Source organism: Artemia sp. Qi Xiang Cuo, chromosome 8 (genome assembly GCF_049724085.1).
Source record: "Artemia sp. Qi Xiang Cuo chromosome 8, ASM4972408v1, whole genome shotgun sequence".
Taxonomy (NCBI): domain Eukaryota; kingdom Metazoa; phylum Arthropoda; class Branchiopoda; order Anostraca; family Artemiidae; genus Artemia; species Artemia sp. Qi Xiang Cuo.
In genome coordinates this window covers 64,854,865-64,926,953 of record NC_142801.1, presented here as the reverse complement: position 1 = coordinate 64,926,953, position 72,089 = coordinate 64,854,865, and the positions used below count along the sequence as shown (strand labels likewise).

General features: G+C 37.0%; 1 protein-coding gene across 1 annotated transcript; it reads right to left on the bottom strand.

The window, feature by feature from the left end:
- Positions 1-22,658: 22,658 nt before the first annotated feature.
- Positions 22,659-35,794, bottom strand: LOC148949700 (chondroitin proteoglycan 2-like). The gene is made up of 2 exons (XM_089093070.1): positions 35,704-35,794; positions 22,659-23,033 (listed from the first exon to the last, which is right to left on the bottom strand). Exons 1-2 carry the CDS (start codon positions 35,768-35,770, stop codon positions 22,825-22,827), a joined length of 276 nt encoding a protein of 91 aa, XP_088949196.1. The 5' UTR covers positions 35,771-35,794; the 3' UTR covers positions 22,659-22,824.
- Positions 35,795-72,089: the final 36,295 nt, after the last annotated feature.

The following is a 72,089-nucleotide window of genomic DNA, read 5'->3' as shown; positions in this document are numbered from 1 at the left end:
ATAATTCAGAATTAAACATTAACATTTTTTTCTTATATGGAAAAATTCAGAAGAGAATTTGAGCTTTTTTCCTTCTTTGAAAAATTCAGAAATTAAGCAGAAATGTTTATCTTCTTTGGTGAATCTCAGAACCGGAGTATATCTTTGAAAAACTTCTGAGTCGAAGTGTAACTTTTTTCTCTTCTGTAGAAATCTCAAATAGAACTTAGACCTCTCTTCACTTCTTCGAGAAAACTCACTTCTTGCAACCAAACGAATCCGTTAAATTTATAATTCTTAAATTGGTTGATGAACTTATGAGATTTAATTAGAGGTTATGGGCCGGGGGTTAGCTAACCTTTATTGTTTTGATTTAAGTGTAAATATAATCTTCACTTTTTGATAGATTTCCATTTATATACTGAGAGGAGACGAGTGTATCATTATAGACATTCGATTTTGTTTACACGCAAGTGCATAAAAGCTGTTATTTAATATGTGAGTTTTGATTCCTACTTATTTATATTTCTTTTCTTTTGTTTTTTCTTTCTCTTTGTCTATTTAGTATGTTTTATTTTGATTTCAGTTAATTTTTTAAAAAGAACATATTTGTTTCATTTTCTCCCTTTTTTCCGTTGAGAAAGGTTCCCAGGCGTGGGGCCGAAATATTCGGAGTGTGTTTGTTTAATTAAGTGTTTATTTTGTTGTACTTATTCACTGCTTTATAAAAATTAAAACCCATTTTTTTACTTAATTTTTTTTCAGAAATAAAGTGGATCTTTCTCTGTTCTTTGGAAAATTTTCTTCTTTGAGAAAATTTAAAAGTAAAGTGAGAGTTCTTTTCCCTCTTTGAGAAAATTCAGAATTGAACTGGAACTTTTTCTATTTTTTTGAAAAAATTCGGAATCGAAGTGTAACTTTTTCCTTGAGAAAATTTAGAAGAGAACTTGAACTTTTTTCTCCTCTTTGAAAAATTCAGTATATTTTCTGTATATTCTCAACGATGAGAATGAGTTACACTTCAATTCTGAGTTTTCTCAAAGAAGAGAAAAAGTTCAAGTTCTGTTCTGGATTTTCCATAGAAGAAAAAAAATTATACTTCGATTTTTGATCGTTTCCTGTGACGAGAAAAAGTTATACCTCGATTCTGGATTTTTTCCAGAGAAGAGAAAAAAATTCACTTTTATTCTGAATTTTCTCAATGAAGAGAAAAAAAGGTTACGCTTCGATTCCGAATTTTTTTACAGAATAGGAAAAAGTTCCAGATCAATTCTGACTTTTCTCAATGAAGAGAAAGAAGTCCCACTTTAGTTCTGGATTTTTTTTTCCAGAAAAGAGAAAAAAGTTAACCTTGATTCTGAATTTTCACATACAAGATAAAGAAAGTTACACTTCAGTTCTGAGCTTCCCGAAGAAGAAACAGTTCTGTTTAAGTCCCGAATTTTTTCAAAGATGAGAAAGAGTAAAACTTAGATTCTGAATTTTTTCAAAGGTAATCATTTATAAGAAATTTGTTACAATAATGAACAACTTGTTACATTTAAAAGAAAACTTGTTACTATCAAGACAAGTTTGTCAGTATTTAGAATTTTTTTTTACCGTAAACTGAAAACCTGTTGTTATTAGAAAAAATTTTCTACTACTAAGAAAAATTTGTTACTCCTAAGAAAATTTTAATTAGTATTAAGAACAACTTGTTACTTCTAAGAAAAACTTATCAGTATTAAGAAAAACTTGTTACAGTTTTGAAAAAACTTGTTACCATTAACAGAAAACATACTACTATTAGAAAGAACTTGTTGCTATTCTGAAAAACCTGTTACTTTTAACAATTTTTTTTACTATTAAGAAGAACTTGTTACTTCTAAAAAAATTGTTAGTAATAAGAAACATTTGTTACAAATGTTACAATTATGAACAAAAAACAACTTGTTACCACTAACTAAAACTTGTTATCATTAGATAAATTTTGATGGTATTAAGAAAAACCTTGTTACATCTATGAAAAATTTGTTAGTCTTATGAAAAACTTGATGCCATTAACAGAAAACTTGTGATTATTAGACTAATTTTATTACTATTAAGAAAAACTTGTTACTTCTAAGAAAAAATTGTTAGTATTAAGAAAAACATTTGTTAGTATTAATAAAAACATGGCATCACTTAGGGTCGGCTTGTGAAAACACGAAACTGTGTATTTAAAGCATGGTTTTTAACATGAAAATATTTGTAAAATGTGTTAGGAAGGATAATATGCATAAGGAGGTGCCGTCGAGTGGTTATATTTTGCCAGTCTGCTCTTGAGGTTGAATTTTTTTATGCCTTGTTTCTATTAAACCCCTCGGAAAATAATGAAAACTATGAAAAAATTAAAGTACGGAAAACAATCTCTTAAACTTCTCAATCCTCGGCCAATAAGTCCTAGAAAATATCAAAATATGGAAAATTTTTAAAATATAGCACATGATTGCTTAAAATACTCAAGTGCTAGCATACCCTTGGTCAAAATAACCCCCTAGGTGGTTGGAAAACGGTGTTTTTTTCATTGAGTTTAAACGATCGATTTTAGTGTAAATGAACATTTTGCTGGTGAAATGCTTTCGAAAAATGTCATATGTGCGATGATTCCTGCTAGAGGGTACCGTGCGCCAACCAATCAGCACCATAGGCTCGGAATTACAATGGAATATAACAATTTAGTAATGAAATAACAAGTTTCCGCTGCCCAATTAAAAATCTGGTCAATTTTTAGTTTACAAAATTTGTTTTTGAGAGAAAAAGGTTGAAAAATCCACGTGTGTGATAATCCCCCCCCCCCTAGAGGGTAATATCGGGGGTGATATATTGCGCCACGCTGGCCTCAATTCTTAGGATTCATAAAAAGAAACGCTAATGGTGAATTTTTTTCATTAAGTTTAAACGATCAATTGTAGTGTAAGTGAATATTTTTTTGGGGAAAATTTGTCCCTGAAAAATGTCATATGTGCTTTATTGCCTGCTCGAGGGTGCCGTTTGTCAAGCATTCAGCGTCTTTGGATCGGAATTAGCATGGAACATCGCAATCTAGCAATGAAATGGCAAGTTTTCGCTACCCAATTAAAAACAATGGTATTTTTTTAGTTTTCAAAATTTATTTTTGACAGAAAAATATAAAAAAATCTATATTTATGATAATTTACCCCCTCCCCCCCGAGGGTTTGTCGAGGGTGCTATATTGTGCCACGCTTACCTCAATTCTAATGATTCATCAGAAGAAACGCTAATGTTGGTTTTTCATTAAGTTTGAACGATCAATTCTAGTTTATGTGAATATTTTTGAAGGAAAAATGCCCACAAAAAATGCCATATGTGCAATAGTGCCTCTTAGAGGGTGTCGTATATCAACTATTCAGTGTCATGGGCTCGGAATTAGCATGGAACATCGCAATCTACCAATGAAACGGAAAATTTCCGCTGTCCAAAAAAACAATGGTCATTTTCTTAGTTTCCAAAACTTGTTTTTGAGAGAAAAAGATTGAAAAATGCATAAGTGTGATAATTCCCCCCCCCCCCATAGGGTGGTGTAGGGTTGATATATTGTTCTACGCTGGCCTCAATTCTTAGGATTTATCAAACGGAACGCTAATGACGGTTTTTTCATTCGGTTTAAACGGTTAATTCTAATGTAAGTGAATATTTTTGCTGGAAAAATACCCCCAAAGAACGGCAAAAAAAGCCCGCTAGACAGTGTTTTATGTCAATCATTCAGTGCCTTGAGCTCAAAATTAGCATGGAACACCGCATTATATCAATGAAATGGCAAGTTTCCGCTGTCTAATTAAAAAATTTTTTAGTTTACAAAATATATTTTTGAGAGAAAAAGGTTGAAAAATCCATATGTGTAATAATTTGTCCCCAGAGGTTGCTGTGGGGGCTGGTATATTGTGCCATGCTGGCCTCTATGCTTTGGATTCATCAGAAGAAACGCTAATGACGGCTTTTCGATCAGTTTAAACGATCAGTTCTAGTGCAAGTGAATATTTCTGCTGAAAACTTCTTGCCGAAAAATGCAATATGTGTGATAATGCCTGTTAGAGGGTACCTTTTATCAACCATTCAATGTCATGGGCTCAAAATTGGCATGGATGACCGCAATCTAGCAATGAAATGGCAAGTTTCGGCTAGCCTATTGAAAACAATGGTCATTTTTTAGTTTAAGAAATATATTTTTGGAGAAAAAGTTTAAATAACGTGTGGGTTATAAAGGGTCTGCCATGTGGATGGCAGGGGGGCAGGCGCTTAATGTCATGGTGGTATGGGGATGTTTTGTGGAGCATCATAAAAGGCTTGACTTGGTGGGTGAAACGTCATTTTGGGTGATAAGCTTAGCTCAAAGAAAACATGGCGTTTTCGTCAACAGCTCCCAGAAATAGCTCTATATGGCTAGTAGAACAGGCGTTTCAGGAACCATGAGGCCGATAGCAGATTAACATGGGATTTCCATGACGCCCTGTGAAGTCAAGAACGCTCTGGCAAGATTCCAACAACATGCCCTATCAAGATTCTCGGGACTCCATGTGTCTTTGTATTGGAAAGATTCCGAGCGCATGCTCTGTCTCCAGATAACGCAATTGTGTCTCACTATATTTTTTATACGAGTAACCAGATTGTGATTGGTATAAAACACTAGTAGCAATAATAGGGAGTACTATCCCATATGCAATATGGTTACGGGTGTTTTATTAAAGGGAACACAGTTGGCAGGATTCCCGTGGCGCACCCCTCTGGAATGCAATGACGTCACACGACTTACACCGTTTTAAATGGCCATGTGTGTAATGTATGACCCAATTTTATTTAATCTCGCGTCAGGACCCGTGGGGAATCCCTGCATGTAACTTAACGACAGTGAACTGCTTACCTAAGGACGGCACACATCTTGCATAATGATAGTGCACACATCAATGTAACATAATATTTTTTTTGACATTCCAGGTTTCGCCAAAACAATCAAAGCATTTTTTTCTTTTAAGTTAAGTGCGGCAAACACTTTATGTAAGGTCAGCGCGCTCATAACTGTCACATAATACTTTTTCGATATTTTATTTTTTTGCCAAAATGTACAAAGCGTTTTTTTCATTTCTTTGTTTGAAAGCTTTTTATTTTTGTCTTTTAGTTATTCGTCCTCGCTGGGACTTAAAAGGTCAAATCCTTCAAATGGAATAGCGCCCTAAGCATCAGAACTAACAAACCATTCCCAGTATTCTTCCCTAGTCATATTCTAGAAATAATCTATTGCACGACACTTGAGATGTTCCGTTTATCGCAAACGTTAGAATGGCGTGTTTAGTGCTCCTGCCAGAGATTGGCACGCACTAGGAGATTATACATCTCCAGAGGCAATAGCTCTCAAGGTATTTTTAGCGATAAAAGACGAAAGGGATGCTTAAATTATGTAAACACCTACATATTAGAGACGATCCTAAACAACACTGTAAATAAAATTTATATTAATTAAAACAAATTTACAATAATATTAAACAATGAAAAAGCAGTTAAAAAACGCAACAAACAAAAACTAAAACGTGAAAAACATGTCAAATGAATAAAAACATGTATGGATAGAAGAAAGGTATGACTCCTAGCAGACAATTCCAGGGGAAACGGGCTTGTTGTTATGTATCTTTTTTTAGGAAAATGGTCCATTATCGCCCAACTTAATGTTAACTAACAAAAACAGTGCATAAATTCTTGATTTTACTCATATTGCAAGGGTAATAGAGTTGACTACATTTAGGTTAGGTTTATTTAACTTAGGTTATCATGAGCGGTCATTCTAACCTAAGTTAAATGTACCCAACTTCAATATAGTTAACTTAATTTAGTTAACTGAAGTTACACTTTAGTTCTGAATTGTTTAAAAAAAAACAGTTCAAGTTCTCTTGTAAACTTATCAAAGAAGATACAAATTAAAAGTTCGACTCAGAAATTCTCCTAAGAAGATAGAAAAAATAACAGTTCAGTTTTGAAATTTGCTAAAGAAGAAGAAGTTCCACTTAAAATTAGAATATTCTCAACGAAGAGAAAAAAAGGTGAACTTCTCTTCTGAGTTTTCTCAAGGAATAGAAAAATAGTTAAATTTCGATTCCAAATTTGTCCAAAATAGATATAGTTCCAGGTCAATTCTGAATTTTCTCAATGAAGAGGAAGATGTCTTACTTAACTTCTGAATTTTCGGTAGAAGATAGAAAAAGTTATATTTCGATTCTGAATTTCCACAGAAGAGAAAATTGCAAATATTCAATTGTTAATTTTTTTTTCAATGAAGAGAAAAATATTAAATTTCAACTCAAAATTTTTGGTAGAAGATAGAAAATAGTTACTCATCAGTTCTAAGTTTTCCTAAGAAGAGAGAAGGTTCCACTTTATTCGGAATTTTCTGAAAGAAAAGGAATTTATCTTCTCAATTTTTTCAAGGAAGAGAAAAGGTTACGTTTTGATTCCGAGTTATTCCAGAGAACAGAAATAGTTCCAGTTCAGTTCTGAGTTTTCTCAAAGAAGTGGGGAAAAGTGCTAGTTCTCTTCTGAACTTCCATAGAAGAGAAAAACGTTAATGCTCAATTGTGAAAATTTTTCCAAAGAAGAGAAAAATGTTAAACTTTGACTCTGAATTTTTGGTTGTAGATAAGAAAAGTTACACTTCAGGAATAACTTTCTAAGAAGAGAGAAAGTTCCAATTTAGTTTGGAACTTTCTCAAAGAAGTGAAGAACCAAGATAAAAACAGTTCCACTTCTGTTCTGAATTTTTCAAAGAAAAAAATTTACATTTGTTTCCGAATTTTTCCAGAGAATATAAATTGCTCCAGTTCAATTCTGAATTTTCTCAAAGAAGAAAAAAAGTCTCACTTCACTTCTGAAATTTTTCAGTAAATAGAGAGAAGTCCCTCTTCACTTCTGACTTTTCGGTGGAAGATGGAAAAAGTTATTCTTCGACTCTGAATTTTTTCCGAAGAACGGGAAAAAAGTTGTCTTTCAGTTCTGAGTGTTCTTAAAGAAAAAAGATTTCCACTTCAGGTCGGAGTTTTCTCAAAGAAGAGAAAAATGATGATAAAAATGTTCCACTTCTGTTCTGTTAAAATCTTGATGATGGGTGTTGCAAGGGTGCCGCAAAGTAGTTATAGCGTGGCACTGTATCGTGAATTGCCTGGAGTATCACGCTCTAGGGAAAGAATGCCGATTTCTCGCTGTTCAAAAAATATACTGTTTAATTTAGATTCAGCAGCTTATTTTCGGAGTGAAAAGGTTGAAGATGTCCTAGGGGTGATAGGGGGTTCCACATGGATGGCTTGGCGTGTGAAGCCGTGATGGTTTGGGATTGTTTTGAAGGTTATCCTGAATGGCTTGGGTTGCGATAAGCTTGAATCAACGGGTTGAATGTATAATTTGTAGCAAGAAATGTCCGAAAAACACTTTAGGGATAATGAGGTGATTTCAGAGGGGTGTCGTAGAGTAGTAATAGTGTGGCATAGTGCCGGGAATCGTTGGAAACAATAGCAATAGATTATATATCCATTGAGGGTGTTCAAACATTAGAAGACGCTTAAAATATTGATGACGGATGTCACAGGGATGCCACAAAGTAGTTATAGTGTGGTTGAATTCGTTGGTGTGATTTTCAACTTGATAAAACTTATATATTTGAAATCAGCATAAAAATCTGGTTCTTCTGATGTATCTATTGGTATCAAAATTCCGTTTTTTAGAGTTTTGGTTACTCTTGAGCCGGGTCACTCCTTACTTAAATTTCGTTACAATGAACTGTTTGAAAATAGTTGAAGTTATGGTTCTGAGAATGCGATACATAGGAAAAGGTTCTGCATGATTTTGACCCCTGCTTTCTGCGTTTCACAGGCGTGGGTGGCATCAGAAGGTAGTTTTCAACATGGTCTATTCAGTGAGTAAGAAAAAAATGTCTGTAAAAAGTTTAATAGATGAAAACATTGTCAAAAGTCTAATTTTTTCGCATTTAAATTTAAACGGGAAAACCGTGACAAAAGGAGATAAGTGACAAAAGTGCCGAAAGTAAATGGAAAGTAGTAATAGTGTGGCATAGTGCCGGGAATCGTTGGAAACAATAGCAATAGAATATATATCCATTGAGGGTGTTCAAACATTAGAAGACGCTTAAAATATTGATGATGGATGTCACAGGGATGCCACAAAGTCGTTATAGTGTGGTTTAATTCGTTGGTGTGATTTTCAACTTGATCAAACTTATATATTTGAAATTAGAATAAAAACCTGGTTTTTCTGTTGAATCTATTGGTATCAAAATTCCGTTTTTTAGAGTTTCGGTTACTATTGATCCGGGTCGCTCCTTACTTAAAGTTGGTTACAATGAACTGTTTGAAAATAGTTGAAGTTATGGTTCTGAGAATGCGATACATAGGAAAAGGTTCTGCATGATTTTGACCCCTGCTTTCTGCGTTTCACAGGCGTGTGTGGCATCAGAGGGTAGTTTTCAACATGGTCTATTCAGTGAGTAAGAAAAAATGTCTGTACAAAGTTTAATAGATGAAAACATTGTCAAAAGTCTAATTCTTTTCGCATTTAAATTTAAACGGGAAAACCGTGACAAAAGGAGATAAGTGACAAAAGTGCCGAAAGTAAATGGAAAGTTGGATTTTTGAAAGCACCACGTGATTCAGCACGAAAAATCACTTCTGCTCATGTTCAGAAATGATTCCCAGCAACTTATTTTCCTAGTTTTCAATTGGGTTATTTGTTTAAAACGTTTTCCGTGTCTCCTGTAAAATTTATAAAGATGTCACTTACCGCCTTTTGGTTTGCCGCAGCCATGTTGGAGTTGGGTTATCCAGATGTGGAAGAATAAAGCACATTTTTTCTGGTATCGCATGTTCCATAAAATGCTTAATAGATTCAAGGAAGTTGCTACCGTTGACCCATCTGCTTTGGTTAGATAGACTTAGATAGATGGTTAGATTTGGTTAGATAGATGTTTCTAGTAACCCACCACCTAGCATACAAGCCTGGTAGTTGACCCGTCTGAAGACATACGCCACAAGCATATTGGCACCAAACGCACTGCAAAAGCAGACGATTGTCACGATCTAACCACGTTTGGTAGAAGAAATGCCTGAAGCTTCCTTTAACATTATTGAAGTCAAAATTAGAGACGGAGATAGGACAGTTAGAGCCCCATATCATCAGTTTTCCATATCCTGTCTGAGGTTTGCTTTCCTTTAAAACAAGGGTCAACGCTAAAAAGTTTGTTAAAAAAAAGTTTCTGCACTAACGCGGTTAAAGTCACTTGCTCTTCCTTGGATGGTCACTTCGGAGGACATAAATGTACTACTATACTACTACTACTGCTATTGCTACTACTACTACTGTTACTACTACTATACTGTTACTACTAGTACTGCTACTACTACTGTCACTGCTACTACTACTACTCCTATTACTATAACTACTACACTAACTACTACTGCTACTACTACTATTACGACTACTACTACTACTACTACAATTACTATTGCTACCACTCCTACAACTGTTACTACTACTACCACTACTACTATTGCAACTGTTACTACAATTACTGCTACTAATATTACTATTACCACTACTACCACTAGTGGTACTATTACTTCTACTACTTCTACTACTACTACTACTACTACTACCATTACTACTGCTAATACTACTATTAATGCTATTGTTACTGTTATTATTACTTCTATCACTAATGTTGCTACCGAAGCTAAGGGTATAGAATTGGATATTTGATGGAATGTTGAGACAGTGTTGAACTAAATCAAAACATCTAAAATTGACTAAAATGACTCTAAAGTCTAAAATTGACTCACCAAGGAAAAAACCCTCTAAGTAAATAAAAGCAAAAGAAGAACAAAATGGATTTAAAAAAGAAAGTTAAAAAATTTGGGATTTGTAAAATGGAAAAATTATGATTATGACCTTTGGACTGCTATTAAATAATTAAAACGTTAAGCATATTCAAGAAAAGTCTTCAAATGACATTATGTCTGCCAAATACAAAATATCAAAGATTCTCATTAGATTTTTTTAGATACCGGTAGATAAATCGGATTAGATTTTCTACGTAATTTAGCAAGGTATTAACACTAAAGAAGTAAGAGAAAAGGGCATGGAAAAAGAGATAAAATTGTTGAAAAAATAAGAAAAAAGTGAAAATAATTTTTCTTCATTTCAAGATCTATCAGAGTTAACTTTTATTTTATCTGAATTACACTCAAGTTATATTCAGTTATCTCCTTTTTTTCATAAGTTAATCTCTGTGAGGATGGATTCCACTTCTCAGGCTGAATACTACCAACATGGAAGAACAAAAAGAATTTTAAAACAAGATAGTTAATGGATTTGCGAATTGTAAGGTTGGAAAAGTATGGCTATAGGATTTGACTGCCTCTACTTAAGACCTACCTGGGTTAATTTTTACTTTTTGGTGAGCTGAGTTCTGTCTGGGTTAAATTATGTGTGGATTTACTTATACATAGATTCAATTCTTCAGCTGAATTCTATGTCAGCCAGACTTTGTGTGCACAAAAAAACAACAATAAAGAAATTATTGCTCCAAACACTAAATCAACTAATTTTTGAACACGCTGGAGCAGTACTTCTGTACTTTAAGATAGAATAGCAATCCCCTTAATTAGTGTAAATATTACAACTTCAACAACTGTCAATTCAACTCACAGTTTATATAATTAGGCAGTAAGTTTACCGCAGATGAATTGTGGCTCTTCATTCTCGGTGCGAACAAAAAGCCCCTCCCACTTATTTATTTATTAGCGGGTTAGTGTGTATGCGTCAATCAATGAGAAATGGTTAGAAATTGCGTTATTCATAATTGCGAAAGCAGAAAAAACTTGGTGAGCCGGCCAAGTGGTTTGCAACTGTCCCATCTCACATTTATGACTTAATTTATATACAAATTATTAATTTTTCTATTATTTATATACAGTGTACTCAACTTTTTGGCATTTGTAGTATTTTATAAAAAAGGGGGCGGGGGGCTCATGAAATTTGTGAAAATAAGGAATTTTTTTTCTTCTAATAACTGGTGGAATAGGTGTGATGGTTTCAGGGGCGGATCCAGGATTTTTAGGGGCGGGGCGCAAAATAGGTTGATGCGATAACTTACGTTAGGAGCAAGTTTAATTAATGCAAACTTGCGTTAATTAGGTAAATTACACTACTTTAGACTACTTTAGGGGGTACCCCTCGCCACCCCCTGGATCCGCCACTGGATGGTTTATCATTTTTTTTTTCACGTCGTGATACTTATTTTCTCAGATTGTAGTTCCTGTGAAACTTGAAAAGGCGAATTACTTGTTTTGGCGGAAAGCCGATATAAGACTAGTTTCGTTTTCAATCAATGTTTTCGTGTGAAATGGGCAGACCTTTCCTGAACTTTAAACAATAAACACCTCTGTTTGAAAATATTTGCACTTTGTGAATTCAGATAGCGACAAGGGTTCCTGATTGAGACCAATTTTAAGACTTGGGTTCGAAATATTGGTTGCTGTGGTAAAAGTTGCCACAATAGCCCTATTCAAGAAAATACCAAACATCTGTTAAGAAGTTTTTCGTAAAATTCTTAGGGAGTTTTCAGACAATCGATAAAACTTTTAAAACTGAAATATCAATACGAAGCACCAAATATCATAATCAATTGTCATCGCTATATGGCATTGTTCAAATAAAACTTATTTTTAACTTGATTATCGTTGAAAATTCATTCTTTGTCTTTTTTTCCATTCTTAAACCAATGTTATATTTACCTTTTGCATTATTACAGCCCACTATATTTATATAAATTTATATGCTGTGTTACAGCCATACCAATTATTCTCCTTTCCTTTTATATTCTTTAGTAATAATTTCTGGTCGTTTTGAGTTTGAGTTATTGTAGGCTTCTATTTCTACTGATCTTAAGTTTAATATGGCCTTTACTTTTCTTTAAAAAAAACTTTCTTTTTCGTAAAGTTTTCGTAGTATGTATATATATATATATATATATATATATATATATATATATATATATATATATATATATATATATATATATATATATATATATATATATATATATATATATATATATATATATATATATATATATATATATATATATATATATATATATATATATGTATATATATATAGGTCCAATTACTCTGGAACACGTATTTTGGCAGAAACTTTCTCAAAATGCCTTTGAAACCAACTTGAGACTTCAAAACCTATTTTTAGTTATACATCAAAACCTACATCTAATAATAACATTGCACTACTAATTACCGATTTTCATGTATGTATTGGAATAAATTAATTTAAAATTAGTTTCTTCAAAATTAGTATTCCAACATTGAAGCCAAATTTCAAACAGTTCATGGTAACGAACTGTAAGTAAGGAGCTACCCGGTTCAATACCCGGTTCAATGGTAACCGAAACTCTAAAAAACGAAATTTTGATACCTATAGATGCATCAAAAGAATCAGATTTTAATTCTGATTTCAAATATATAAGTTTCATCAAGTTTAATTTTACCTATCAAAAGTTACACGCCTGAGAAAATTTGGCTGATTTTCGAAAAAAGGGGGAAAGACCCCCTAAAAGTTATAGAACCTTAATGAAAATCACATCATCATAGTCAGCGTATCAGAGAACCCTACTGTAGAGGTTTCAAGCTCCTATCTACAAAAATGTGAAATTTTCCATTTTTTGCCAGAAGAGTAGAGATGGGGGTCCGACTCCCACGAGTCACCCCTGCTGCCACCTACAACTTTTTTTGCACACCATATATGGGCATAGAGTCATTAGGGAGAACACGTGGTTAATGGGGTCAATGACCTCTTTTTCCAAGGTCGATTTATTTGATGTTTCTATGTGTAATAGCTCCGGGGCGAAGGTTGCACATGCGCATTGAATTCTAACGGGAAACAATGTTATTGATCTAGGACTCGAGGGGGAAGTGAATTTCCGAGAACTTGATTGCGTAATCAAAGTGTGTCAACAACAACAACATCGACCTTGACATTCGCTGAGAGCGTGCACTTACAACAACAAAAACCCGGAATTTGGAACACCTGTGCTGTCGACCTCAATTCAACTATCGTGAATCAATAATTCCCTTTAGAAACAACAAATTAATTTCCCTTTCTTGACAGATCAATCAATCAATGACATCATCTATCAGACTTTAAAAATTTTCGCCTAGAAACATTTCTCCAGGAATAGATTCAAGTCATTAATGTCTTTGCCTCGGGAACAGTTCTACTGGTCGAACTCCAAAAGATATTAATAACCAAAGGCCATGGAAACAATTAGGCAAGAAACATCTTAGCGATGAATTGTTTTAGCGCGCGAAAAGGTTTCATATTAATTTGAAATGCGTTAGCACAGAGATGCCAATAACAAAGGAACACGCTGAATTTGCGTTTAGGGATTATTTGGGCGAAACCGTTTTAGACAGGTTATGGAACTATTTCGGCGAAACAGATAGAGACATTTTAAAAGAAGATTTTTGAAGAGATTTTAGAAGAGAATTTAAAGGTGAAACAGTGTTGTGAGGTCCTCTAACCCAACCCCAAAGGGTTCCAATCCTCCTACCCCAACCCCGAAGGAAGCCCCCGGTCCTCAAAGCCCCCCCAGCGCCCAAAGGCCCAACGGGGTCCCCAAGGCCCCCCCCGACCCCCCAAGGCCCTCCACTGGTCCTCAAAGCCCCCCAAGCTCTCCAAAGGGCCACCAGTGCCCCCAAAGGCCCACCCAGACCCCCAACGGCCATCCCCAGGCCCCAAATGTCCCCCAGGCCCCCCCCTGTCCCCCCGGACCCTCACAGGCCCCCCCTGTGCCCCAACGGCCATCCCCCGGCCCCCAAAGGACCACCGGGCTCCCCAAGGACCAAACGGGTCCCAAAGACCCTCCCCCGGTCCCAAAAGGTCCCCAGGCCCCCAAACGCCCTCCATGTGCCCCAAAGGCCCGCCCAGTGCCCCAAACGTCCTCCTCCGGTCCCCAAAGGCCCATCGAGCTCCCAAAGGACCAACGGGGTCCCAAAGGCCCTCCACCGGTCCCCAAAAGTCCCCCAGGCACCCAAAGGCCCTCCCTGTGCCCCAAAGGTCCTCCTCCGATCCCCAAAGGCCCATCGAGCTCCCAAAGGACCAACGGGGTCCCAAAGGCCCTCCACCGGTCCCCAAAGGCCCATCGAGCTCCCAAAGGACCAACGGGGTCCCCACGGCCCTCCACCGGTCCCCCCAAGTCCCCCCGCCCCCCCACGGCCCGCCCCCGGCCCCCCACTGCCCCCCAAGCTCCCAAAGGATCACCGGCACCCCCAAAGGCCCACCCAGACCCCCAAAGGCCATCCCCGGGCCCCACACAGGAATTATTTACTGACCTTCAGTTGTTGTGATTTTAAAAGTTCTGCTTTTGTTTTCTAAAATCATCGCCTAAAATTCCTCAAACTGTTTAACCCAAAGAGACAAACACACAGAGACACACACACAGAGACACAAACACAGAGACACACACACAGAGACACAAACAGAGACAAACACACAGAGACACACACACAGAGACACACACACAGAGACACACGCACAGAGACACACACACAGAGACACACGCACAGAGACACACACACAGAGACACACGCACAGAGAAACACACAGGTTGTGGTTTACCTTGTCACAGTTACATTTTCATGATTTTTACAATGTTCATTTTGAATTTCTTTCATTGAAATGCAAGAGTTGGAATATTTCAGCAGTGTTTGGTTGTGGTTTACCTTGTCACAGTTACATTTTCTTGATTTTTCAAAGTTCATTTTGAATTTCTTTCGTTGAAATGCAAGAGTTGAAATATTTCAGTAGCGTTCGGTTGTGGATTAACTTGTCAAAGTTAAATTTTCTTGATTTTTCAAAGTTCATTTTGAATTTCTTTTGTTGAAAAGCAAGAGTTGGAATATTTCAGTAGCGTTTGGTTGTGGTTTAACATGTCACAGTTACATTTTCTTGATTTTTCAAAGTTCATTTTGAATTTCTTTCGTTGAAAAGCAAGAGTTGGAATATTTCAGTAGTGTTTGGCTGTGGTTTACCTTGTCACAGTTAAATTTTCTTGATTTTTAAAAGTTCATTTGAATTTCTTTCTTTAAAATGCAAGATTTGGAATATTTCAGAAGTGTTTGGTTGTGGTTTACCTTGTCACAGTTAAATTTTCTTGATTTTTCAAAGTTCATTTGAATTTCTTACGTTGAAATTCAATAGTTGGAATATTTCAGTAGTGTTTGGTCGTGGTTTACCTTGTAACAGTTACATTTTATTGATTTTTCAAAGTTCATTTTGAATTTCTTTCGTTGAAATGCAAGAGTTGGACTATTTCAGTGGTGTTTGGTTATGGTTTACCTTGTCACAGTTACATTTTCATGATTTTTCAAAGCTCATTTTGAATTTCTTTCCTTGAAGTGCAAGAGTTGGAATATTTCAGTAGTGTGTGGTTGTGGTTTACCATCTCACAGTTACATTTTCTTGATTTTTCAAAGTTCATTTTGAATTTCTTTCGTTGAAATGCAAGAAATGCTACGTACGCGCGCGTACGTAGGCTAACCTAGCCTAACCTAACTTAGCCTAAACCACAACCAAACGCTACTGAAATATTCCAACTCTTGCATTTCAAATAAAGAAATTCAAAATGAACTTTGAAAAATCAAGAAAATGTAACTGTGACAAGTTAAACCACGACCATACACTACTGAAATATTCCACCTCTTGCATTTCAACGAAAGAAATTCAAAATGAACTTTGAAAAATCAAGAAAATGTATCTGTGACAAGGTAAACCAGAACCAAACACTAATGAAATATTCCAACTTTTGCATTTCAACGAAAGCAATTCAAAATAAACTTTTAAAAATCAAGAAAATGTAACTGTGTCATGGTAAACCACAACCAAAAACTACTGAAATATTCCAACTCTTGCATTTCAATGAAAGAAATTCAAAATAAACTTTGAGAAATCAAGAAAATGTAACTGTGACAAGGTAAACCACGACAAAACACTACTGAAATAGTCCATCTCTTGCAATTCAACGAAAGAAATTCAAAATGAACTTTGAAAAATCAGGAAAATGTAACTGTGACAAGGTAAACCATAACCAAACACCACTGAAATATTCCAACTCTTGCATTTCAACGAAAGAAATTCAAATTGAACTTTGAAAAATCAAGAAAATGTAACTCTGACAATGTAAACCAAAAACATTCAATACTTTTAGAGTCCAACTCGTTTAGTTCAAGGAAAGAAATTCAACATGAGCTTTGAAAAATCATGAAAATGTAACTCTGATAAGGTAAAACATACGCATAAACTACTGAAATATAACAACTATTGCATTTCAACGAAATAAATTTGAAATGAGCTTTGAAAAATCATGAAAATGTAACTGTGACAAGGTAAACCACAACCAAACACTACAGAAAGAGTCCAACTCTTGCATTTCAACGAAAGAAATTCTAAATGATCTTTGAAAAATCATGAAAATGTAACTGTGACAAGGTAAATCAAAACCAAACACTACTGAAATATTCCAACTATTGCATTTCAACGAAAGAAATTCAAAATAACTTTGAAAAATCAAGAAAATTTAACTTTGACATTGTATAAAACAACAGAACGATTCTTATATCTTACATTTATTTCTATTAAAGGTTATATTGTAAAAATGAACTTTTAAATATCAATAAAATGTAACTGTGACAAGGTAAACCACGATAAAACACTAGTGAAATATTCAAACTCTTGCATTTCAACAAAAGAAATTCAAAATGAACTTTGAAAAATCAAGAAAATGTAACTGTGACAATGTAAACCACAACCAAACACTACTGAGATATTCCAACTCTTTCATGTCAACAAAGAAAATTCAAAATTAACTTTGAAAAATCAAGAAAATGTAACTGTGATAAGGTAAACAACGACCAAACACAACTGAAATATTCAATCTCTTACATTTCAACGAAAGAAATTCAAAATGGACTTTGAAAAATAAAGAAAATGTAACTGTGACAAGTTAAAACACAACCCAACACTACTGAAATATTACATCTATTGCACTTCAAATAAATAAAATAAAAATTAACTTTTAAAAATAATTAAAATTTAACTGTGACAAGGTAAACCATAACCAAACACCACTGAAATAGTCCAACTCTTGCATTTCAAAGAAAGAAATTCAAAATGAACTTTGAAAAATCAGGAAAATGTAGCTGTGTCAAGGTAAACCACGACCAAACACTACTGAAATATTCCAACTCTTGCATTTCAACGAAAGAAATTCAAAATGAACTTTGAAAAATCAAGAAAATGTAACTGTGAGATGGTAAACCACAACCAAACACTACTGAAATATTCCAACTCTTGCACTTCAATGAAAGAAATTCAAAATTATCTTTGAAAAATCATGAAAATTTAACTGTGACAAGTTAAACCAAAACCAAAAACCACTGAAATATTCCAAATCTTGCATTTCAACGAAAGAAATTCAAATGAACTTTGAAAAATCAAGAAAATGTAACTGTGACAAGGTAAACCATGACCAAACACTACTGAAATATTCCAACTATTGTATTTCAACGTAAGAAATTCAAATGAACTTTGAAAAATCAAGAAAATTTAACTGTCACAAGGTAAACAAATACAAAACACTACTTAAATATTCCAACTATTGCATTTCAAATAAAGAAATTCAAATGAACTTTGAAAAATCAAGAAAATGTAACTGTGACAAGGTAAACCACAACCAAACACTACTGAAATATTCCAACTCTTGCTTTTCAACAAAAGAAATTCAAAATTAACTTTGAAAAATCAAGAAAATGTAACTTTGACAAGGTAAACCTCAACCAAACACTACTGAAATATTACAACTCTTACATTTAAAAAAATGAAATTCAAAATTAACTTTGAAAAATCAAGAAAATATAACTGTGACAAGTTAAACCACAACCGAACGCTACTTAAATATTCCAACTCTTGCATTTCAACAAGGGAAATTCAAAATTAACTATGAAAAATCAAGAAAATGTAACTGTGACAAGTTAAACCAAAAAAAAACACTAATGAAATATTCCAACTCTTTCATTTCAACTAAAGAAATTCAAAATGAACTTTGAAAAATCAAGAAAATGTAACTGTGACAAGGTAAACCACAACCAAACACTGCTGAAATATTCCAACTCTTGCATTTCAATGAAAGAAATTCAAAATGAACATTGAAAAAATCATGAAAATGTAACTGTGACAAGGTAAACTACAACCTGTGTGTGTCTCTGTGCGTGTGTCTCTGTGTGTGTGTCTCTGTGTGTGTGTCTCTGTGTGTGTGTCTCTGTGCGTGTGTCTCTGTGTGTGTGTCTCTGTGTGTGTGTCTCTGTGTGTTTGTCTCTGTTTGTGTCTCTGTGTGTGTGTCTCTGTGTTTGTGTCTCTGTGTGTGTGTCTCTGTGTGTTTGTCTCTTTGGGTGAAACAGTTTGAGGCATTTTAGGCGATGATTTTAGAAAACAAAAGCAGAACTTTTAAAATCACAACAACTGATGGTCAGTAAATAATTCCTTTGTGGGGCCCGGGGTGGGCCTTTGGGGGTGTGGGTGGGCCTTTGGGGGCGCCGGTGATCCTTTGGGAGCTTGGGGGGCAGTTGGGGGCCGGGGGCGGGCCTTGGGGGGCCGGGGGGACAGGGGGGGACCGGGGGCGGGCCTTGGGGACCCCGTTGGTCCTTGGGGAGCACCATGGTCCTTTGGGGACCGGTGGAGGGCCTTTGGGACCCCGTTGGTCCTTTGGGAGCTCGATGGGCCTTTGGGGATCGGAGGAGGAGCTTGGGGGCACCGGGAGGGCCTTTGGATGCCTGGGGGGCAGTTGGGGACCGGTGGAGGGCCTTTGGGACCCCGTTGGTCCTGTGGGAGCTCGATGGGCCTTTGGGGACCGGAGGAGGACTTTTGGGGCACTGGGAGGGCCTTGGGGGCACATGGAGGGCCTTTGGGTGCCTGGGGACATTTGGGGACCGGTGGAGGGTCTTTGGGACCCCGTTGGTCCTTTGGGAGCCGGGGGGACCTTTGGGGGCCGGGGGAGGGCCTTTGGGGGGCCGGGGGACAGTTGGGGGCGGGGGGGCCTTTGGGGGCGGGGGGGTGGCCTTTGGGGGTCTGGGTGGGCCTTTGGGGGCACTGGTGGCCCTTTGGAGAGCTTGGGGGGCTTTGAGGACCAGTGGAGGGCCTTTGGGGGTCTGGGTGGGCCTTTGGGACCCCGTGGGTCCTTGGGGCGCGTGGGGGGCCTGGCGGACCGGGGGCTTCCTTCGGGGTTGGGGTAGGAGGATTGGAACCCTTTGGGGTTGGGTTAGAGGACCTCACAACACTGTTTCACCTTTAAATTCTCTTCTAAAATCTCTTCAAAAATCTTCTTTTAAAATGTCTCTATCTGTTTCGCCGAAATAGTTCCATAACCTGTCTAAAACGGTTTCGCCCAAATAATCCCTAAACGTAAATTCAGCGTGTTCCTTTGTTATTGGCATCTCTGTGCTAACGCATTTCAAATTAATATGAAACCTTTTCGCGCGCTAAAACAATTCATCGCTAAGATGTTTCTTGCCTAATTGTTTCCATGGCCTTTGGTTATTAATTTCTTTTGGAGTTCGACCAGTAGAACTGTTCCCGAGGCGAAGACATTAATGACTTGAATCTATTCCTGGAGAAATGTTTCTAGGCGAAAATTTTTAAAGTCTGATAGATGATGTCATTGATTGATTGATCTGTCAAGAAAGGGAAATTAATTTGTTGTTTCTAAAGGGAATTATTGATTCACGATAGGTGAATTGAGGTCGACAGCACAGGTGTTCCAAATTCCGGGTTTTTGTTGTTGTAAGTGCACGCTCTCAGCGAATGTCAAGGTCGTTATTGTTGTTGTTGACACACTTTGATTACGCAATAAATTTCTCGGAAATTCACTTCCCCCTCGAGTCCTAGATCAATAACATTGTTTCCCGTTAGAATTCAATGCGCATGTGCAACCTTCGCCCCGGAGCTATTACGCATAGAAATAACAAATAAATCGACCTTGGAAAAAGAGGTCATTGACCCCATTAACCACGTGTTCTCCCTAATGACTCTATGCCCATATATGGTGTGCAAAAAAAGTTGTAGGTGGCAGCAGGGGTGACTCGTGGGAGTCGGACCCCCATCTCTACTCAGAAGAAAGATCACGGATGCGTGTTTATTTGTTTTTTTTGTGTTTTTTTTTCCAGGGGTGATCGTATCGACCCAGTGGTCCTAGAATATCTTGGGAGGGCTCATTGGAACGGAAATTAAAAGTTCTAGTGCCCTTTTTAAGTGAAGAAAAAAAATGGAGGGCAACTAGACCCCCTCCCACGCTCATTTTTTTCCCAAAGTCACCTGATCAAAATTTTAAGATAGCCATTTTGTTCAGCATGGTCGGAAATATTATAACTATGTCTTTTAGGATGACTTCATCCCTCGAAGCCTCCAGGAGGAGGGCTGAAAGTTATGAACTTTACCCAATGTTAACATATAGTATTGGTTATTGGGACCCGGCAAAATCGTAACCATAACTCTAGAAAACGGTATTTTGATACAAATAGATACATCAAAAGAATTTAATTTTAATGCTGATTTCAAATATATAAATTTCATCAAGTTTAATCTTACCCATCAAAAGTTACACGCCTGAGAAAATTTGGCTGATTATCAAAAAAAAGGAGGAAAGACCCCTTAAAAGTTATAGAACCTTAATAAAAATCACACCATCATATTCAGCGTTTCAGGGAACCCTACTGCAAAGGTTTCAAGCTCTTATCAACAAAAATGTGGAATTTTGCGTTTTTTGCCAGAAGAAAGATCACGGATGCGTGTTTATTTTTTTTTTTCCCCAGGGGTGATCGTATCGACCTAATAGTCCTAGAACATCAGGGGAAGGGTCATTGGTATGGAAATTAAAAGTTCTAGTGCCCTTTTTAAGTGACCAAAAAAGGAGGGCAACTAGGCCCCCTCCCACGCTCATTGTTTTCCCAAAGTCACCTGATCAAAATTTTGAGATAGCCATTTTGTTCAGCATGTTCGAAATAATTATAAGTATGTCTTCTAGGATGACCTAATCCCCCAAAGTTCCCGGGAGGAGGGCTGAGAGTTATGAACTTCACCCAATGTTAACATATAGTATTGGTTATTGGGAAGTATACAGTACAGACGTTTTTAGGTGAGATTTTTCCCGGTAGTGAGGGGGGGTCGGGCAGGGACGAATGCAAGGGGGGGCCTCCGGCCCCACCCCCCTCCCCCCGAAATCTCACGATTTTTTTCATTTTCCCATAATTTTCTGATTTTTCTCACAGAATAACGGGTTTGAAGGATTTGCCCCCCCCCTAACCCCCCCCCCCCCGAAAAAACTCCTGCGTACGTGCCTGGGGTCGGGGGTTATGTAGGAGGATCTTTCCATGAAGGAAGTTTTCATGGGGGAAGGGACATTGCTATGAAGGGGACGCCGGACATCCCAGCATTGTTTAAAAAAAGATCAGATATTAAATATAAAAAAACAAGTTTTTCAACTGCAACAGCAGCAACATCAAAACTTTAAACGAACAGAAAATATTACATATATGATTGGGTTCACCCCCTAGTCAATACCTCACTCTTTAAGCCAGAGATCTTTTAGTACTTTCATAAGAGCTATTTATTCTAATTAACGGTCTTTGTGATTAAGCGGTCATTTTTAAAGAATTGGAACAGAATTTGAACTTTCACTTAAAGAGCAAGGTATTGACAAGGGGGCGAACCCCCTAATATATGTATTAAAAATATATGAATATAGAAGTTCGTTACGTAAGTTAATTCGTAAGTTTATATTTATTACTAATAAAAACGTTCGTAAATAAAATGAAACAAGTTTCGAGAAAGCCATTTAACCAAATAAAAGTAAACTAATATGAAAATTTTGTTTTAATTATTCATGTACTGTGAGCCAAAATCAAAACCTGTATTTATTCAAAAACGTTCAAAAATTAAATAAAAAAAACAAGTTTTTTAACTGAAAGTAAGGAGCGACATTAAAACTTAAAACGAACAGAAATTATTCCGTATATGAAAGGGGCTGTCCCCTCCTCAACCCCTCGCTCTTTACGCTAAAGTTTGACTTTCTCACAAATCTATTTTTTTTAAACAATAAAAACTTTTGCGTAAAGAGCGAGGCGTTGAGGAGGGGACAGCCCCTTTCACATACGAAATAATTTCTGTTCGTTTTAAGTTTTAATGTCGTTCCTTACTTTCAGTTAAAAAAAACTTTTTTTTTATTTAATCGCGTTCAAGAGAGATCTTACTTGTCTACCCGTGAAAAGATCTAATGTCGCTTATGTTTATACGTTCTCTGGAGCACTCGCACCTCGGTCCGGGTTTTTAAATGGGTGAGATAGGGAAAGATCATACTGCTAATTATATATACTGTGATTCACCTTGACAAAAAAACTCTTGAGAATAATTGTTGGACATTAAATTTACTTAGATCTTTTATTATATTAATAGGTCTACCAAATTACATTAAGAGATTCAATTAGACAAATAGATTAATGAGATTAATAGATCTACCAAACAACAGATTAACATAAACCCGTTTATTATATTTTCAAAATATAAAACATCCATTGATGACGTAACACTTTTAATATTTTAACCATATAATACTTTAATCACAATTTAACCAAATGTATCATATACATGAATATTCTAAAGTTTAGTGGATATCATTGACCAGGTTTTCATAAATTATATCTTATTAGAAAGAGCATTGCAAGGATAATTTTCTTCCCAGTCACATGCCTGAATATTTGGGTTATATACAAGGTCTTCTGGACACTGCATCTTCTCTGCGTAGTGTCCTCCAATGCACAAATAGAAGCTGTGGCAGTCATACGGGTTTGCATAAATGCCATCTTCTATGCATAGCATATTAGGACCAGTTCTTGTATGGCCATCTGAAATAAGGAGATCGTATAAAACAGATTTAAAAGGATTCGTCCCAAATCGTTTCAAACAGTTCGTGGTAACAAACTGTAAGTAAGGAGCAAACCGGCTCAATAGTGACCGAAAGTATAAAAAAAAATTGATACTAATAATTATACCAAAAGAAATAATTTTTTATGGTAATTTCAAATATATCAGTTTCATTAAGTTTTGTCTTACCCATCAAAGGTTATGAGCCTGAGAAAATTTGCCTAATTTTGGAAAAAAGGGGTAAACACCCCCTAAAATTTATAGAATCCAAATGAAAATACACCATCAAATTCAGTGTATCAGAAAACCTACAATAGAAATTTCAAGCTCCTATCTGATATGGAATTTTGCATTTCTTTTTTTTTGCCAGAAGAAAGATAAAGGATGCGTGTTTATTTGTTTGTTTTTTTTCTTTTTTTTCATGGGTGATGATATCGACACAGTAGGCCTAGAACATTGGAAGAGAGCTCATTCTAAAGGAAATTAAAAGTTCTAGTACCCTTTTAAACTGAGAAAAAAATTGGTGGGCAACTAGGCCCCCAACCCCTCCACTTTTTTCCCCAAATCATCCGATCATTATTTTGAGATAGCTATTTTGCTCAGCATAGTTGAAAAGCCGACTAATTATGTCTTTGGAGATAACAAGGTCCCCTGAAGCTCCTGGGGAAATGTCTAAGTTATAAAATTTGCGTATTGTTTGCGTATAGTATTTGTCATTGGGAAGTAAGCATCTATTTAAAGGTGGGGAGGAGAGGACGATTTTTGTGCTGGAGAGATATTTCGCAGGGAGAATTTACTAATGGAATTGAAGTTTCCAGGGGGTGAACTTATCAGGGGAGATTTTACGCTGGGGGAATTCACCAGAATTCTTATACGAAATTTTTATTAAGTCTTGTTTTTTTTTTACCGACTCAACTTTACGCGCGGACATATTAAGGGTATTTTTTTGGGTTATATTTTCACCAAGATTGACTTGTCCAGAGGATATTGCTATTCGGAGGAGGATTTTTTGCCAAATCTCTTGGCATCATTTAAAAACCATCGGAAACTAAATAAAAAGCAAGTTTTTTTCAGCTCAATGTAAGGAGCAACAATAGAACTTAAAACGAACAGAAATTATTACGTATACGAGGGGGTTTTCCCCCTCCTCAACCCCTCACTCTTTGCGTTAAAGTTTAAATTTTGTTCAAATTCTTTAAAAACGACTCCTGAAAGACAAGGGTCGTTTAATTAGAACAGCAAGTAACTTTTTTAAAGTGCCGAAACACTTTAGCGTGAAGAGCAAGGTGTTGAGGGGGGCAAACCCCCTCATATACATTATAATTTCTGTTCGTTTTAAGTTTTAATGTTGTTCCTTACTTTGAGCCTAAAAAATTTGTCTTTTTATTATTTAATAGGGAAATGAATCAAACAGGTCGTTGTAACGAATCAAAAGTAATTAGTGTTTAGGGCTAATAGGATCCGAAACTTTGGACAAAGGGGAATTTTAATAGCAATACATGCAGCAAAAGAATCCGATTTCAATGGTGACTTGAAATATGTTTAATTCATCAAAATTTAAGTTACACATCAAAAGCTACAAGCCTGAGAAAACTTTTCCAAATTTTCACAAAAAGAAAGACACCCCATAGAGGTTGCACCCCATTGAATTACCCTTATTCCATGACTATCTACCTTAGTCCCGCCCTAAGATGGATGGAAGGAATATAGACCACCTTTGAACAAGTGAAATGTAATCATTTTTATATAATTCTGAAAAAGGCTTACGTGGGCTTTGTCTATCAATCAGACTATCTGTCTTAGCTTTTTCTCCAATTAGCCATGGCTTGATGGCAACCTGATTTTAAGTTAAAATTAAACGGACTTGGTCTCGTTCTTCGGCCTCGACCTCGTTGGTCGAGAATGTTAATGAAAGTTTCACAATCAAAATAAATACATCAGAGCCCTGCTATTGATATTACATGCTCTCTTCCAAAAAAACAGGAAATTCGGTTTTTTTCGAGAAGGGAGGCCATTTATGCGTGTATAGTTGTTGTTGTTGTTGTTGTTGTAAGTCATAACGACAATTTTTATCTTAAGAGTTATTTTTTTATTTGTCATAACATCAACAAAGAAAAAGAAAGAAAGTCACCGTAATAACCAAGATTAATGACAGAATTAATTAAAGTAAATTGACAGTTAAATATATACTGACATTCGTCCCTGAAAGTCCCAGTAATTTATGATTTATTAACGTTACAGAAGTGAGAACTTTTCAAATGTATTTTGTTTTCAGAAAGTGTACATGACGTATTGTTGTTAGATGGTAGAGGGAGCATAAGCACTGGTCTACTGGTCCATAAGTTGTGGTCCCAGATCATAAGTTGTGGCCTCTTGAAAGTATTGGGGGCCTTAGTCCTACTTCTGTCTCTGGAAAGTTTTGTCCGTTCTACGTTTGCCTTGATTTTGACTAAGTTTGACTAATTTTTAGTTTGTTTTGTGTGTACGCTGTTGTGTTTGACAATTTTAAAATTAAATTACTAACGTACTTTATTTCTGCTCATCTCAAACTTAAAGTAGCTCTTTAATTTTCTTCAAAAACTTCTTTTGTGGATGTATACAGAAAAGTAACTTTGGTTTTTACTGCCCATAGTTAATAAAAGGAATATTTGTAACAGAAAAAACTTTTATTTATTTTTTTTTTAACTCGTCAATAAAAAAAAGAAAAAAGACGGAGTAAAAAATAATAAAAAAAAAAAAAAAAAAAAAAAAAAACAATACAGAACAAGTACTTAAAAGCACTACATCGACACTACTGCTGCAGGAGCTACGACCACTCGTGCGATAGCCTTGCGTTGAAATTGTCAATCTGTTTTCAAATGGCCTGACATGGTTCTGTAACATTATAATGAAGGCTAATATATGAGTTACGCGTCCACAAAGGTAATCTCAACAGATACTTCGCATAACGAAAGTAGTAGGACCGAATTTGCTTAATGTCAGATTTCTGGAGCATTCTCCAGAAAGGTGCAATATATAGAATATGTGGCAGCGCAGTTGCGTTATACAACCTAGCTAAAATCATGCGATTAAAACGGAGTTTATTTGCCACAATGTTGCCATATGACGCCAAAATTCGCTTTTGCAGGTGGCTAACTATGAGCGAGCGGGTAGCTCGCACGGAAGTTCCGACAAGGATGCCCAAATAAGTTAACAAAGTCACTGGCTTACCGGTAATATCACCAAGTCTAACAGAAACATCAGTCGAATCATTCCAATTAAAAAGAACATTCTCAGACTTAGCTGCATTGAAACTAAGGCCAATTTTCCGGTATTCATCATTTAACATTTTAGAATTCTCCTCGAGGCGCGCAATGGTCCGACAAGGCATAAACACGTCATCGGCATAACAAACTAGACTTAGATTCAAACCGCAAACTATGCATGAACATTCAATTTGCGATTGTGGCTCTATTATTGCATTCTTAAAAAATTCAGGTGAAATAATAGACCCCTGTCTCACTCCCTTATAAACCGGTAAAACAACATAAATATCACTCAGACCAGGAATATAAATAAAGACCACGAGATTACCATATAAATCACGATATGCTCCTATCACCGAGGGGTTGACCCCCCTCTTATGTGCCGAATACAAAATATATTCGTGGACGAGCGAATCAAATGCACGGTGCACATCGTGGCTACCAAGGACTAGAGATTCAATAGCTGCATCAGCATCCAAAAGTATAGCACATAGAGCTGACAGGGCATGACCACACCCTAGTCCCTTCTAAATGCCAAACTGCCCCGAAGGAACGTAACATTTTGACCGAATTTCATTGCATGTTAGCAACTCAAATAACTTACAAAAAATATTTGACACAGTAATCGGTCTGTACTAGCAGCAAAGGTGGGAACGCTTAACTTACTTAGGTACGGGAATCAGTTTATATTCGCAGAAAGGATACGGCACTGTATTAGAGGAGAATGTCAATGGGCATAGCAAACTATGATGGTTAATCAGAATATCACTACTGAAATCAATAGCGGCCCTGCATGTATCATCAATGTCTTAGCTGAATTTCCTTTTCAATTCGATTATACCAGAGATAATCATACTTCGTGTCACGACAAAATCACTATTTGTATTGCACTGTAAGCTGTAGTTAAACTTTTCAGCATCTTCTGCACTAAGATTGGAGGGGGGAGGCGCAAACTCTCGGCGGTAATGGTCTTCCAAGAGATCTTCACCAGGAACAGAATCCGGCGTAGCATAACGTTTGGGTCTTAGGGCATGTTTCCACAGGGCACTAGGATTTTGGTTCACCCTTTCAGAAAAATTGGTTATGCAATCGCACCTGTGCTTGTTTAGAGCTCTGGCAAATACACGGTTTGCGTGTTTCCGGACACAGTTAACCCAGCCTGTTCGTGGTCTGTCACAATCAAGTCAGACTTGGAACCAAAACTTAGATTTCTGACACGCAGACTTCAGTTCGGAGTTCCGGGACCAACCTTGAATTCGCGTTCCACACTTGATTGTCACTGTCGGCACAGCAGCTTTTATGCCGCATTTAATGGCATGGCAAATAAGAGCACAATAAATGTCCATAAGCACACGAGCATCGTCACGGGAAATATCTGCAGATTTTTGTAAAAGAATGAAAGGGATCTTGATCTTACGAAGGATTGTATAACAGACCGATTGGAAAGATGATGTGTCTGTGCTGTCCAACTCTTCTTTGACAAACCAGACTGGAATCTTGGCTGTCGGGGCAGCAGCAGAAATTTTTACTTTGACAGTTATCGGAAAATGGTCCGAACCGTATGTTGAAGACAGGACTTTCACTTGGCTTTGAGAAAGATTTCCCGGTGCTAAAACGTGATCGATGTTGGTAGTGGCCCCCGTATGATGAAGATAAGTTACGTCACGATTTTTCATTAGAACTTCTAGATCACTGGTAAGCTGCAGGATAATATTTGATCGACTTGAGGTCAGGTCACATAAGTCACAATTAAAATCACCAATCAGGAGCTTTTCGAACATAGCATTGCGGGTAACACATTTTGCAAGTTGTTTGGCCGCATGAGCAAAGCCTTTTTTCGATTTTTTGGACTTGTAATTTGTCGGAAGGTAAGTGTTAATAGCAGTCAGTTTCGCAATTTGAATAACGATATGAATAGCTACTGTCCACGAGAACACAGGAAATTGCTTTGCGAACTAGGGCAGCAATATCACCACAGGGTCTGCTTTGGCTTTTACGATATTTGATTAATCAAAAATATAACGCGTTTGAACCAGAGAATTCAAGGAGCTCCTTTCCGCATTCAATAGGGAAATGTTCTTGCAGGCACAACACGTCGTGATTCCCCAAGAACTCATCAATTACAGGGCGCTTATTAAGAGCATCGTCATGCATATTACAGGAAATGACGCTAATTTCCTTGGTTAGGCGTCTCTGCAATCACTTTTTGGTTTTCAGGGCATCTTACGTGATAGCAGGTCTGAGACGACGAATCACAAGCTACACAGCGCATCGGCTTTGTACAGGGGTTGTCCTTTGATGAAACGTGTTTGGGACTCGCGCATCGGCCACAGACAGCTTCATTTGTGCACGAAGCGGATTTATGCCCATTTTTATGGCACTTGTAACACTTGAGAGGCAAAAAAATGAAGTTTTTCACATTTAGTCGCTCTATTCCAACCATTGCGACCATTGGCGGGCTTTTGACGGCAAGTTTGAGGTCAGCTGTGGTTTCGAAAAGGAGTTTAAATTCTTGTGCAGTACCACTATGTTTGATTTACATTACGCCGACGAAGAGGGCCTTCAAGTATTTCTATGTAATATCCCGAGGCCCTTGAGTAACAATACCGTTGCATGATGGGGCCTATGCACGGGTTTTGAACTTTGAACCTGCCTTTGTTATTTTTTTGGCGAAGCGAGTGGTGGCCTTTTTGTTCTTAACAAGTAGCTTAGTTTCAGTTTTAAAACGCTTCAGTTAAACAACTTCATCACTGTCATTTTCACGCAATTGGGTAATAAACTCCTTGCGGGATTCGGGAGTTTTTAATTCATGTGGAATGTTTTTTATTACTACTGCAGCGTAGGATAACGGTTGGGGATGGGGTACGGAGGTTTTTGAAATCTTGGTAAGTAGTTGAGTGAATTTTTGTTGGCTTTGAGATTCTATAAATCCGTCTACCTTTCTGCACATCTCATTGACACGGGTAATTACAACTGCACTGATTTCGTCTGCAGTTGTAGGAACTTCTTGTGGGTCCACTATTACAAAATTTGGAAGCTTACATTTCTGATCTTTCACCGCCGAGACCATTGTACGACATAGGTCTTTAACGTTATCTTCATCTTTGACTTTCATAGACAACCGCTCGGTAGCGCAAGTGATTTCATGCAGCAAAACTCGGGCTTCATTTATCCTTTCCTTGTCACAGACCTTAACTGCGGAGTCAATTATTTGCGATATCTTATTGCCATTATTCAGCGAACGGAAACGAAAGTTCAGCAGTGGCGAATAAACAAATTTCTCACTCATAGTTTATCCGTAGTTCGTAAGGCAAAACGCTATCAAATATATTTTAACAGGTAGCAGGTAAACACAAGCCGGAGACGGTCCAATTTCGTTATGAAATAAATGTTCAGGTATCAAAAAGGTTATTTCACTGAGATGCTCACCGTTCGAATACAAAACGAATACAATGCAAAAGTATAATCTTTCCTGGAAAACAACTTTACCACCCAAGTACTGAATGATATTTTTCTGGTGGTTTCAATGCGAGAGAAGTAAGTGAAGTGTTGGAGGCCGTCCACCTTGTCCCCGCAATTTAAGGGACAAGCCCAGCAGGTACCACGGCTCTTGCTAACAACTCTCCTCCCCTCTTCTGCTTACTTTTCTTTCCCCACCTCAATCTCAGCGTAATTGCCTACGAATAACGTATTAAAAGATTTGCGTAATAAAATCTTCTATTGGCAACTTCCAATCGGCAACACTGAGCTAAAATAATTGTTCCCAGGAGAAATCACAGCGGTCAAAATAACCAAGCCATAGATAAGCCGATTATAAAAAGTGTTCAAATAAGTGTCCACTGGGAAATTACTCACAATGTAAAACAGGGTTTTATCCAAAAAAGAGTTCTTTACACCACAAGCTTTAGCTTATGTGTAATGTGTTATGTGTAGCTAAAGCATCCAACCAAAATTTTAGCTTATTACTTAAATTATGGGCGAAATTTTGCAACAAATTTGTATAACAGTTGCACTATAGACCCTTGGGTGGATGGGTACGTGGAATATTTTATAAAGAAATGCATTTGAAATCACCATAATCCCCGTGTTTCTCTAGGACTGAAGTCATTCTGACCCCCGCCATGTTAGAAACTTGGGTATAGAGAAATATTAATTGACTATGCACCTCGCCAATCACCATTCCCGAAAATATCTACAAAGAATTATGTCCTTCTTTGCAATATGTCTGTTTTGACCAGTGCTCTAGAGGTTGATGTAATGATTGATATTGGAGTGAGTATATGATTGTGAGCTGAGAGAAACAGATTCCCGTATTTGATTGGATGAGTGACAGTATGTGCCAGGAAGCAATATGAATTGTAGAGTGTGAGTGTGGGATTCATTTAAGTTTCCTGAAAATGTACTATTTTCAGAATTTTGATTGATGCTTTAGTAAGTGTAGAAGAGGAGGTAAGACATTTGCTTCTTTTTTTCCCCTAAAAAATATACTAATAGGGTTGATTTTTGTTGTCTTGGGTCGTCTTAAACATGCCAATATTTGTTGAGACTATTTTGAATGTTAGTGTTAATATTTGTTTTTTGTATTCGTAGTATTATATGGCAATCAGACTGTTACATTTTCTGCAATCCATTTGTAAATAACACACAAAAAAAACAAAATAAAGGCAGTACTGCTAACAGTAGAAAAGGCCCAAGTGGCAGTAATTATATGGTGCTTTTTTGTTAGTTCTACTTTCTCCTCAAAATTCTCTCAATTTTCCACTTAATAACTTTATTCGCTCCCAAGATATTGCTGATACGCCCTTTTGACAACTTTATTGTATATAGAGTGTATTGATTTAGTTGAACATTCCCTCAACCTTCCCTGAAAGCCTCACCTTTACATCCTAAACCTTTTTCAAAACACAGGATCAAAAACAGCCCCCTCTTCCAAGTTCAGTGAGGAAAAAATATTGGAACTTTATTGTAGTTGTTTTAGTTTTGGAGGTATTAGCCGTAGCTGTAGCGATCGTAGCAGCAGTAGTACCTATAGTGACAGTGGTGGTCATAGTGGTATTGGTAGTGGTAGTAGTCTTAGAAGTAGCAGTGGTGTGGTCGTAGTAGCAGCAGTAGCAGTAATCATAGTGGTGGGAGAGGTAGTCAGAGTTGTGGTAGTGGTAGAAGTTGTGGTAGTAGTAGTCGTAGCAATGGTATTAGGCACAGTAGTAGTACTAAGTTATATGAGTAATAGTTGTAAGATCAGTAATTGCAGCATTAGTAGTCGTTGTACTATTTGTAACAGTAGTCGTAGCAGTAAAAATCATAATAGTTGTTGTAGTATTAGTAGTAGCTGTAGAATTAGCCACTGTACTTGTTGTAGTAGTAGTAGTAGCACTAGTTGCAATAGTACTTGAAGTGGTAGCAATCGTAATAGCAGTTTTGGTAGCAGCAGTAGTCTTAGTAGCCGCCGAAGCAATAGTAGTCGTATTGGTAGTAGTAGTAGCTGCCATAGTAGTAGTAGTAGTAACCGTGGGAGTAGTTATCGCATAGTAGCAATAATTCTAGTAGTGATTGTAGTTGTAGTAGCGCTTGTCGTAGTGGTCATAGTCGTAGTTGTAGCAGCAGTATCTTTTGGTTAGCTCACATGTGCCCTCAACATACTCAGGAAGTTTCAACCGAATACCTTAAAACGTTTCTGAGATATAACTTATACTCCGTTTTGGTAATTACCCTTCACATAGCGTAGTTTGACTTAGTTAAGCATCCCTTTGAAAATTCCCTGAAAGCTTCTTCTTATTACCCTTAGCCTTTTTGGGGACATACGATCTAACAAGCCCCTTTACTCCAGTAAGAATATTATGTAAATAATGTAAAACTTGTATTACTTAGAGCCCTTGATCCCAAGGCTATTGGGGGGGGGGGGGAGGGTAAGAAATCTCTGGAGACATAATAATTTGGTTGGGACCACGGAAAGAAGATTCACGCCCTGTCCCTAGCAAGCCGGGAGTAGAGCCCTAAGATGCACCTCACAGCGGTGGAGTGGTGTAACATTCTATTGGTAGCCTAGCCCGGCAAATAGAATGGCTAACGCAACGGGGCAAAAAGGGTCTGAGGAGCCATTGGTCAAGTCAATTCCCATGAAATACCAATGGATAATTGAAGATCAAATACAGAGAGATACTTCTACTATGGCGTTCGCTGTAGCCGGCGCGGAGCAGGTCTGGGTGGTGCCTGGCCCGACAAGTATGCAAGCCGCCCGATCAAGAAAACATCTGAATATTGGCGCGTGGAATGTTCGCAGCTGAAAGCTGGAATCCACGCAAATGCTCCTTGCGAAGGAGCTGCAGAAATATAAAATCAACGTTTTTTGTCTGGCAGAAACGAGACTGAATGGTGTTCTGTCCAAAAAGTTGACCGTTTTCGAATCTGACTCATTACAGCTCTACATCTCGGGTCCCAATGATAGTTCCGGCCAACAAAGAATTTGGGTACCTGCTAGACGGTCCTACTGCATCATGTGTCAACTCTTAGGAGCCAGTGTCACCAAGGATCGCCATGATCAGACTGAGAGGCCAAATTAGCCATATAGCCATAATTGCTGTGTACGCTCCGATAAGGGACAGCAGTGACGTGGTCAAAGACGCCTTTTATTATGATCTACAAAGAATCATCGAAGAGAAACCAAGGCTTGAGATGCTCTTTGTCGCTGGAGACTGGAACACCCGGCTTGGCAGAGTAGACCCCGACACAGCAGCAGTTATTGGCCGCCACACCGTTGGCAACATATGCATCAGTGGAGAAAGGCTCTTACAGCTAGCCAGATTCAACAACCTATGAGTCACAAACACTTTCTTTGAGCACAAGATACACCTTGTTACATGGCGTTCAAATGACGGCGTAACAACAACTCAGATTGACCACATCATAGTCAGCAGAAGATGGAGGAGCTCCTGCACAGAGGCACGGGCATACAGAGGAGCAGACACAGGATCTTGAAATGGATCCGATCGCTATGTCCGCACTTGCAAAGTCCATCACCACCTTTGTTGGCAGATGCGACAGAAGGCAGGGAAACGCTTCGATGTGTCGAAACTAAGATGCCCGGAAATCAAAGCCGAATTTGAGTTAGAACTTAGCAACCGGTTCGAAGCCTTGAAATGTCTTTCACACGTCGACGATGAATGAGCGCAGATAAAACTGTGACACGTGACGTAGCTGAGGAGGTGCTTGACCATGCAAAACGAAAACAGCAAGCCTGGATCTCTGACTACGCAATAGAACTAGTCGAGAAGAAGTGATCCCTCGTGGGAGGTGCAAAAGAACCCTTAAAAGTAGCCCGCAAAGCAGTTAAACAGTCACTGTAACGGTACAGAGAAAAATACTGGTCAGATCTGGAGAATGAGTTGGAACAAGCGTGCAAGAGTCACAGCAGTAAGAAAATGTTCAAACTCCTGAAAGAAGCGACAAGAAAAGCTCCTGTAGTGATTGACACACTGAAAGAGTCCAGAGAACTCATCCGTACAGAAGAAGGACGCATAGAACGCTGGAGAGAGATTTTTTTTTAGCTACTGAACCCTGTCAAACCCCCGTGCAATCTACCTGCCTTCTTGAGTGCTGCAAGAGAGCCCTACGCAATAAACTTTGATCCGCCAAGTATTGCGGACGTACTAAAAGTGCTGAAGTGCGTGAAAAACAATAAAACTCCAGATGAGGATGGGATCTCTTCTGAAAACTTCAAGTCCTGACCAACTCTACTATGCCACCTAACCAACCTGTTTATCCAGGTATGGACGACGAAGACCTTCCGAAAAGACTGGAAAGTATCAGTCCTCGTTCCGCTATACAAAATATAAGATAAGGCCATTTGCAGGAGCTATAGAGGTATCTCCCTGATCGACCATAACATGAAAATCTTCCGCGTCATTCTTTTGAATCGATTCTAAGACGCATGAGACAAGCTAACCCATCCTGAACAAGCAGGCTTCAGACCAGGTAGAGGCTATCCAGAACAGATATTGACAATTTGCCTCATCCTTTAGCAGTACAACAGGTTTCATATACACCTTCTCATCATCTTCATTGACTTTGTAGCTACCTTCAATTCTCTCATCAGAGAGGAGCTATGGAGAATTATGGCTAAATATGGAGGGCCAAAGGAGCTCATTCAGATACTCCGAAGTGCGTATAAAGACATTGGGATGCCCCCTTTCGCTTATATTATTCAACTACGCGATAGAATGGATCATGAATAATGCAAAGAGAAACCATAGTGGAATAGTCTTTAGACAAATAGCTGGTTTCCTCCAGTCACGGGTATGCAGATGAGCTATACTTTAGCTCATCTAGGCTGTTTTAAAAAAATTTTAAACAGTTTTAATGATTGAATTTTAATGTAAGTTTTTTTTATAGTGTTTTTATTCTCTTCGTCTGTTTTGCTGAGGACGGCCCTTGAATATAGGGTCGAAATATTCATTTAAAGTTGCGTTCCACTGTCTTGTATAAAAATTTCCCTGTTGTTCTACTTATTTGTTTATACTTTACCCCCCACCCCACCCTGATGTTCAAATATATAGCCCAAATTTGTTTCTAATTTATTATGTTTTTATCATTCTTAGGTATATTTCATTAGTATCGAGCGTCAGAGAATCACATTAGAAGAATATTAGGTAAAGGCTGTATCATACAAGCATAAAACAATGTTAGCTTCCGCTAATATTTGTTTTTGACACCATGGCTTGGCTTTTCTTTTTCTTTTTTTGTGTCCATTTCTTGCTCTAATTCTTGCTCTCGGGATCGTACCCTAAATTTCCCTTGAATGATGAATGAATTCTCCAACCGATTCCTTAACAGACCTTCGTCATCAGCTGAAATATCTTGACCAGTGGAGAAATGGTGGTTTAATAAAAAAATATAATAAAAAATGTTGCACTTCTTCTAAGATATGGTATTGTTTATTGAAACTCTCCAAATTTCAAAATAAAGCAAGTCCTCCATATGATCAACGAATAATATAGTTATTAGTATTGACATTTATCCTAATTTTCGCTGTCTAATACTTATGGTAATAGTTGCCAAAGAAAAAACATTTCAGTAGGCCTATATATGCATTATTTAAATCAAAAGAATTGGATTTTTATGCTGATTTTAAATATATAAGTTTCATTAAGTCTTACCCATCAAAAGTTACGAGAGTTACCAAATTTGACTCTTTCTTGTAAATCTATTTTTTATAGCAATAAAAAATTTTAGCGTAAAGAGCGAGGCGTTGAGGAGGGGACAGCCCCTTTCATATACGAAGTAATTTTTGTTCTTTTTAAGTTTTAATTTCGCTCTTTACTTTCAGTTTAAAAAATTTTTTTTTATTTAATAAAGCACAAAGAACTTACATGGTACTTTAAAAGTAAGTTTTTTAATTGGCTGCACTTACCGCCTGGTCGTGTGGCAATAAAGAAAATCAGAAATAAAGCTATAGAAAAGATTTGATATGCTTTCATTCTAATAGGATAGTTTTGACTGATTAATTGCAATAAAATGTCGCTTAAGTACAATAAAGCTTATCATGCTGAAGGATTATTTGATGTCGTCAATGATCTAATATCTGGATAGCTAGATAAACTTACATTTGAAGTAAACAATAAGGATCAGGTAAAAAAAACATCATATATTATTAAGCAGTTCTTCTTTTTTTTTTCGAAGGCAGCAAAAGAATACTCCAGGATTCAAAGGCACAAATGACGGTAGGGGTGACAAGCAAGTTAAATTGCCTTACCTTAAGCGTTGTTGATAACTGATGTTCCTCCAGATGGGCAACAAACTTTTAAAGTTGGAATTCACAAGTTCCAAATGCCCCTTCATGTCTTTGGAGTGGTTATTACTGGAGATTAGTAAGCTACTAAGGTAGGTAAATTCATCATCCCACTTTATATTATCATGTTCAAGCTGGATGCTGGGATTTCCCAGGAATCACAGGTTTACGTGAGCAGAGCATGACCTTCGTTAATCGAGGCGTTTTGGTCATCCCGAAGAGGTTGGTTGTCATGTGGATAATGTCAGTCCATGATTGAATGTCACCGAGGAATTCAGAAATTAAGGCTATATCTACAGGATAAGCAAGTTTGTTAATCATTATCATAGGCAGCGCAATAGCACTGCCTAATTAAAGAACAATGTTGGCACAATCTATTATTATTTATTTTTTTTTTATTTTTTTTTAGACCAGGGCACTTCGTATCGAAAGAGTTGTCGTAAAACCTTTTAAAAGGGCTCCTTCGATTGGAAATTGAAAGGGCTAGTGCCCTTTTTATTAGTCAAAAATGATCAGAGGGCAACTAACCCCCTGCTACGCCCACCATTTTCCCAAACACATTCAATCAAAATTTTGAGGTAGCAATTTTGGTCAACGTAGTTGAAAAGTCCGAAAATTATGTCTATGAGGGTAAGCCCCCCCCCCCAGATCTCTCAGGGCAAGGGTTGTAATTTATGCCCTGGGGGCAAATAAGGCTTATATAGAAAGGGTGATCGTAGAAACTTCAAAAAGGGCTAATTTGATCGGGAATTGAAAGGGCTACTGCCCTTTTTAATAATCAAAAGTTATTGGAGGGCAAATAACCCCCTCTCACACCCACCGTTCCCCGAAGCACATACAATAAAAATTTGAGATAGCCATTTTGTTCAATGTAGTTGAAAGTTCTGAAAATTAGGTCGTTGAGGATGACAATCCCCCTCCCCCTTACAGCCCTCAGGGTAAGGGTTGCAAGTCAAGCCCTTGGGGCATATAAGGTTTTTATAGAAAACACTGTCGTAGAAACTTCAAAAAGGGCTCATTCGATTGGAAATTAAAACTGCTGGTGCCTTTTTTAATTAACTAAAAAACAAGTTTTTTTTTAACTGAAAGTAAGGAGCGACATTAACACTTAAAACGAACAGAAATTATTCCGTTTATGAAAGGGACTGTCCCCTCTTCAACGCTTTGCTCTTTACGCTAACTGTCTTACAAATTTATTTTTTAAAACAATAAAAAAATTTTAGCGTAAAGAGTGGGGCGTTGAGGAGGGGACAGCCCCTTCCATATACGAAATAATTTCTGTTCGTTTTAAGTTTTAATATCCCTTTTTACTTTCAGTTTAAAAAAAACTTTTTTAAGTTAATTTCTAACAGTTTTTCAGTTAGCGTTTGTTTGATTTTGGCTCACTGTACATGAATAATTCAAACGAAATTGGCATATTAATTTTCCTTTTTTTTTTGGCTAACTGGGTTTCTCAAAATTTTGTTCTGGCGTTACTTACGAATTAACTTACTTAATGAATTTCGATATTCGTATGTTTTTATTACGTATATTAGGGAGTTCACTCCCTAGTCAATACCTCGCTCTTTACACCAAAGTTCGAATTTTTTTGAATCACAAACCCCTGAATCACAAAGGCCGGTTAATTAGAATAGATAGCTCTTTTGAAAGTATTAAAAAAAACTTTAGCGTAAAGAGCGAGGTATTGACTAGGAGGCAAACCCTCTCATATACGTAATAGTTTCTGTTCATTTTAAGTTTTAATGTTGCTCCTCACTTTCAGTTGAAAAAAACTTGTTTTTTTATTTAGTTTCTTATCGTTTTTTAAATAATGCTGCGAAATCTGGCACCCCCTTCATGGAAATGTTCCTCCCCCAATGAAATATCCTCCATGGAAATATCCTCCCCCGTAACCCCTACTCCGACCCCGAACCCCCCCCCCCCTAGAAAAAAAATTCCGCCTGAAAACGCCTGTATGCTTCCCAATAACCAATACTATATATAAACAATGGGCAAAGTTTATAACTTGCAGCCCTTCCCCCGGGAACTGTGGGCGATTAAGTCATCCTCAAAGACATTTTAATTAGATTTTTGACTATGCTGAATAAAATGGCTATCTCAAAATTTTGATTGGGTGACTTCGAGAAAAAATTGAGCGTGGGAGGGGGCCAAGTTACCAAATAGGGGTCCCTCAAAAAGGGCACTAGAACTTTTAATTTCTGTTGGAATAAGGCGTCTCACGATATCCTTGGACTACTGGATCGATACGATCACCCATGGGGGAAAAAAAAATAAAAAAATAAAAAATAAACACGCATCCGTGATCTTTCATAAGGAAAAAAAAAACAAAATTCCACATTTTTGCAGATAGGACCTTTAAACCTTTGAAGTAGGGTTCTCTGATACGCTGAATCTGATGGTGTGATGTTCATTAAAGTTCTATGACTTTTAGGGTTGTTTCCCCTTTTTTTCGAAAAGAAGGCAAATTTTCTGAGGCGCGTAACTTTGGATGGGTAAGACTAAACTTGATGAAACTTATATATTTAAAATCAGCATAGAAATCTGATTCTTCTGATGTATCTATTGGTATCAAAGTTTTTAGAGTTTCGGTTACTATGGAGCCGGGTCGCTCCTTACTTACAATTTGTTATCACGAACTGTTTAATAGTCGAAACCCCCTCTCACGCTCATCATTTCCCCAAACACATCCAATCGAAATTTTGAGATAGCCGTTTTGTTCAAATTAGTTAAAAGGTCCAAAAATTATGTCTTTGAGGATGACAAACCCCCACAGCCCACAGGGCAAAGATTGTAAGTTATGGCCTAGGGGCATGTAAGGTTTTCATAGAAAGTGTTCTCGTAGAAACTCCAAAAATGGTTAATTCAATTGGGAATTAAGAGGGTAGTGCCTTTATTAATAGTCAAAAGTGATCTGAGGGTGAATGCCCCCCCACCCATCATTTCCCAAACACTTCAAATCAACATTTTGATATAGCCATTTTGTTGAACGCAGTTCAAGGGTCCAGAAATTATGTCCTTGAATATGAGCCCCCCCCCCTCAAAGCCCTCAGGGCTAATGTTGTAAAGTTATGCCATTGCGGCATAAAAGGTTTTTTTTAAAGAAAGTGCTGTCGTAAAAACTTCAAAAAAGGCTCATTGAATAGGAAATTGAGAGGACTATTGCCCTTTTTAATAGTCAAAAGGAATCGGAGAGAGAATCATCCATCCCCCACGCCCATTATATCCCCTAACAAATATCCAAACAAAGTTTTGAGACATCAATTTTTTCAACATTGTTGAAAGGTTCAGTAATTATGCGTAGTAATAGTTGTTGTATCATTAGTAGCGGCTTGCAAATAGAACCTTTTTTACAACATTTTTTCAACACACGATGAAATTTTCAACTTAATACCATCAACCGGGCCCGAAGCATTACTGATACGTCCTCTTGACAACCTATATGCGCATATTGTGTTTGGATTTATTTCAATAAAGTATTAATTGTAGTAGTAGCGCCAGTAAACATAGTAGTAGCAACAGGAGTACAGTTAATAGTAGTAGTCTTAGTTTTAGTAACAGTAGTAGTAATAGTAATAGGAGCAGTAATAACAATAGTAGCAGCAGTTGTAGGAGTAGAAGCGTTAGTAATATGATGCAAGTATTGCCTTTTCATTAGTTCAACTTCCCCACAACAAGCGTTGTAAGTTTAAATTTCACACACGAAACTGTTCCTAAGATATTGCTGATACACCCTATTGACAACCTGCATACAGATGGCAGGTTGTCATCCGTACAAAAGAAAAATTCTCTGAAAATTTCACCTTCATACCTTCATAGGTTGTGGATTCTGAGCTAGCCAGAAGACACTGTGTGTATTCGTTTAATGCTCCTTCTACGGTTACTGTAACTAACGACACTAATGGCATTAGCTTGAAACTTTTAGGGAACGTTTAGGAGGAGTTTCAACTAAACGGAAAACCTAGTATTAAAAGGACATATAAGCAGTATATGGCGTATAAGGGCATAGGCAGGGATGCTCTGTCATAGCTAATGGTATCATTGATATTTTAAAGGAGCTAACTTGATTGAAAATTAAAAGTTCTGGTGCCATCTTAAGAGTCAAAAGTGATTGGAGGGCAATCAGCCCTCCTCTTTAGCTCACAATTTTCCAGACACTTCCAATCAAAACTTTAAGCCAGCCATTTTGTTCAGCATAGCTGAATTGTCAAGTAGCTATATCATTAGGTTTATTGGGTAGGCAAACCCCCTGCAGTTATGTAATTTACCCAATATGCTTAGAAACTAAATGTTGCTTTAAAATTAAATCAAAACACACTGTTTGTATGCTGGATGCCATCAAGACATCTTGTCAATACACCAACAAAGATTGAGGGTATTAACTTCAAATTTTCGGGACTAAATCTATTACTACTTGTGCTCTTAAGATTTTACTAAATCAAAAGAGTGTAAGTGTGTCCAGGCTGTGAAAGAGCATAAATATATATTATTTGGGAATACCTACCAGTCAGTTATGAAACAGATACACCTCCTATATATGAGCCATCCAGTCCCTTATAATTTGGGAATATAGTAAAAAGACTCAAGGATAATTAATCTATAGGATTCTGTGGGCTAAGCTCAAAGCTGTTCAAATATGCAGGCCCTGCAGTGTAATGCACCACATGTCTTGTTTTTCCACGCCCTATTTACTGTAATTATGCAAACCGAGATAATTATTTGTCAGTCTCCAAAATACTTTTCCCAATCATCCTGCTGTCCTAATTTTGGAACATCGTTCGTGCCATCTGGGGACTCGAGCAAGATGGTTATGTGTAAGTTTGCTAAACTATAGAACTAATTTTCTTGATTCGACAAACAGTGGAAAATACCACTGAGTTAGAACAGGAATCCTTTATCATCTTCGTCGACTTCCGTGCCACGTTTAACTCGGCTGACCGACAAGCTCTTTGGCTGATTTAAGATTTGAATGGTCTCCCTGAGAAATACTACATACTTTTCAAGGTTCTTCACCAAGGAACAGAGATGTGTGTTCAAGAAAGCACCCGGTGCAGCCTGTTCTTCTAAATCACGACATGAGTAAAATTTTCACCTTGGCACACTAAGCCACTCCTGAAATCTTGCAGAGCCACTTTTTTGAAAAGATACCTGTACATAGTATCTCTTGATTTAAATCTACCCAAAATCAATCCGATCACTTCTCCCTTAGTTTTACGACTATCTAATTTAGTTCTGCCCTAGGATTTCCGTATGGATGATAGACTTATCTATCAACAAGTGAAATTATATGGTTTTTATACAATCAAAAAAAAAGCTTATGCCAGATTTGCCTCTCACTCAGACTATCTGTCTTGGCATTTTTCCCAGTTATCCATGGCTTGATACCAGCAACTTCATTTTTATTTATACGATGAAAGTTCCATTCCAATACCATCAGATCTGCCTGACATATTGCCGACATGTTCATTTAACAACATGTCAAGTTATCCAGTAGACCAAATTGATGGTTTAGTTATTCCCCTCAATGTTCTATGAAAGTGTTCAAATAATGCCCTAGCCTTTTTGGATACACAAGATATAATATATCCCTCTTCCCAGTACTAAAACCAATAAACTTTGACTATTACAAACAAAATAGCTATGTCAAACTTTAAACTAGGTATCCCCGGTGGTTTAGGGGGAGATGTTTAGAAATTCACCCAAGGGTGTGGGTGGGAGACAGGATGCTCTCTAATTACTCTTGGGCTTAAAAACGACACCATAACTTTCAATCTACAATCGAATACCCCCTCCCCCTTTTGGAACTCCTTTCATGCGAAGTTGCCAAAGAAAAAAAGTAATTCATTGAAGCCATGTTTTTTTTTAATTAGAAGACAGTGTTGTGGTACCTATGGTTCTCGAATGTCTTTAAATCTACGTTAATCTTCTAGAAGAAGCCTAGTTTGTTGTGCACTAAAATTAGAAAATAGCGCTAAGGGGTTTTAATATGTAACAGATATTTCTAGAAAATGCCAAAGTTCTTTAAATAATATTGTATTGTATTATAATCCAGTGTTTGTTTGAATCATCAAAGTGTTTTCAATCTCAGCTTCTCAACTTGACTTGACTTGCTTTATTTACTACTAATTACAAAATAAACTATATACAAGCAACCCCCCGGGGAAGGCTCAAAAAGCCTGATGAAAGACGGCTGCAATCCTCTAATTCTCAACCTTTTACAAATTTCATTTAAAAAAAATAAAAAAAAAATTAAAAAAAAGACCTGAACACTCTCTCAATTAACCATTAATACCAAAATCTATGAAGAAAAGAAAAGAAATTAATAATAATAATGACAATAATAATAAATTATTTCCCCTCTCCCAATAAATGTTTTTTTATTTTTACTTTAAACGACCCAATGTGTTCAGCATCCCGAACGCCAACTGGGATATCATCCCAAATAGCCGGAGCCAAATACCGAATTCCGAAACCTGCACGTGTGATGTCTCGATATTCAACCGTAAAATTTTCCGCCTCTCTAGTCGCATACCTGTGGAGTGAACTATTTACGCGAAAAAAATTTGTAAAAACTGGAGGACATACATCATTCCAACATCTATAGGCAAAAATAGCAGCTTGGTAATCGCGGATCTGACCAATGTTAAGCACTCTTAATTTTTTAAAACATGACGCGGTATCATTCACATTTTCTATATAATTTCCAAGAAGAGGTACTGTTTTATTTTGTAAATTCTGCACTCTTTTGAAATTTGCATAAAAATTACTGGACCAAATGACACAACCATAAGAAACATAAGGCGCAACAATACTATGATACAATAGTAAAAGAACCTATAATGGTAAAAATGCTTCAAACGACGCAAAATTCCCAGACCTCTAGCAACTTTAGCTGCAACAAGATCACTATGGTGCTTCCAAGACAAATTAAAATCAAGCTGGAAGCCCAAATAACGCACATCATGCACCTGTGACAAAGACTTACCATTAAAAAATATCTCTCCATCAACACTCGGAGGCTTACGAACTCTCCTAAAAATCATGAAATTATTTTTTTTTAACACTCACCGACAAAAGGCTCAAACTTGTAAATACATAAAATGACTTTAAAACCCTATTTACTTTCAACAATAGATCATCAATCATTCGACTAGACATAGTTAAAGCAGTATCATCCGCGAAAGTCCTGATAAAACACTCCGGTAAGTGAAAACGCGTTGAATCAACATACACAAGGTACAGAAGTGATCCCAAGACAGATTCCTGAGGTACACCACACTTCACTTGATAGGGAGAAGAAAATGTATCATTTAAAACAACTTGAATAGATCTTCCAATTAAAAAACTATCAAACCATTTCAGATAATTACCACGAACTCCAAGGGACTGTAGACGTTTGAGTAAAAATTTTAAAATTCACTGTATCAAACGCCTTTCTAAAATCAATAAAAACAGTCAAAGGGATTTCACCACGTTCAAAGAATCTATTTACAATATCACAGAGAGAATGCACGGCGTCCAACGTCGAGTGACCTTTCCTAAAGCCGACCTGAGTTTCACTTAAACAGGGATGTTAAGTGAAACTCAGGTCGGCTTTAGGAAATACCATGGCAATACGCTGAACTGTTTTTTTAATAGAACACCTGGAACAATGGAAAGCCTGCCTTGGGGACATGACGTCAGAGGGAATGTCACAGAAATGCTATGTTTATCTTCCTATATGACCATAAAGGCGAGGGTGTGTCCTGACGTCGGAAGGCTGTCACGGGAATTCTATGGAAAACTGCTATGGATTTCGTGACGTCAGAGGGCTGTCGTGGAAATCCCATGTTGAATTCCCTATATGACCATTTAAAATTAATTGTCAATTTCCTATGAACCTATTTAAAACCTGAGGGTGATATCCCTTTCATAGATTGGTTAATAATTATTTATTAGTGCATGTGTATTATCCCAACCACACTCCGATTAATCATATAAAAAAAAATACTGAAACACTTGAAATCCTGGGAATCTTGCCAGCTAGAAACAAAATTGCGTCGTCTGGTCACGGAAACAGGGATGCGCTGTTAAACCTTCTTCTTGCGCCATTAAACCGTTGGAAGAAAGGACTAGTGGCTATGAGAGTTGCAGAACTTTAAATGCATCTTTTACTCATATTATAAAGGGATTTGGATGGCAATCTTTTTAAAAAGCAATGCCTAAGTCACAAATGATAATAAAAAAGACGCTTTAGGAAGAACATGGGATTTTTCTTGAGTTTTACCTCGCATTTGTGTTTCAGATATGGGAAAATAAACGGGTTGAAATTACTTTGAAAAGCCTTTACTAACACTGATTTACTTACAGATTTTCTTTATTCTTACCACGTCTTCTTATCTTTTGCTAGTTTCCTATAAATACATGGGAACATTTTTGTTTTGAACTTTCATCTTTTTAGTTTTAGAAGTAATGCTTTAAGGTATGACTTTAACAAGACAACTAAAAGTTTATGCTTGAAAGTTCAACAATGTATAACGCGAGAAATTGTGATTAGCTTGCATGATTGTTACTGTAATTGTACGTAATTTTTGTTTTATCTACAAGGGTCATTCTTTACAATTTTCACGTTGTAATTCCTTTTTACGTCATAATTTTGCATGGGAATGGTCATTCGAACTAATGTTAGGTAAATCCCTCAATCTGTGAAATGCTTTGTTTGACACATACTGTAAAAAAAAACCTAGCTTTACTCTAGAACTAGCTTCATATTTTGGAATGGAGCATTAAATTCTCCCCTGAAAGTGTTGTCTGAGATAAATATAAAAAAACATTTTCGTTTGGCAGACATTGAAAATGTGCTTGAATGTTACTTCTGTTAAACTTGCTTTCTCCAATCTTTAAACTTCCAATATACTACCAGTAAACAAGTCTCCATTCGTACAAAACATGCACATTAGCCATGAGAATTAGGAGAATTTGCCAAATTTGAATTTTTTTTTAATAAACAAGTTAATACTGCCCACGCTCAAGATAAATATTTTTTGACATGGAACTTGTTCGAATTACGTCACATCTTTAGATATCAATTGGTTGCGATCGATTAATATTGCCATTTATGGTGTGCCAGACGAATATCAATAATATAAATAAATAAAATCATTGACGCCCTAAAAAAAACCAGAACCTTTAAATCTACGTCATAATAGCTGAGAAAACTCAATTATGTAGGCGGAAGAACAAATCTAACCAAAGATCATTTACTTGGTAAACACTCGTTTCTATGGATGTTGCTGTCTTATGCTTGACTATGCCTATATACTTTAAGTTCGGTTTGCCAGAATAAAAAGGACCAGAAGGTTTATGTAACATTAGTTAAATAAAGGATGTGATAATAAAGTCCTTTCTCTTAATTTTTGCGGCATACTTTTTTTTGTGTTTTGTTCAAATTCTTCAATTTCTTAACTTGAAATGTCCCTACTTCAAATAGTCTCCTATTGGGGATTCCTTTACAGACTTGCCTTGAAATTTTGTTCAACATCAAACAAAATGTTTGTTTTCTCTTCTGTTTGTAATTAAATAAAACACAATTTTTCCAAATAAAAGCACAGAGCGACCTTAAAACTTAAAACAGACACAAATCTTTTCACGTATTACGGGGCCTACCCTTTTTTCAATCTCTGCTCTTTATGCTAATATAATGCTGTGAAGATCTCTTGTCATATCCAACAGAACATTTGAGAGTCGTTCTTAAAAGAATTAGACCAAAACTTCAACTTTAGTGCAGGGATCCAGGGGCTGATGAAGGGGTAAACTCTCTCGTATATGTAAATAATTTTGATTGTTATAGTTTTGACATAGCTTTTTACGCTTTTAAAAGTATATTACCGAAGCCACTCTTTAAAGTTAAATAAAAAAACAAGTTCTTTTAACTGAAAGTAAGGAACGACGTTAAAACTTAAAACGAGCAGAAATTATTCCGTATATAAAAGGGGCTGTACCCTCCTCAACGCCTCGCTCTTTACGCTAGAGTTCGAATTTATCACAACTCTTATTTTTTTCAACAATAAAAACTTTAGCGTAAAGAGCGAAGCGTTGAGGAGGGGACAGGCCCTTTCATATACGGAATAATTTCTGTTCGTTTTAAGTTTTAACGTCGTGCCTTACTTTCAGTTAATAAAACTTGTTTTTTTAATTTAATTTTTGAACGTTTTTGAATTAATGCAGGATTTGATATCGGTTCTCGTTCAGCTCCCGTGCTGTGAACATCTAAGCAAATAAATAGCATTCGTAATCGGATTATATTTGAAGTGACAAAAAGGACAATTTATTGGGCAAGTATATTTCATAAGGAATTTAGCAACTAGCATTCAACCAAGCAAGTTTGAAAATTTATCTGTGCTGTATTCCGTGCCAAGTACACTGTGACGTAATCTATTGGATAAGCTAATTATTGGATAAGCTAACTAACCGCTGGCGGACGTGGTTTATTGCAAGGAATTTTTGGAAAACTGGGGGATTTTATTGCCCCCCTGCCATATTCATTTAGCATTGGAAGGGTGAACATCGATTTGATACCAAGTGAGAGCGTTGCGATAGTGAAATAATACATTACTCGGTGACGTCACTGAGTAGGTATTGTTACAATGCAAGCGGATAGAGGTGATTTGACCATTAACAGTCAGTTTCTACAAGAGATAAATTTTAAGCTGGATTTGCTGCCAGAATTGACATCAAAAATGGACGCTCTCCCGAAACTTGTGGAAAGTGTAACTTCTATCGAGGCACAGTTAGCACAGGTGAATGTTCAGCTAAAATAGAACGCAGAAGCTAACGAGAAACTGAAAAGTGAATTGATACTGGTTCACCAAAATTTGCAGTCAGCCACGCTTAGAGCTGACCGTTTAGAGGATGAGTTGCGGCGCAGCAATGTTATAATCTACAACTTTGAAGCGGTGGATCCGAGAAGGTATACCGTTAGTGAAGAGATTATGAAGGTTTTGAACGACGTAATTCCCAATTTGTGCCTCACCCGCAGTGATGTAAGAGACTCTTTTCGATTGAAGGTGGGTCCTATTGTGCTAAATTTGGATTCGATGGATGTAAGAAATATGATTTTAAGGGGAAATCCACTTCTACGAGAATATGGACTTTCTGCTGCACCCGATTATAGCCCCGCCCAGCTTGAAGATAGAGAGCACCTCAAAGTAGAAATGAATAAAGCTGTTTCTGAAGGTCATTCTGCCTATCTCAAGGGTGTCAAACTCTATGTGAACGATGTTATGTTTAAATATGATGAGCTATCGAATAAGGTTATAAAGGAGACTCCGTGCTCCACGCAAAAAGTACAAAAGGCAAGAGCACCTAATGCAGGCGCCATTAATAAAGGCAGCGAAGTTGTTAATCGAGGAAATGCGGAAGACAATTAGGGTAGAGATGCAACAATGTTGGATAGCGATGCGGAAACAGTAGTTGAAGTTGATGTGAATAACCCCGCATCTACTGGCAGTAAAACCTACTATAAGGACACTATTTAAGCGAGGTCTCCATTCAAGGGTAATGATAAGAAGACAAGAAAATTTGCGGAAGTTATTAGTCCTGAAGAACAGTCAAGGGGAAAGAGTAAGAATGTTTCCAGGGGAGTGTCACCCACGGGTGGTTGGCCAAATAGAGTTGGTCGGTACGTGTGGAGGGGCCCCGTGGAGGTACCCCCTATAGTAACAGATATCGTGACTATTACCGCATTACTCTGGAAGATTCAGATTTTGATGCAGCTAATACCGAAGAGTGACAGGTACGCAGTGACTAGGAAAAACCTGGCCATATACATCGAATAAGTTTAGTAAACTGGAACGCACAAGGTGTGAAAAATAAAGTGAAACAGATTAGTGAAGATTTAAAGTCAATCGATATTATAGGGTTAGTTGAAACATGGCATAGCGCAAGTGACCCTCCGATATTCGACAGTTTTAGTGTTGAGCATGTTGCGCGAAAGCCAGCTGGAAACATGCGCTGCTATGGAGGGATAACCGTGTTACTAAGTAAAGCTCGTTTCCGAAGTTATCATAGAATCGCTAGTAATTCAGAGAACATTCTTTGGGTACGATTGGAGTTAGTGAGAAACAAATGGATGACTATAGGATCTGTGTATATAGCACCTCAGAACAGTTCCTATAATTGAGAGGAAACATGGGATGTGTTAGCTGAAGAGTTAAGTAGACTAACAAGGGATTTTACAGAGGATGTTTTTGTTGTTATGGGGGATTTTAACGCTTATACGGGTGCTGTATTAGAAATGGAGAGTGTTTCGTTCCGAGAAGTGCCAGACTTGGTTTCATCTGAGTATAGAATGCCTAGAAATAGCAGAGATATGGATAGGAGGGTGAATTGTTGGGGGAGAAGGCTCTTGGAGCTCCGCTCGGAAAATGGTCTAATAATGGGGAATGGGAGATTTGGAACTGATAGGGGAGTCGGGGAGTTTACCTGTATGTCGGGAGCTCGTCCGAGTCTGATAGATTATGTGTTGGTTGACAGTGGGATTGCAGCTCAATCAGTTGATGTTGAGGTACTTCAGTCAGTTGATTCAGACCACTGGTCAGTTAATTTAGAGTTGGGTATAGAGGTTGAAGGTAAGAGGAGCGTTATTGTAAAGAGGTATGAGACAGTCAGTCAGGAAAAGTTTAGAGTTCAAAAACCGTTAAAAAGAGATTGGAATAATAAAGAAATTGATAATATGAATGAGGTAAGAGCCAGACCAGTAGTAATGGATAGATTAGAGGAGATTAGAAATCTAGATTGCGGTGCTGAGGAAGTCCTTGCCGAGTTATGTGAGTTTGTGCACCAGTGGTCTAGTAAAGCGGTAGAAAGGAAAGTTAGATAAGGAAATAAAGGATATTATGATGAGGAATGTAGAAGGTTAAAGCAGGAGGTAGAAACAGGATAAGAAATTTTTAGGCGGTGCCAGGATGAAGAATTGCGGTTAGAAGCGTTGAATTTTTATTGAGTTAAGAATAGGGAATATAAGAAATTGCTGAAGAAGGAAAAGTAGGGAATGGGATAGTTTAGAAAGGAAAAAGACGATGGAAGATTTTACGCTAGGGAATGTTAAAGAATTTTGGAGTAGAATGAGAAAGGAAAGAGCTAATATTTCAGGCTTAACTCCTTCACCGTAATCATGGCCTGGTTATTTTGAGAATGTAGAAGGAGATTATGAAGGGCTAGAAGAGGATAGTCAGTCGTCATATTCAGGTGAAAGTATTTTCCCGCTGCAGGAGAATGATTATGAATTAGTAGGGGAAGTAACAAGAGAGGATGTTAGAGAAGTAGTTAGTAAGATGAAAGGAGGTTCAGCACCAGGTTTGGATGGGATACCAGCCTGGGTGGTTACAAAATTTTTCTCGGTGTTTTTGTCGATATTAGTTATAGCATTTAATAGTATTGTATCTTCAGGTAAGTGGCCAGAATTATGGAAGACTTTAGTTGTTATACCGCTTTTTAATAAGGGGGACCCTAGCTCGAATGATAACTTTAGGCCCATAGCTCTAGCACCAATTTTTAGTAAAGTGTTAGAGGAAATTTTAGATAGGAGGCTAGATAGGTGGCTAGATAAAAATAAGATTATAAATGAAGAGCAAGGAGGATTTAGGAAAGGTTATAGTACAGCAGAAAGGGCATTTGTGCTTAGAGTTTTATTCGATAAGTATGGAACAGGGAATAGCCATCTATATGCAGCTTTTTTAGACCTAAGAAAAGCTTTTGATAATGTTGAGAGGGTGCTTTTGGTAGATATTCTTAGAAGTATTGGATTTCCTAGTATTTTTGTGAGGTTAGTTACTAGCATGTATTGCGGAACTAAGGCGGTAGTAAAGGTAATAGATCAGGGTTTTTCCAGAGTATATAGAAACCGTAAAGGGGTAAAACAAGGTAGTGCTCTCTCCCCCAGTTTGTTTTCTATATTTATAAGTAATTTAGTTCAGTTTTTGGAAAGAAAGTGGGCTCCGACAGTGGGTCTTGGCTCAAAATTATTTTCAGTTTTGCTTTTCGCTTATGATAGCGTACTTGTAGCTAAGTCTGCCCAGGAATTACAGATTTTGTTAGATCTTGTTGCAAATTACTTAGATCTGAAGAAGCTCCAACTTAATGTTAGGAAGACAGAAATAGTTATTTTTGGTAAAAGAAAAGATAAAGAAAGTTATGGTAAGTTTATGTTTAAAGGAGATGATATAAAGATAGTTGAAAATTCAAAATATTTAGGTTTTGTATTTGAAAATAATGTTAGTTGGTGTGCTCACATTAAAGAGTCAGTAAAAAGGGGGAAAACGGCTATATCGACGGTTTTTAGGAATGGTACAGTTATGGGTATTAAAAGTCTAGCAATGCATAAGAGAATATTTTTAACGAAGATTATGCCAATTATTCATTATGGTGGGGAATTATGGGGAATGGAAGCGGCAGAACAGCTGGAGACCCTTCAGGTAAGTTATTACAAAAGGATTTTCGGCCTCCATAGAACTACGCATAAGTAGAATGCATCTATAGAATTTGCTTAATGCTCTACACCTTTTCAAAGAGAGTGAGTATCCTCTCACACCTCTACCTCCTTGGTACCTTTCCAAGCAAAGTGATCAAACAGGTTTTGAAACTAGAGTCTACCCTAGGTTGCGTCTTGCATCGTGGTTGGCTCCAGTGCGCGTGATTCCGAAGCTTCAACGGTGGCTCCAGTGCCCTCCAGATCCACAAGTGTAGATGAATGTTCCGCAGACGTCCCGTTAACGCCACTGTCAGACACATCCTTGGTTCGGTTGGGCGCGAAAAACCAAGTAATGTTACATTTCCTCTTCCTGTTGAAAATCACTCTTATCTTATCCAAGTCCGAAATTTAACTGAATTGAACTGACGATCTTCCACCCTCCTCTTATAACATTTAACTCGAGCGCTCATTAATCCTAATTTACTATGCAAGTTAAGGTGTTTTAAACCTTAGACACTAAGGTTTATAATAATTTTTTTCTTAGTTGTTGTTGTCACAGAGGGGAGTGGAGGTGAGTCTGAAAAAAAAAAATAAATCGATAGTACATTAAATCCCCGCTACTATGGGTGGTAAGAACTATCTCTTTCAAATTCTTTTTATCAAACTGTTCATGGTAATGAACTGTAAGTACGGAGTGACCTGTCTCAATAGTAACCGAAACTCTAAACAATGAAATTTTGATACCAAAGATACATAAAAAGAATTGGACTTTTATGCTGATTTCAAATATATAAGTTTCATCAAGTTTAGTTTTACCTATTAAAAGTTACGAGCCTGAGAAAATTTATTTTATTTTGAAAACAGGGGAAAACACCCCTTAGAAGTCATACAATCTTAATGAAAATCACAGCATCACATTCAGCGTATAAGAGAACCCTATTGAAGAAGTTAAAAGCTCCTATCTCTAAAACTGTCGAATTTCGTATTTTTGCCAGACGAAAGATCAGGGATGTGTGTTTGGTTGTTTCTTGTTTTTTTGTTTTCACAAGGGGTGATTGTAACGACCCAGTGGTCCTAGAATATCGTGAGAGGGCTCATTTGAACAAAAATTAAAAGCTCTAATGCTCTTTCTAAGTGCCCAAAAACACTTGTGGGCAACTAGACACCTCTCACGCTCATTTTTCCTCAAAGTCACCGGATCAAAATTTTGAGATAGCCATTTTGCTCAGCAAAATGTAATAATTATGTGTTTGAGGATGACCTAATCCCCCACGGTCCCTAGGAGAAGTGCTGTAAGCTATGAAGTTTGCATATTGTTTACAGATAGTATTGGTTACTGAGAAGTATTCAGACCTTTTTAGGGGGATTTTTTTCTGGTGGGGGGAGGATGGTCAGGTGGAGTAGGTTACATGGAAGATCTATCCATGGAGGAATTTTTCATGGGGGAAGAGAATTTTCTGTGAAGGGGGCGCTGAATTTCCCAACATTATTTAAAAAACGATCAGAAATTACATCAAAAAAAGATTTTTCAGCTAAAAATAAGGAGCAACATTAAAACTTCAAACAAACAGAAATTACTACGCATATTAAGGGGTTCATCCCCTAGTTAATACCTCAGTCTTTACATTGAAGTTTTTTCTAGTACTTTCGAAAGATATATTTTTTCTAAATGAATGGCCTTTGTAATTCTGGGATCATTCTTAAAGAAATTGAACAAAATACGAACTTTAGCGTAAAATGTGAGGTATGAACGAGGGGGCGAACCCCCTTATTTGCGTTGTAATTTTTATTCGTTTTAGATTTTAATGTTGCTCCTTCCTTTCAGTTGAAAAAACTTGTTTTTTATTTAATATGTATGCAGTGACGGGATAATTCGCTAACTAATTCAAACAACTTTCAGTTATTAGCAATTTAGGGAAGTTTATATCTAAAACTTTGTCATGATCTTTAATTTTTAACAAACAGGAAGAGAAACTTATTCCTAGCTCTTGGTAAATGGTTATGCCTATTTTCAACCAAAAGTTTCATGCTATTGAATAAAGATCTCTGCGTTGGATTTTTAAAAACCATATGCCCAAATTAAGGTGAAAAATTTGTTGCAAATCAAGAATATGCCGATATAAAATGATGCTTTAGTTTCAGATAATATTCCTGTCTACCTAGGGTGTGTTACAAAGTGGGTCAAGATCCTTACTGATTTTCTTTTTAACATTTTGGAGTTCTTGTAAATCTGAAGTAAAACTCACCATCCAAACGCTCGGAAAATATTGAACATAATAAAAATTCGACTAATGAAGCAATAATATTCTCATAATTTGTTACGCAAACAGAAACTTCAATCTATAGAAACAAACAAGATTCCTGGAAATTGTGGGTTTAAGTTTACTAATATGCGCATTAAACGACAGAGCTGATTCAATGTAAATACCTGAAAACCTAAACATTTACTCTTTTCATGGAGGAAGTCCAACATTGATAATTTGGTATTTAATGGTAATGAATATAATGATGTTTTTTAGGGTAATGGGCATTAAAATTCCATTAAAAATAAGTTTAAGGAAGATCTCACGATTATTAAAAATCACCCGACAACTCTGAATCCCTGTAAAGTGATACCTAAGGGTTTTTTCTGCGAGCAACGGCTAGTTTAACTAATGACAGAATTGGTTCAGGCAATAAGTATGTCTATTAAAAATAAAAAATATATGAGTCGTGGGTCATAATGACCCACGACTTAGATAACCATACTTTAGATAACCACGACATTAGATAACCATAGGCAGCGCAATAGCGCTGCCTAAGGGAAAATTGATGTGGGCACAATGTTTTATTTGTTTAAATTGGGGGGGGGGGGGTGTTTTGGACCAGGGCACTTCGTATTGAAGGAGTTGTGGTAAAAACTTCAAAAAAGGGCTCATTGAATTGGAAATTCAAGGGGCACACCCACCATTTCTACGCCCACTATTTCCCCAAACTCATCCAATCCAAATTTTGAGACATTCATTTTGTTCAACAAAGTTGAAAGGTCCGAAAATTATGTCTTTTGGGATCACAACCCCTCCACAGCTCTAAGGGAAAGGATTGTAAGTTATGGTCTGGGGGTATATAAGTTTTAGATAGAAAGGGTGATCGTATAAACTTTGCATGCCATATCATTTTCTTTGCAGAAAATGATATGGTATATGATCAAAAAGACAATATTTGCATGCAACCAATACTACTACAACTACCACCACTACTACTACCAGACTACTCCAATTACTGTATTGAGGGGAAATTCCAAATAAATCGAAAGACGCTATGTGCATGCAAATCATAAAAGTTGATTATTTCAAGATTTGATTTGGGTATTAAGTTGGAACTTCCAGATACTGCTTAAAGGGGAGGATCAACATTTGCAGCACAACAGTTCTGCCTAAGTAAAGAGCAATATAGGAACTATGTATTATTTATCTAACAAAAAGGCAATATGTGCTCACTACTGTTAATAGTACTGTTACTGCTACATTTACTTCTACATTTACAACTGCTTGTAAGGTTAAGAGTATTGAGATGAAAAGTTCAAGAGGTATGTAACGATACAGATTATCAAAAGGACAAATCAGCAATGTCGTAGCCACGGCTAATTGTATTAAGTTGAAACTTCCAGGATTTGGCTTGATGAGAGGGATTTGTTAGTGACCAAAAGGCAATATGGTATTGCAACCGCTGCTGGTAGTATTACCGCTATTCAATACTGTTACTAGTAATATCAATACTACTACTGTGACTACTATTACGACTATGCCTAAGGTTATGTAGGTGAAAATTTCATGGAATTTCAAGGGGGAAGGTGAACTCAATTACAACACGCCGTATGTATGCAGGTTGTCAAAATGGTGTAACAGCAATATCTCAAGAACAGTTTGGTTTCTGAAGTTGAAAATAACAGGGCTTGTGGTGAGGGATGTTGAACTAAACAAAAGAAAATATTTTCATTCTAATGCTACCGACTCTGCTCATACTACTACTACTGTTAATATTATTACTACTTCTATTACTACTACTACCACTAAAGCTTAGGCTACTACACTTAATTATCCTATGACTACTACCACTACTGCTACTACAATTAAAATAAAGGATATTCAGTCAAAAAATTTGGGGCATATAGAAGCTGTACGAAACTAATTGGAAACACACTATGCCTACACAGGTTGTCAAGTTGACACATCAGAAATTCTTCAGGAACGGTTGATGGTATTAAGCTGAAACTTTCCGCGTGTGGTGAAGTGGATGTTGAAGAAACCAAAGGCGCTGTGCGTATACTGTTACAAAAGCTGTTACAATTATTGCTACTACGCAAGTTAAGAACATTATGGTGAAGCTTTTAAGGAATATTTAGGTGGATATTGAACTAAATCAAAGCAAACTATGAGCATGTGGAATTTTAAAAGGGTGACAAAGCAATATCCGAAAACAACTTACATCATTAAGTTAGACCTTTAAGGGTCAGTTGTGAGGGGTTTTAAACTAGCCATAAGGCACTCTGTGTATAGCTTTTAATACTGTCACTACAATAACAGTAACCAGGAGCTTAGTTTGGAGGGGGCAAGAGAGGGGGTTCAGTTGCCCCCCAGTAATCTGGAGAAAGAAATTATGTTATATCCCATGCCTCTTGACTATCCGGATATAGACTCCCCCCCCCAAATAAAAATTCTGGACGTTCGCACCTGCCTTTAACTAAAAATACTAAGGATATTAAGGTGAAACTTTTAGTGAACGTTTCGGTTGAGTTTCAAAAAAACAAAAAACTTTATTCATACAGGTTTTCAAAAGGGAATATAAACAGTATCGTAGGCAGCACCGCTATATAATAGCTAGATATATCGTTAAATTTTAATGATGCTAATTCGATTCGAAATTAAAACTTCTGGTACCTTTTTTAAGAGTAAAAAGAGATTGGAAAGCCATCAGCCCTTCTTTCAAGCCTATTCAGTTTCCAAACATATCGAGTCAAAATTTTGAGACAGCTATTTTGTTCACCATAGTAAAATTGTCCAGCAACTATATTCATAGGGATATTGGGAATGTCACACCCCTAAAATTATGCAATTGACCCATTGTGCTTTAAAACTAAATGCTGCTTTAATCTAAATAAAAAGGCACTGTGTTTATGGTTGCCAAAAAGACACCCAAAGGTGCCGGCTGAATATTTAGGGGGGTGGGGGGGGGGGCAAACGCCAAAATAACAGTGGTGGTTGGGTGAAAAGGAATATATTTCAGGAATTTTTTTTCGTAGGAATAAGTTTATTTTTAAATACTTTTAGGAAAAAATCTAAAAAAAAGAGCAATAAAATTTGAATGCAAAATGAAATAAAATACACCCTTCCGCCAAAAAAAGCAAGTGATCTTATTGAAAATCTCTTTATTTGATACATTATATCAGAGAACCTCCCCGTAGAGGTTTCAAGCTCCAATCTTCCAAATGTGGAATTTCGCATTTTTATTTTTCAGAAGAAAAAAAAAAAAAAACAGATGCTGATCAATATCGGTTATGCGCGAGATTTTCCCCCGCTAATCTTTAGGATGCTGTCCATTACCATATGGGGAGATAAAAAATAATACCATATCTCAAGAACAAATTCCTTGTAAATTTTGTCCGTATGTTTACACACAATGTCCAGCAGAGTGAGCAAATCACCTGACAAATACAACTTGCAGTAGTCAAATCCATTTTTACACCCTCCCTCGGCCCACACTTTTTTGGCAAAGCTGTATTCATCAGTAGTACACCTACGATGGTGAAGACAGCCGTAAAACGACTCGATTCAGGGAATAGTCTCCTGGGCAAATCTTTACATAGAGTTATAATAATCATAAGGATACCCACCCTTGACCGTTAACAAATCATATAAATCATTTGAAAATTGTTGCTTGAGAAGGGGGAAAGCGTTGCAGCCGTAATAATTTTACTGCACTTGAATCAGTTCACTCAAAGACTTGGGAAAAAAGTGAAGGAATCTAAAAGGAAAATTTTATTCTTGTACTCAACGCCGTATTCATCATATTTCCACATAAATTCCAAAACAAACAGTTTTTCCACTGATTTAGGTATAATTTTGTAGGAAAAGTGTCTACCACCAATGCATTATCCACAGCTCCATTTCTTTGAAGTTGAGCCATGTCTGGTAGCACATACTTCAGATCGTAGTTGATATTGTGTATAAGAACAGGAAGAAAGAGCTGCTGTTGATTTTTTAAATTACATGTATAATAAGCCCACCCCCGAAGGTTACTCTTCCTTTTTGAATTGGGATCCGTATTGTGGTGGTGGTCTTGAACCGCATCTTTTGCGACAAAAACACCCCTACAAACCTAAAAAACTGTGCCGTTTTCTAGAGCAAGTTGCTCCTTATCTGATAATTAATAAAAAAAAAATTACACACAATAAGTTTTCAGAGAAAAGTAAAGAACTCCATTAAATAAAAAATTAGCAAAAATAAAATAAAATAATCTACCGAGTGTGAAACTAACACAAATTAGCATCGATAAATAAATGAAACTCAAAACAAACAGAAACTACAATAAATAACCGAGTCAAACTCAAAACGAGCAGAAATTAACATAAGTTGGGCGCGAAACCCTTATGCCTTTCCAAGGCCAGAACAAAAGTTGCACTTTACTGAAAAAATATAAATGATTTTACTTTTATAGCTTTAATAAATCAAATAATATTAACATTTTGATTAATAAATATCAGTATATGTATATTTAACTGACAATGTACATTCATTTGAATTTTTTCAGTAAAGTGCAAAATTTGTTCTGGCCTTGGGAAGGCATAGGGGTTATGCACCCAACTTATGTTAATTTCTGCTACTTTGAGTTTGAATCGATTATATATTGTAATTTCTGTTCGTTTTCAATTCAACTCAATTCAATTTTATTCGAAAAAAACATAACACTAACATCAATAATAATAAAGATCCTAGAATATAACTTGTTAAATACCAAAAAAAGAAAAAATTAAAGTAACACTGAAAAAAAAGTAAGAATAAAACATGGGTAATTAAAGCAAATTGGTTAATAATGGAAAGATTAAATTATATTATCAAGTTCTGTTACATTTTTATGCAATTTGCAGAAAATTGTGGTTAATTCAACACTGGAGGGTATTTTGTTCCATTGAATAATAGATTTGTAAATGGGAGATTGCTGGGTAGCACTGGAAACACATTTAGGAATTTTAAAGGCTCTATTGGATGAACGGAGACATTGGACTTCCAAATTGTTAATATTATAATAGGTTAGTAGTTGCGATGGAAGATGATTGTGGAAAGTAGTGTAAGCAAGCGATAAGCTTAGTTTATGTATGATTTGATCAGGTGGAGCTATGCCAGAATCTGAGTACAAATAACGGGTTAGATATAGACAGAGAAGCCGAAAAACTGCTTTAATGGCCCAGTTTTGGGCAAATTTTAGTTTTTTAGTGAAGGACCGTTTTGTACTTCCCCAGACTGATCCGCAATAAGAATGGTAAGGAAAAATAAAGGAATAATAGAGGGTAACTAGAATGTCAGGAGGAATAAAATAATACACACGGTTAATTATAGCTACTTGTCTCAAAATAATTGCTGTGATGTAAGAAATATGATTAGAGAATGACAAGCATGAGTCAATAAATACACAAAGAAACTTGGAAACCTCCACTTGTGGGAGGATGTCGGAGGAGTATATGAGACCAAGAACAGGTTGAATTACGTCTTTCTTGTAGGGAGTTCTGAACAATACTCTTTGAATTTGTTTGCTATTAATGGTCATGTTATTCGTAAGGCACCATGCCTATACTCTGTTCAGAAGGACTTGGGCAGAGGATATTGCAGATGGTAAATGGGTGCCAGTGATGAAGTTGCTGTCATCAGCAAATAATACAGGATACACTGAAGGGCCCAGGTCCATAACAAGATCATTGATATATAGGAGAAATAAAATATGGCCTAGAACGGAGCCTTGCGGTACACCCCTCCGAACAGGTAAGGGCTGAGAAGATACTCCACCTAGGCTCACACTCTTTACCCTTCCAGATAGATAAGAATCAGACCAAGAGAGGGGAACACACACGAATACCGTAACTATTTAATTTACTTATTAAAATTCTATGATCGACCATGTCAAAGGCCTTAGAAAAATCCAAAAATAAGCCCAATACAGTTTTTTAAGGTCAAGTTGTGAGAGTATAACCTTTGTGGCGTCAATTAGACCATAAAAAGTTGAAAATTTCGGCCTAAAGCCATTTTGGTGGGGAAAATCAAAGAAACAGAGTGCTGACTGCCAAATGGAAAGGGAGGCAGACGTCTAAAAATTATTCTCTCGAGCTCTTTGGATATAACAGGAAGAATTGAGATTGGACGATAATTAAAGATCTTAGTTGGATCGCCCTTTTTAAGAACTAGAATAACAATGGCTGAGTTTAGTAAATCAGGGAAAACTCCATGGGTTAAAGATAGGTTGGCAATATGCTTGATAGGCTCGTAAACTAAAGGAGATTTGGTCATCAGGAGCTTATTACTCAATCCAGCACAGTCAGGTGTAAAACTGTTAGGGAGAGAAACGATGATTTGAAGTACCTCATTTCTTTCAGTTGGACAGAAAAACATGGATCTAGGATTATAGCAGGGGAATACAGCCTGTAAGGAGGAGCGGGAATCAGTATGAAGAATATTAGAAAAATAATTATTAAATGCGTCAGGTGCATGTAAAGGGTCAATTAATCTACCATTTGTGTCTTTAAGGCGAATATGTATAGACTTTGATTTTCTATTTTTTGAGAATATATCATTAATGGTGGACCAAATCTTTTTCAGGTTTCCTTTGCAATTGAGAATTTTCGTATAATAATAATTTTTCTTCGCTTCACGGATGAGTTTAGTGTATAAGTTTTCATAATTTTTATAACTTGATAGGCCAATATCACTACTGGTCTTACAGGCTAACTTATATAATTTGTTTTTACGATATGAGGAGACAATGAGGCTATCTGAAATCCAGAGGCAAATAGGTATATTTTTCCGGTTAGGTTTACGAATAGGAAAAGTTGAATGGATAATCTCACTTAGCCTTTGCGCAAAACCATTTGTGGCAGAATTTACCTCTTGACAGTTTAAGACATAACACCAGTCAGTGGTTCTTAGGCAATCGATAAAATAGGTTATAGTTACAGAGTTGTAGTTTCTAGTAGGTGCTGAGATATTAATTCTGTAGCGTAGAGGTAGTGGTTGTGAAGGTAGTGACAAATAAATAGGAAAATGGTCTGACAGATCCGACAATATTATATTTGAGGACAGGTCTTTTCCCAGGGAAGTGGATACAAAAATTTTATCAATTAATGTTGAAGTTGACGTCACAGGATCGACCCTTGTGGGGAAAAAAAATGTGGGTAGAAGACTACTCGCGGTTACCAATTCAAAAAAAGTGTCAGGTTCAATATTTCTACCAACATTGAGTAGGTTTCAATTAAAATCCCCAAGAACTATTGCCTTTTTATGGGATAGGGTAATAAAATTAGAGAAATCATCAAACAGATTACAAAAACATGAGGTCGGAAATGGAGGAGGTTTATAAAATAAGGAGAGTATATTGGAATTTCGGCCGATAACTATGTTAACAATTATTGAATAAATACATCTGAGATTTATTTGTGTAGAGAAAATAGATTCACACTCTGATAGCCTGGTAAAATTTACATTCAAATGGATGTAAAGTGAGATACCCCCAGAACACTTTGTCAATCTCCTGGGAATAGGGATTATTTGGTAACCAGGGAGTAAAAATCACTAGTGTCACCATTATCGGAAAGCCATGTCTCTGTTAATCCTATTACGTCAAAAGGGCAGACACCATTGAATGTAATTAAATCTTTAAACTTGAGCCAAGAATCCCGGATGCTTCTGATGTTGAAACAAAGAACATTAAGGGAATTATTATTTACAAGTTTTGGCTTCACATTGGTAGCAAAATCAAGAATATCAAGGTATTTACAACTAGCGTGAGTTAGGGTACCAGGGGGGCTGCTTATAGGGTTGGCATGCTGATTACTTTCTATATAGGGATGATTAAAAGCAATGTTATTAAAAAGGGATAAATTAATTAAAAACGAAAAGTCATACATTAATTAGTCGTCAGGCATTCTGATTGTGATTCAATCAGCCTATGTCGGTTTAAAACACTCTCAATTTGAATTTCTGCTTTGGAAATTATGGTCTCGCCGAAGTGGGTTTTTGCCAAATTCTTCAGAATAATGCATTTCAAGTGATTGGGTTACTCTAATTGGGAAATGAACATATAGGTAACTGTAAGGCTGGCTAATATAAAGTATACGGTTCATTCATCTTCTAAAGCATTTGGAGACACTGTGTGAAATCTGTGGGGAGCAATTCCAGGTAGCTTTGTTGGTCTTGATGTCTTTCCTTGCGCAGGATTTTCCGAAAGGGGATTCTTCAGGGTTTTTTGGGGAGCACTTGGTATCAAGGGGAACCATGGATTAGTTTTATATCGGATGAAATTATTCTGAAAATTTTCAACACTAGGGTAAACATTGGGAACTGTTGGTGTCCTGGGGGCTGCTGATTGTATGGGGGCTGCTGGTTGCCTGGGGCCTGTTGGTGGTTCAGGGGTTGTTGATAGCCTTGGGCCTGTTGGGGGACGGGGGACTATTGGTGTCCCTAGGACTTGCATTGCTACAAAAGGGATTGAAAGTTGTTGCTCTTTTGCTATTCTTAGTATCTCTGCCCTTTGTTTATATTTGGAACAGTTTCCTTTATCTAGGGACTGGTTTTTGCCCTTACAATTAGTACATATTGGGTCAAATTGACATATTGACTCATTATGGTCATTGCCTAGGCAAATCTTGCAAATGTTAAAATCCTCTCTGCAGTATTTATCTGAGTGCCCAAGCTTTAGACATTTAGTACACTGTAATGGCTTTTTATTGTAAGGCTTGAAAGATTTTTGTTGGCCAAAGAGGAACACTTTGTCAATATTAAATTGTCCTTGAAGCTCAAACAACACAGTTTTAAAGTTTGAGGTATACACAGTTTTAAAGTTTTGGGTGTCATTTATTTATCGATGCTGATTTGTGGTAGTTTCACGCTTGGTAGAATATTTGATTTTATTTTTGCTCATTTTTGGTTTAGTGGAGTTCTTTACTTTACTTTGAAAAACTTATTTTGTGGAAAAAGTTTTTTTAATTAATTTCTGTTCGTTTTATGTTGACATAGTCTTTTCAGGGAAAAAGAAAATAATTCTTTAAATCTTTTCGTTTTTTAAGACTTTATAGTTTGGCTTGCTATTTGTATGCCGGAGAAAAGATTATCAACAATTTTTAACAACATACACCCTTTTAAAAATCTGGACACAAATAGTTGTGTTTAATTTAGTTTCATACCTCCTCTAGTTGACCTGAAATGAAAAACTTGATACAATTCGCAAAAAAGTCTGTTTACTTTTTTTGATAGCTTTAATACACTTACGCTATTTTGATTTGGTTAAATCTTAAGAGCAGAAGTAGCCCTGAAAGTTTGAACATAATACCCTCAGTCGTTCTTAGGATACTGCTGAGATGCCTTATTGGGAAATAGCATTATCACAGTGTATTTTGATTTAGTCTTAAGGCAATATTTAGTTTTTAAACATAAAGGGGAAATGGGAGGGTGGGAGTGGAAGGGGGATTTGTTGCCCTCCAATCACTTTCGACTATTAAAAAGGGCATCAGCCCTTTCTATTTTCAATCGAATTAGCCCTTTTCGAAGTTCCCACGACAACCCCTTTGATACGAAGTGCCCTGGTCTAAACAACAGCAACAACAAAAAATATCGCTAATCACTTTCGACTATTAAAAAGTGTACTAGCCCTTTGAATTTCAAATTGAATGAGCCCTGTTTCAAGTTTCTACGACAAAATTTCAAGAAAAACCTTATATGCCCCCAGGGCACAACTTATATCCCTTGCCTGAGGGTTGTGGGGGAGTGTCCTCCTCAAAAACATATTTTCTATCTAGAATCAACTACGTTGAACAAAATTGCTCTCTCAAAACTGTTATTGTATATGTTTGGGGGCATGCTGGTTGTAGGGGGAGGGGCTATTTATCCTCTAATCGCTTACGACTATTAAAAAGGGCACTAGCCCTTTGGATTTCCAATCGAATGAAATTTTTTGAAGTTTCTACGACAACGCCTTCTATAAAAACCTTATACGCCTCCAGGGCATAACCTAATACCCCTTTCCTCAGGGCTGTGGGGGAGTGCCCTCCACAAAAACATATTTTCTATCTGGAAATCAAGTACGATGAACAAAATCTCAAAATGGCTTTAATGGATGTGTTACGGTGAAAGATGGGCGTGGGGGGCTAGTTGCCCTCCAATCACTTTCGACTATTAAAAAGGGTACTAGCTCTTTCCAATCGAATGAGCATTTTTTGAAGTTTTTACGACAAAGCCTTCTATAAAAAACCTTATATGCCCCCGGGGCATAACTTAAAACCCTTGCCCCGAGGGTTGTGGGGGAGTGTCCTCTTTAAAAACATATTTTCTATCTGGAAATCAACTACGCTGAACAAAATGGCTATCTAAACTTAAAACCCTTGCCCCGAGGGTTGTGGGGGAGTGTCCTCTTTAAAAAAATATTTTCTATCTGGAAATCAAATACGCTGAACAAAATGGCTATCTCAAAATTTTGACTGGATGTATTTGGGGGAAAGAAGGGCGTGGGGGGGACTAGTTGCCCTCCAATCACTTTCGACTATTGAAAAGGGTACTAGCCCTTCGAATTTCCAATCGAATGAACCTTTTTGGAAGTTTCTACGACAACGCCTTCTATAAAAACCTTATATGCCCCCAGGGCACAACTTAAAACCCTTTCCCCGAGGGTTGTAGGGGAGTGTCCTCCTCAAAAACATATTTTCTATCTGGAAATCAACTAGCCTAAGCAGAACAAAATGGCTATCTCAAAATTTTGATTCGATGTGTTATGGGGAATGATGGGCGTTGGGGGCTAGTTACCCTCAAATCACATTCGACTATTAAAAAGGGCACTAGACCTTTGAATTTCCAATTGAATGAGCCTTTTTTCAAGTTTCTAAGACAACACCTTCTATAAAACCTTATATACCCCCAGGGCATAACTTAAACCCCTTGCCCCGGGGGTTTTAAGGGTGTGTCCTCCTCAAAAATATATTTTCTATCGGGAAATCAACTACGCTGAACAAAATGGCTATCTTAAAATTTTGATTGGATGTGCTTGGGGGAATGATGGGCGTGGGGGGCTAGTTGCCCGGCATTCACTTTCAACTACAAAAATGAGCACTAGATCTTTGAATTTCCAATCGAATGAGCCTGTTTTGAAGTTTCTACGACAATGCCTTCTATAAAAACCTTATATTCCCCCAGGGCATAACTTAAAACCCTTGCCCCGAGGGTTTTAGGGGAGTACCCTCCTCAAAAACATATTTTCTATCTGGAAATAAACTAGCCTACGCAAAACAAAATGGCTATCTCAAAATTTTGATTGGATGTCTTTGGGGGAATGATGGGCGTGGGGGGGATAGTTACCCTCCAATCACTTTCTACTATTAAAAAGGGCACTAGACCTTTGAATTTCCAATTGAATAAGCCTTTTTTAAAGTTTTTAAGACAACACCTTATATAAGAACCTTATATATCCCCAGGTCATAACTTAAAACCCTTGCCCCGAGGGTCGTAGGGAAGTGTCCTGCTCAAAAACATATTTTCCATCGGGAAATCAATCATATTGGGGTAATGATGGGCGTGGGGAGGGGGCTAGTTGCCCTCCAATCACTTTCGACGATTAAAAAGGGCACTAGCTCTTTAAATTGCCGATCGAATGAGCCTTTTTTGTTGTTTCTACGACAACGTCTTCTATAAGAACCTTATATGCCCAAAGGGTATAACTTAAAATTCTTGCCCCGAGGGTTGTGGGGGAGTTTCCTCCTCAAAAAGATATTTTATAGCTGAAAATCAACTACGCTGAATAAAATGGGTAACTCAAAATTTTTATTGGATATGTTTGAGGCAATTATGGGCGTGGGGGGGCTAGTTGCCCTCCAATAACTTTTGACTATTAAAAAGGGCACTAGCTACTCTAATTTCTAATCGAATGAGCCATTTTCCAAGTTATTACGACAACTCCTTCGATACGAAGTGCCTGGGTACTTTCTATCTTGATAGAAAGAATTCTACCAATAAGTTTCCCCCTCTCCCGATGGCTTGAACAAAACAAACAGCGATTACCAAAACATGTGGACATTATCCTTGTCAGCAGCTATTTGGCCCAGCATATCGGAATACAGACCCCTAGACTTTTTGGTTACTAAAACCGACCATTTAAATCCCCGGACCCTAAGCACTGAGAAAATGGCGTCGCTATCAAAAGAGTACCGAACTCTTAATAAGAACAGTGCCCTTTCAGAGGCTTGTGAAAGAAAGTGCCCATGATTTAACCACTGACTGGAGGGTACAGTGCTCTGCTGTGATGTCCCTATATGAAGCCAGAAAGGCTTATATAGTTGGACTTTTTGAGGACCCCAACTTGTGTGCCATTCACGCCCTAAGGGTGACCATCATGCCAAAAGATATTCATAAGGTGTTGCCGGATAAGGTGTTATTGACAGATAAGTTGTTGTGCTGTGACAGATAAGGTGCTGTGTGTTGACAGATAAGGTGTTGCCGGGGGGGTTGACGTGACGCATCGTGAAATCTATTTATTTGCTGTTTTTATATGCCGCACTAGCAGTTTCGCCGTGCTACCCTCTTCATCCATAGCCAGAAAAAAACCCTTCCAATTGTATTTTTATCGGAATCTTGTCGGGCAAGGGCATAGGAACAGACTACGAGTTTGTTTTCCTTGACTAAATTTGGCCTTTATGGTTCAGATACCTCCAATAGGTATCTAACAACAGGTGTTTCTTCACAATCCACAGCTACTTTTTCAATCTTCAAAAGGGAATTTTGGAAATTTTTAAATTATAAAGTAGCTTTGATTCAATCCGGCATTTCTACCCTTTGGTTGCCATGCAGTTTGCAATAGTTTATATGATCATTGAATATTCCTTCGGTTTTAAATGGAGAAAGGCACATGGGACAATAGTGCCGTTCCTCTTTTTCACGCCTTGAGATAACAGTCGACTTATTGCAGTAACAGGGAAAAATGACCCTATGAGTTTATCTTTGGGGGGTTCAAAGACGATCCAAACTCATTTTATCTTAATTATCTACCAACGGTGTCCAGACTGAATAAAAACTCCCTCTTTCATTTAGTTTATTTCTCCAATCCACAAATTCCGTGTCATATTGAAGAAAAAGCACCCCCAGCCCAAGATTTTCATTTGCTTTTTCAAACTTGGTTATCTCTTTTAAGGACACCTCATACTTTCCCACTAAACAATCAAAATTTACATTAGGAATATTTTCTTAAGCATTACGTGAAAGTCTTTCGAATTTTTCATTGTTGCTTTTGCTGCCAGAGGTTTTTGAGCTGCCGCCAAAAATTTATATCTAAAAGATTGCACACCCGTGACAAATTTAAAGCCCTGAACCCCCCTGTAGCCAAAAAATCCTGGTGGCATTTTATTTTGTTATTCCATGCCCCCCTTAAAATATTTTTTTTCAACATGTTGGAATTGTGGACCCGCTTCCCTTCTCATTAAATGTGTCCAAAGTGGATATTCATTTATCAACCCATTTTAAAATTACCCTAAAATTCATTTAACCAAGGGTAAAAAATTCGATATCCGTTTGAAAAATGAAAATAAATAATGTCTCCTGACGTCTCTTTTTATAAAAAAAACATTTTGATTAACTGATACCTTAATCCCTCCCTGAACGCCCCAATTATGAATCTGAGTCTCAATAAGTGCTCGAATTTGGTCGATATAATGGTAGAGAACATTGACAAGGTCCGTTAAAATGACACCCCCCGTCAATTAGGTTCTCCCCAGAAGGATTGAAAACTACCCTGTCTACTTGTATGTACCCGAGAGTAAATTCTAACAAATAAAATTCATATAGCTTGGAAAATGTGACGGTATTTTCAAGTCTTGCACACCTACACAAGACTCAGTTCACTATTAATAAAATCATCGTTAAAAATGTCCCTGGAAAGATCAGATCCAACTTTTACAGTAAGGCTGCTCATCTTTTCTGTTGTAAACTGGAAATCTGGGGGATACAAAATGACGTACCTTCACAATATTTTCTTGTGATGATTGTCCTGATGAAAGTGGACAACTATCGATGATATATTGTAGTCCTGGGCCAGGGAAGGTAGTTAATTTTGCAGAATTCCCATGAAACTAAAATGGATGGATTGAGTTTTTTCTTTGAGGGAAGTCATATAATAGTTATATTACTCTTCTCAATTATTATAGATTGAATTTGTATTCATATTATTTATAAAACAAATGCATAATTAATTGCAGACTTTTGTTAATAGCACCCAAACACACAAAGAAACACATACACACACCCACACACACACAAACACTTTTCTTTCTTACCTTTCAAACAGAACAGCTGGTCCATGCCTGAAAACTCAGAATGGTTTCAATTAAGTCCACAAGCGCGTCCATGACGTCTCTGTCTACGTGTCGAGGAGACTCAGCCTCTTCCACAACATCTGTAGGACAAACTGTTATTTTAAATCCCTAGGGCATGATGGTAGATGGAACTGTAGTGTTCACGGGCGGAAAAGTATAATTAAACAGATCATCATAAATACCCCATCTTGACATCGCTATTCCGACGGGTCTGCCACCTGTCCAAGTCCTTGGTCTTTTAGTCAGATCAGTCTAGAATTATAAAATAAAATATAACATGACTGAATTGTTTTGATTTTTTTCCTAGACTTTAATTTAAAAATTTGAAAGTAAAAAAAATTATTTCAAGACGTATTTAAGATTGTATATCATTTTAAGACATGAAAAAGAAGTTTGAAAAAAACATCAGTTAAAAAAGAATGTTCAGAATCAAAAACAAGGAAGATTCTCCTCAAGGGCTAAGCTCGCAAACCAATCAATGGTAGTGTTTATGCACTATTTAGTTTTGATATTGCTTTTTACCGTGATCTGAATGTCAGTGTTCAAAAATATTTCACGAATTGAATTGAAATGTTCAAGAATAACTAGTAGGGAGGGGAGTTTTTAAAACTAAAGATAATATATGATATACAAACACATACAATTCAATGGCATAACAAATGCATGAAACCTATTGATTAGAATGTATTTCTAAGAAAATATTAATATCACCGACTTGTTGGTTCAGATGGCTGAAGCACCGTTGGAAGCTCGGGCCTCATATTCGATTCCTACACCAGACATATAATTCATGATTTTAATGGGTACAGTTGGACTTATTAATAGCTTACTACTGATTTCATTTAATGGTTGATTCATAATGGGATATGCGAGTGTTTCTGTAAATATATATCTAGGAACAATTTATTAGCAATGACTTGTTCCCAAAATATTAAAAGTCCCCCCCCCACAAAAAATTAAAATGTTCTGAATAAAAAATAAGTAAGATTCGTATCAAGACATAAGCTCGCAAACAACTCAAACGGAGAATTTATTCACTTTCAAGTTTTGATACTGCTCTTCACTTTCCCCAGAAGGTCAGGTTCAAAAATATTTCATGAATTGAATTCAAAGGTTCTGGAGTAACCAACAGGCAGGGGAGATTTTTAAATGAAAGATTATATATAGTTACCTGCACTTTGGTAACTAAAAGGATTGTAAATGTGTTTCGATAAATCAACCCCTTCCGCTAAGCATATGAAAAAAAAACTTAGATTACTAACCTGTTCCAATGGTACATCAGAATCCGTATCCATATCGTAACTTCTCTTACTAGACATAACTGTTTACAATTCAATCATTGTTCAAACGTTTTTTTCTAACTTGAATCAACGTAAGTTAGTGAAATGTCTATTTGGAACTGTGATATTAACTCTCCATCAAGTTATTTATATCCATACTCAAGGCCAAAGAAATCGATTCTTTAATTCAAAAGATCACACCCAATCGACCAAATCGATCCTCAGGTAAAAGCCACACTAAATCAGATGTAATTAGGCCGCAGCTAATCCAAACAGAACTCTCGAGAATCTATTATGCAACTAAGTCATTGAATTACTCGTGGCTGAGAGTACGGTGATATTCAGGAGCGCCTGGCCTTGCTACATTTCATTGGCACTCAAAAGTACCTATGAAAGGAGCCAGGGAGCATAAAGTAAGCAAAGTACTACCTGACAATCTACAGGTACTTTGACGTGAATTGCTTAGAGTATTTCGTTCTGGTAATGAAATTTGAAGTTCCGTAATTCAATGCAACGTGGATGGTAGGGTGAGACATATAATTTTGCAATCGCGGGGTGTTTTTTAGGTTATTATGAATGTATAGGCTCACAAAAAACTCAAATCAGTGGATTAAAAGCATAATTTTAACAACAAAAAAAATACTGGAAAAATGTCTTAGAAATGCTGAGGGGAGCCGAGGATGTGCTATCCATAGTTTGCCATGGTGGCATGAATTGCCAAGGGGGGCATCATGTTGTCGGTGGATTGCTAAAACCTAAATCAATGGATTTAAAATTATATTTTTATTATGAAATTATCTGTAAATGAATTTGTAATAACGAGAAAGCTAGAGGGTGCCGTAGCCATCCATAGTTTGCCAGGGTGGTGTGTAAGGCCTTGGAGTAATATGTTTTACACCTTAAAAGTTAAGGTGGAGGTGTTAAAAGATTTTTTTCGGCAGAGGGGGACTGAGATCTAACTTCCTAGTCAAAGAAACGAAGCATTTTCATTAAAATGCTCTTAATATGTCTTAAATTTAGCTCTAGTATCAATGCGTCCTCTAGAAATGATAGTAAGGGGGCGTGTTGTCACGACGGCGTGAAACATTCATAGTCTTGGCTCAAAGAAATAAAGCATTTTCATTAAAAGCTCTTAATATGGCTTAAATTTATCTTTAATATTAATCCCCCCTTTGGAAATACCTTCTAGGACCCCCGCCTTTCTATAATAAACGGTTCTTTTTGCCTGTATTACGATCCTTTATAAGCCTTTTTTCCTGTTTTATTTTTGTTTGTCGTGTTTTTAATTGCTTTTTCTTTGTTTTAATACTGTTGTAAGTTTGTTTTTATTTTAAAAAAATGTATGAACAATAACCTTAATCCTTTAGTTTTATCGTTTAGGATGCGTCTCTAATATCTACGTTATTATATGCTTTAAGCCTTCCCTTCGTCTCTTATCGCTAAAAATACATTGAGAGCAATTGTTTCTGAAAATAGATTTTTTCCGTCTTCATGCCAAATTTTGGCAGTAAACACACTGTTCTAGCATGCTTGAAAAATGATAAATCTCAGGTTTCACGCAATAGGTTATTTCTAGAATACATTGATCGGGACAGAATACTGGGGATAACATTTTAGTTCTGTTGCTTGGGGCGTTGTTCCAATGGAAGGAAATTAACCTTTTTGAGTTCCAGCGAGGACAAAGAACTAAAGAAAAAAGAAGAAATGCTTTGAAAGAAAAAAAAATGCGTTGTACGTTTCGGCTAGAAATAAAATATCAAACAAGAATTATATGACAGTGATGTGCACGCTGCCATTACGCAACATGTGCACCGTCATTACGCAACGTGTGCTAACCTTACATAAAGTGTGTGCCGCCATTAAGTCAAAAGAAAGAAAAAAGGCTTTGCACGTTTTGGCGAAAAGTAAAATCCCAAAAAAGTATTACGAGACAGTGATCTGTGCAGTGTGATTACGTAAGAATGTGCGCCGTCCTTACATATGACCCAGGTATGTTCTGACCTCAAATTATGTTAGAGCTGCAGTAAGTTACAAGTGGGGGTTCTCCATGGGCCATGACGCAAGGCTACATAAAATCAGGTTATCCATATTACACTTGAGGTAATTCGTGTGACGTCATTGGAGTCCAAAGGGTTGCGTCGGGGGATTCTTGCCACCTAAAATAACATTGCGTCAAGCATATTACACCTGAAAACAGAAGCCGCATTGTATAGGTGCGACGGCTCGAGGGGCTAGTAGGCCCACTTATAGACTCCCTATCTGACCCTTTAAAAGCCCATGCTAATTTCCCTATCTGGTCGTTTAAAAGGCGAGGGTGTGTTTTGGGACTCTTGCCAGGCGACCGGTAGAAACAGGCGACTACATTGTCCAGGTGTGAGGGACTCCATTTATTGCTACTTGTGTATTTACACTCCGATTATTTACATAAAAAATACTGAAACACCTGGAATCTTGGGAATCTTGCCGGGGCATGTTGTCTGAATCTTGCCAGGGGTGTTGTCGGAATCTTGCAAGGGCTGTCACGGAATCCAGGGAGTCATATAAATCCCATGTTAATCTGCTACCTGTTTCATAGAAAGCTTTGAGGGGTACTACTCGGTTCATCTTAAAATAAAAGTCTACTGCGAAAAGAAATTTATGGTGATTTCGAAAACAGCTTCAAAACCCTTGACAATAACGTCAGGTCAAAATGAAAAGTTTACCATTTGAATCAGCAAGGTCAATACAGAGAAATGAGACAAGGTCGAACTTTATACAAGAAAATAACAGTCCCCCTCCTTGAACAACAAGAAAAGTCGTTTTTTTGCATCGGTAGCACTGATCTGTCAATGTCATAAAATGTCATAAAATGGCATTTTTGTGCCATTTCTCAAGGGGTGGCACTAGCAGGCTACCAGAGCATCGTAGACAGATATTTTATAGCTCATATAAGAGAAATTGTTCATATCTACGTCCATCATATAAATTCCACCATTATCAAGTTCCATATGACACTAAAAATGGCACTTTTGGTACCATGTTTCAAGTGAAAAGCCGGGGCTATTGGGCTAGTAGAACTTATAAGAGTGATGTTTAATGGCTCATTTGGAAGCTATTGCTCATATATACTAACTTTTTTTTTTATATCAATTTTATTATTCATAAGTGCGATACAGCACTGAAAACAACACTTTTGTTGCCACTTCTTAAGTGTAAAGCTCTGAAGTACTAAAAAGGTACTTTTAAAATAGTTATTTTCCAGAGCCCTTAACTAAAGGTTTACAAGAGTCCATCCCGGATACTTCCCCTCCCAGCCCCTTATTAAAAATCATAAATCCCCTGCTCATCAGTAAGCTACTGAAATATTAACAGGCTACCACACCATCGTATATAGATGTTTCATGGCTCAATTAAAAGCTATTACTTATATTTACTAGGCTTGTACAAATTCTACCAAAAATTCAGAACATCATAAAGAGATGCTTAAGAGCTCATTCAAAAGCTATTTCTCATGTTTACGTAGTTAATATAAATTCTGCCATCTGCAAGTGCCATTAGGCACGAAAAAAAAAACACTTTTTATGCCGTTTCTCAAGGGTTGGGGCTAGCTGGCTACCAGAACATCTTATATAGATTTTTGATAGCTCATGTTAAAAAGATTGTGCATATCTACGTTCTTCCTATAAATTCCACCATCTGAAAGTTTCAAATGGCA

Excerpts from the sequence above, each read along its gene's own strand:
- LOC148949700 (XM_089093070.1), bottom strand. The coding sequence starts at position 35,770 with ATGAAAGCATATCAAATCTTTTCTATAGCTTTATTTCTGATTTTCTTT. Across the intron at positions 23,034-35,703 it reads TATTGCCACACGACCAGGCG|ATGGCCATACAAGAACTGGT; the intron begins GTAAGTGCAGCC and ends TCCTTATTTCAG.